We start from the raw sequence: 72,089 nt of genomic DNA on the forward strand, positions 1-72,089 counted from the left end.
CGTGCTGCCACACCCAATCTGATTTTAAAAAGAGGGGACACCTTTTCATATTTTTTTATAGAAAGGTGTTCTACCTATCATAAGCCTTTATTTTTTAGGCAAATGGGATGCGTGACCCCTACGCGCCTCTGTCAAGTTGAGGCTGCAAAGCCATAAAATATGTGAAAACTAATTTAGAAGTGAATATTTCATCATGTATTGCAATTGTTTATGTCCAGTAATAAACCTCTTTAAGTAAACTTTAATTTAGAAGTCTATAATATAGTGTTTTTACTCTTTGAAAATACGTCGGAGTTGTGTACCCAGCGTAAATCCAGAACTACGTAGGGCACAGAGATGTGGCGAAGTCACAGCTGTGCAATTTCATACTTAATTAGTATACACCTCTGTTTAATTAAGCTTTGTTATGGATTAAGGAACTTAGAGAAGCTCTTGAGAAATAAAAGGTGTATAAACACTGTATACATATTTTTTAATGATACTGAAAGTACCGAGGAGTTATGTAGTGGTCGCAAATGTGCGCGATGGGTACGCAACTTCAAAACTTTTATTAAAAAAAAGATATACATAAACATATAAAAGAATTGTATATAGTCCATATGTTTTTATTATGATAAGTAACTACATATTTTCTTTTATTTTAAAAATAGATAATAGTTTTACTACCAAAGACATATGTACCAAATATTGAAAATATAGAACAAAATGTGAAAAACAATTGAATATCAATTGCAAAAAAAGAAATATTACAGTAATAATATATGTACATAACATATTTGTTAAAAAAAACAATAAAATGATTTAAAAAATAAAAGGATATAAGACCAGTATAATTTGTAAATGTAATGTAAAAAACCTTTTGACATTCACTAAACAACCAAAGGTTAAAAGGACGTTATAGTTAAGAAATGATATTAAAAAAACATAGAAGCTCACTTAAAAACCCAAAGATTAAAGGGATGTTATACTTAGGAAATACTGAAAAAAAATCATTTGAAATTAAAAAAAAAAAACCAAAAAAGTTAATGAGACGTTATAGATAGGAAATACAAAAAAACAGCCTTTGAAATTTACTGGAAAGTACCAAAGGTTACATAAATGTTATAGTTAGGTTTTCTTCTCAATCGTATCAAACCAAAACAATTCAACTGTTATAGGTACCTCAGATAACTATAACTTGTGCCCCCAATTGCACTGCTTATTACCTTACATATGACACCACTCATGACATAGTCAGTGATATTATTGATAACAACACTGGTAGCCTCTCTAATGACATCAATGATGACATCACGGATGACATCTCAAATGACATCACTGATAACATCATGCTATAAATTTGTTTTTTTTCATAGAAGTTAGTGAGTGTTAAAAATGTTTGATAAAGCAAGAGAGTTTCATACTGTCAGATTGTCTCACTGAATTCTTTAGTAATTGTTGTATACAAAACTGAGTTGGTAATGCACAGGCAGTGAAGATGATGAAACGGTTGTATTGCTTTAAGTATCATTAGGAAAGTTGCCCCTCTCCTTTTTATTGGACCTGGCTCCGGGGGATGCGCTCCCCAGGGCCAATAAAATGTCAGGGAGAGGTCTGAACAAAACTTCACTTTAATATACAAAGGGGTGGGGTCACATGGGCACAAAGGCTCCTCTCCCGAAGGTCAACCCCATGCTGTGTCAAAGGCAGTGCAAGGTTGGGGTTGGCAGCCTGCTGGGGGTTTTCCACAGGGCTTCTTGTAAGGCCAGGGAATGTGGCTGACCCCACACTGTGCACACCCAAAGGATGCGCCTAACATGGGGTTGGCTGTCTGCAGGGAGTTGGAAGATGGGCCTGGATGTACAACAGGCCCTGTGGCTAACCCTATGCCAAGAACAAGAACAACTAAATGCTATCTGCAGTGGGGGATTGGCAGCCTCCGGGTGACAGCCTGTGGGGAGTTGGATGCAAGCCAGGCCCTGAGGCCAACCCCATGGTGTAGGTGAGGAAAAGCTGTGCGCAGAATGGGGTTGACTGCCAACTGGGTGGTATGCTGCTTCCAGGCCCTGATGCCAACTCCTGCTGTGCATGGCTAAAATTTGAGCACAGTATTGGATAGGCTTTACACAGGGTATTAAAATATCACTTTGGTTTAAAAAACAATAGAAATTCACTGAAAAATGGAAAGGGTTAAGTAATGTTGTAACTAGGTGTGATAAAAAGATCTGTTTTTGCATAAAAAAGAACTTAGAAATTCACTCCAAAAATCAAAGGTGAAAGTAACATTATATTAAGATCAAAATGTCAGTGGCAATCTCAATGTTTAGAATAAAAAAAAACCACTGAAATTCCCCAGTTAGGGTTAGCAGAGCTAAGTACAACTTGCACCCCGCCATGCATACTTATGACTTCAAAGATTAGATCATTCTTGACACTGTATGACATTATTGATAGCATAATTGATGACATCGCAAATGATAACAATTAAAAACTAATTATTAATAATTTCAAATTTTTTAAAACTTAATAAAATTCTCACCGCCCTACCCCGACAAATCCAGCAACCCACTACTAATGTATAACTTAGAAAAAGAGTAATAAACTATCTACATGATTAACAATAATTGATGTAATGATCAATCAAGTATTAATTAGCAAAATACTTTTTATATTGTTACTAATTATAACATGGGGGGTTATTACAACTTTGGAGGAGGTGTTAATCCGTCCCAAAAGTGACGGTAAAGTGACGGATATACCACCAGCCATATTACGAGTTCCATAGGATATAATGGACTTGTAATACGGCTGGTGGTATATCCGTCACTTTACCGTCACTTTTGGGACGGATTAACACCTCCTCTAAAGTTGTAATAACCCCCTTAGTGTCCCACCCTATACCACTACAAGCTCAAGAGCCCAAAACTAAAATACATCTTGCTATACATGATAATAAAACTAAGTAAAATATAGCACAAAAAAGTGCATGATTACTAAGCAGCCGAAAAATAATTAAGAATGAAAAAAATGAAAACTAAATGTGACATTTTTATAATTCAAATAACTTCCTTCCCAGTTTCCCAATAAACCCAACAACCTGTTACAATACTAAAAATCACCAATAACATTAAAGTAAAAAAACACTTACAATTGCTAACTACATATTTAAAAACTAATAACAATTATATCAACAGTATTAACAACTAAAATTTATATAATAAGTAAAACTCATTAAAATAATTAGAAAACAATATTATTTACAACAATACTACTGAAAACAATATTAAAAACAGTAATATTCTTAAAAACGATGTTACTTACCAAAAAAATCAGTATTCTTCATTACTATATTGTATCATGACATATTTGTATCACAGTATTTTTCTGACATTTTTAAGTTCTGATACTTGGAACTTCATATTTTGCTTGAATCTGTTAAGAACTCTGACTACCTGGGGATTAATTTTCACAGCAAAGTGACATCGTAAGATCACTCTGAAAAAGCACCCAACACTTTGCAGTGCTTATCAAATGCCATCTTGCAGAGTAACTGTCTGCCACACATTAAGGCCCTCATTATGAACATGGCGGTACAGACCGCCATATAATGTTCGGGGCAAAGTGACCTCGCAAGATCATGTTTAAAAAGCAGCCAACACTTTGCAGTGCCTTTCAAATGCCATCTTGCAGGGTAACTGTCTGCCACACATTAAGGCCCTCATTATGAACATGGTGGTACAGACCACCATATAATGTTCGTGGCTGAATCGCCACTTTGGAAACGCCGCCACTGCCAGGCTTCCCCAACCAGGCAGCCTGGCGGTGGCGGTGTTTCAGATCCGACAGGGCAGCACTGCCCGTCAGATAATGAGTCAGGTTCCACCAACCTTTCCCTGGTGGTTTACCCCACCATGGAAAGGTTGGGGGAATGGGTGACTTGGGGCCCACCGTCGGGGCCCACCCTTGGGGCCCCTACACTGCCCATACACTGGGCATGGGCAGTGCAGGTGCCCCCATGCAGAGCCCCATTGCACATTTCACTGCCCGATTTACAGGCAGTGAAATGCGCGACGGGTGCTGCTGCACCCACCGCACTGCTACATTGCCACCGGCTCCATTTGAAGCCAACGTCAATGTTCAGGCCCTGCACCCAGCTGGGCCGGCGGACAGAAACACTGTTTCCGTCCGCTGGCCCAGCTGGATGCTGTTTATGTGGCCGGTGGAGGGGGTTCTGCGCAATGGTGGTCTTCTGTTGACCGGTAGCGCCGAACACAGTGGATTTTCCCGCCAAGTTCGTAATGACCCCCTATGTGTTGTCTTGGAAGTATACTGGAAAAAAAGTAGTGGCTACAGCAGTACTTGCTGCAAAGCTATGGTGAACCACAACTGTAAGTCACTCCAAGGAATAGAAAATACCCATCTTAAGGTCCCTTTTGGATTTGGACCCGGTACGCTGCTTCTTCCTCTGTTCCGGATTTAGGACTGGTGCCCATTTCTGACACTCTCACCTGGCCCTGGTGCTTTATTATGTGCTTAAATTGAAACTTGAACTGACATCTCCAGCCAAATTCCAGCATAAGACTTGGTCAATCCATGTAAAACAAATGCTTGAATGAACCTTGCCTTTATCAGCTCTGATCCGATCCAGGCCATTTTGTTTGTGCCACAGCTGGTATGGCCAAAGACACCTTCCCAAGCTTACTTCTTGAGGACTCCCATCGAACTTACAATATCCTCAAAATCAATGGATAACTATTTGCTAGTAAAACAATCACGGGGCATGGAAATATATCCCAGTGAAACAGCTCCTGTTACACATTGCACACTATACTTACAATACCCCTTAAGCACTTCACCTACCCGATTTTACCTGGCCGAATTTGATGCTAATCAACCAAGTCTGACCCTTCTGAAGTTATTGGTCGGGAGACATTAAAACACGTCTTGCTGTTTTGCACAAAAAGCAAACACGTACTGCTTTAAACGGTTCCTACCACAGTTCAAGCAGGGTTCGATTACAATGTGTCCTAAAGCACTGCCCTTTGTCTTTGAACGGACAATTCAGTGATATACATACCTGTGACAAGCTATATTTGGACTGACTGGATTGCAACGAGAAGGCAACCGAAAACCGTACCACAGCGCTCTAATGATGACAGTATGTTCTCTTTTCATATATGTTTATCAGCGTTTTTAACCTGAAATCTGGCATGATGAACTATCACTAATATAATACAATTTTTAGACTTTCTCTGTTCAGCGAGTAGAACAGGCGGTGGTTTAGGAAATATGTTAGGGTAAGCATGGAGTTCAAACTGGATTGTATCTTTCCATCCGGTAACGAATTAGGGCCTGATGTGCAAACTGTTTTGCATGGCGCAAACTGCGATTTTTGCAGTTTGCGCCATGCAAAACAGGCATCCCGATGCACATTCCCATTTTGCGAGTCAGTACCGACTCGCAAAATGGGAATGCGACTCGCAAATAGAAAGGGGTGTTCCCTTCCTATTTGCGACTCGCACTGCGATGCAGAAGTTCTTTGTGACCGCGAAAGCGGTCGCAAAGCAATTCGCAGTTAGCACCCACATGAAGTGGATGCTAACTCCTTTTCAAAAGGGGAGGGGTCCCCATGGGACCCCTTCCCCTTTGTGAATGTCGCACAAAATGTTTTTTCAGAGCAGGCAGTGGTCCATTAATTTTAATGAGGTGGGTCTTTGCGACCCCCTTGCGATTCGCAGAAGGTGTCTGAGACACCATTCTGCATACGATTTTAAGAATGGGAATTTCCGATTCGCAAAATCGTATCTTGCTACATCTGGCCCTTAATTCCCTTGTTCATATAGATCATGGAAGTCGCCTATTGACTTGTTTAGATGATACGAGCTCTGTATTTATTCATTTCTTTTTTCCATGTGTACGCGTATGAAATTGATGTTTATTGTATTTATTGGCCTCAGTAGATTGTATTCTGATTAACCGATACAAAAATCAAAGGAAACACAACATAAAAAAATATAGGAAGTCAAGAAACAGTTGTCTCAAAAAGTCACAGGAATCTCTTTCCAGCGGTGATGGAGTTATTCTTAAAATTGAATTAGCAATGTAGAAAGGAGGGCTACCTCGCAAAATTATCCTCAGCAGAAAGCTGCTGACTACTTGCTCTGCAAATTCTTTTGTGAAAAGTGCAGTGTCAATAGTGACAGTAAAATCTTTTTGAAATTAGCTACTTCATTTTATCTAGTTGCAAACTTAGCAAAAAAATTGAAACTATGTAAAAATTGCTAACTTTTTATTTTAAAATCCCTGGTCCAGTGAAATGATTTGCACTCTGCTGTGACAAGCCTTCCCCTCTGCCATGTGAGTGCTTCTCAGTTCCTAACAGTGCAAAGGAACTTTCAGAAATATGCATAATCTGTGCTCCATATTAATATTAGTGAAGCAGAATTTGGGTAGAATTTTTTTGCAAAATGTAGTGAATGCTACGGCAAAGGCCCGAAAAGATGAGATGTACATTAAACAAATCTAAAGCAGAAACCTGCTATCAGGAAGTGTATCTCCTTAACACATCCCCATTCAGTCCCTCATGTTCCTTTCTAACCAAGGAGGACCAACGTGCTACCAATGCAGTACAGAAGAAAAACATACAATCAATCGTAAGCTTCAGCCCTGAGCATTGGAAGGGAAGTGGGTGAAGACAATTCAAAGCTCCTGAATTCTGAAAAAAAGAAAATCATTTTTTGTGCCAGAAATCTGCCTGAAGCTGTTGCGTTCAGAAAAATAGCAACTTTTTGATGCCAACAATTCCTAGCCATCAGCATTCTCCAGGCGTTGTCGGAATTAAGTCCAGAACGGAGCTGGCATGAGTGATCTCTTTTTGTGAGGACCCGCAGCTGTCAGATATAAGATTGTGTCCCAAATATGTCTGTGTATTACACTATCGCCAGCCAGTGGCTATATTATCATTCTGCTCCACACTGTGACTTAGGCCTCCGCCACATGAGCATTCCGTGAGGGCTCAGAAGTTGGACACTTCTTCATAGTGTCTTCCTGCAGCTTTCTGTCCAGCATGTTTTTACACGGAGTAAATAGAGCATTTATGGCTTTTGTCTCTTCTAATGAAAACACATATTTAATTATAATCTGCCTTTTCATTTTAAAGTATTTACTTTCAAAGCTAGGATGTTTTCAGTTTTTCACTGACTGACAAGCTGTGTCCTTTAACCAACCTCGCTAGATAATGGGAAGTATGAACAGGTGTATATAAAATACATGTTTGTCAGTGCCATGACAGGACAGAGACATTCTCTCAGCTTTAGTAACACAGCCAACAGCCATTGTCCCAGAATAGCTTCAATGGGCACAGGTGTACATCCCACATAGGTAAACATTACATTGATGAAGTAACAATCATAAACAATGCTCATAGCAGTATGAAAGTCACATGTCAAACACTACTCTTGACTTATTGGGAAAGTATACATAGCTGTTGAACAGTATTTGAAGACAAAGGATCTTTACAGTAAAAAGCTTTCTCCACATGCTAATGCTATGAAGGATCAATTTAAAAATGAAGCAAAATGTAATTGGGAAATCATCATAATAGCAATATTTAGCGAATTGCAGAAAAGCAATTCCTTATTACTGCATAGGATTTTGGGTGAATCACTACTGTTCAACATAGGTTTATATGCACAGGTTGCAGAGCTGGCTAGTTTACGATTCGCTACATAATGTCCACTTAACCACTTCCCAAATAATTCCATTCGGCTGTAGGTGCACATGATCAGAGGAAAACCAACAGAAGTAGAGCCAAGGCTGTCGGGGTTCATAGATGTTTCCCAAAAAGTTGATAATGAGGTACTAGGATCATTAACGCTGGCTCAACGTGTGAAAGGTGACATCCAAAACAAAATGGGTTATCTCTGAGGGTAGAAGCTGCCCCAATATTTTTGAAAAAATAGGGGAAGGATGAAGCTTGGTTAGAAACTAAAAAAGTGGATGTAAACATGGGATGAAAACAAAAGTATTGGCTATGGTAAGGGAGTTATGGGCTGATAAAGACAAACAACGATCAGGAAGATACCTGTCAGACTCGCGTAACGATGTGAAGACCATTCTGTATTGGTCGAACCTCTGTCCATCATATAACTAAACGGTTGTGTGTGTGTAGGGGGCTATTTCAAGGACTCATCAACTAAAAATCAACATAATCTTAAAGAAAAAAACAAATTCTGATGGACCATCATTAGGAAGCTAATAGGGATCCATGAAAATGAAAGTCTTCATTGAACAGTGAATTAAAAAGACGCTAAGAAAAATGCACTAGTGAAACACTTGGCTGTAAAACAAACCCACAAAAAATCTGGCGTGGCAGACCTTTTAACACGATTTTCCTTTAAATGTGTGGGAGCCATGTTTTATAGCAACAAATTGCCTTAAAAGTGGACATCTTTAAATGTGATCACCACACAATAAACAATGCCAATTTTGTTATAAATATGTACATTCCTGTTATGCTAAGAATGAACAAAATCTGGTAAAGTGCATGTACTTGGGAGAGAGCTGGTTCTGCATACGAAGACTGGGCATTATTTAAAAAGTCCTGATCACCTATTGTGCCATTCTATATGAATCCTACTTCATAATATTTATCAATTAAAGACCAATTTCCTATATGTGTTATATTATTTTGAATGGATATATATACCAGCACTTTCAGGACCCAGTTTCTTTGAAGTAATTCATGGACCTCAATAATATAATGCATTTGTATAACCTGTTACTTGCATGGTCATAGGTATCAAAAGAATATTAATTTGAGTTGTCTACATGATGTGGTAGATAGGTGGAAATTAAAATTGTGTTGCTCCCCATACAGATACTGCAGCTTCTGGTGTTATTTACTTAATACACTCTTTTTTATTTGTATCATACAAAGCATCCACAAACAAATTAGGAAAAAAGTGCTAACATTTTCAGGCTATTGCTATAGTTATTTTGCCAATTTGACAGTTAAGATCGCTGAAGCTATGAATGGTGACTACTTATAAATAGCTACTAAACAAAGATGCTTTCTTTAGATAATGATATAACTGAGAGAACTAGTATATCAGCAATGTTCCAGATATTTCAGAGGTGAGATGAGAATGAATTCTCAGAGAATGCAAAGGTTTTGTAGATAATCCCAAGTGACATGATAATCTAATTCAATATTAGTTCATGATGGTATGAGATGTGACCATCTTTTAGAATTCTAAAAATAACATTAATTAATTGCCTGTTTAAATTGTCTATCTGAACTGAAATAAATAAACATACAACAAGATCTATTGAGACTGGTCATGTCAAGTCCTGGGCACCATTTAGAACCAAAGTGGGTTCTGCAAGACATGGTTCCGGCAAACATGAGCAGCAAAACGCATGACCATATTATTCACTAAATATAGTAATCTGAAGACAGTAGTTAAAGCTGCCAGAGGAAAACAGCTGTTTATGAGACCAGAACATACAATCATGTTTTTGTCTCTAAAAATGTTTTAGGAAGCCTTCTCCTTTCACAGATTGGGTACTTAGTGGTTATTTCTGTTAAGAAGAAATACCTTTATAATACTTTCACATCTTTCACATCCCTCCAATCCTAGAAAAAGCAGATGTCTTGCAAGCATTTCATATAGAGGATGGAGTTTCTGAAGTGGGGGACGGACTTAGTGAAACGCAATGTCATACTCATTCAGGACAGATGCACCTCATAGGAATTACAGCATCAGGAGTGAGAGGAGCTACATTTGGACGACTGACAGTACACCCTCCTTAGCACACTCAATGTGAAAAATACTGTAGCTGAAGGAAAGGGAACACAAACAGTGTTCTAGCCCATTATGTTGTGGGGGTGATTCTGAAAAGAGAAAGTTTTATTTTCTTTAAAAAAAATTGGTGGGCCCTCTGTCACATTATTGGCATGCTTCGCCACTGGTGGCTCCTTCTTGCTGCTACAGAGAAATTTATTATCAACATGGTTCCTGTGTTGTCCATTTTTCAAGGAAATTGCATGGTGATGAACAGAATTATATCAGAAGTAGAAATTTGTATCTGTTCACACTCCAGAAAATGTATGATCTGGCATACAACTATTTCTGGGTGTCTAATATGGAAGTCGCTACATTCACCTATGTCCTTGATACATGTGAAAAATAAAAGGTGCTCAAAACCCACCCGTTGTGTGTCTGTTCAATGCTGGGATTACATTTTTATGAATTTCATCACAAATCACATGATTGATCAATGTAAATACAGCAACTTTTTGCTGATTGACAGCTTAACAAAATTAGTTCCTTTCATTGCATGTTAAGGATTGTCTTCTGGCGTGAGGGATCAAGAATTATTACAAGGGTGTAAGGAAATGCCTCTTTTTGCACATTACCCCAGTTTTTGGACCTTTGCTGCTGGAGTTTGTACTCTAACAGTGCACAGAGGCCACATAACTAGACCTTAGCGCTAGTGTTCTAAGCCCTTACAATATATATATAGATTGGCTATACCCAATTGGGAAGTGCTGACTTACTAGTGTATGATACCCAGGGTACCCATTGCATGTAAGACAGGAAGCCTGATTTAAAGATTGGCAGATGGGTTACTTCATCACAAATGTGACAGATATCCCATCTGCCATATTATGATCTCCATAGGCCATGATGAGGTCATAATACAGTGGATGGGATACCCTTCACATTTGTGTTGGAGTAAGGCCCTCTGCCAAATTTTAAATCAGGCCCAGAGTGCCTACCCAGGGCTGTAGTACGGTTTGTGCCTCCCTGAGTGTGACAAAGGATAAAATGGCTCTCAGCCTGCTACTGCAGACTGTAAGAGCAGTGTTTACACTGCTTTTTCAACTTTGCCAATTAATCCAATGGCAGGGCCACTGCTTCTGTTAACCTTATTTGTAAGTGTCCTCTAGGGAAGGACTATGGAGCCCTATGGCTGGGAGCTATACATTGTTAAGTAAGACATGTAGTTTTCATATGTCTTAACAGCAACTCTTCTAAATTGTAATTTTGCTGGGGAAACGTTAGTAGCCGCATTGGTTGACACTGGGTTACCGCCTGGCATCCCAGCCTGGCTAGCTCTAGAATGGGAATACCTAGCTGGGTACTATAAGGTGTCAAATTAATTGTGGATTTAAACATGATATGATGCCCAGGTCAAATTTTACGTCACAAATTGAGATAACACTCCAGGGCAGGCTACCTTTTGGTCATGTAGACGAGTGGACGATAGAGACAGAGAGCGAACCCCGATGCCCAAACCAGTTTTGCCATAGGTGTGTAGCCCTCAGGAAGAAACACCTCTATGGTGGGCTACCGAGCTCCTGATGACCAAAGAGGGGTTCTGATATCTTGAGAGTGGCTTGAATTGTGCACTCTGGGATAGCCAACTGCCACACATTGCAGGAAACACATCACCAGAAAGGAAGGGACCTAGTAACCCATTGGCTAGTGCATGACCCCTTCAAGGCACTTATCTGGGTTAAATATGGTACCCTGGCAACCTTGCCCTCAGGTCACATTGGATGTGGTGAAAGGATTAAAGAAGGACTGCCAAGCTGCCCTTGAACCTGTGCGAAGAGAGGCTGCACTGTCAGAATGACTGCACCTGCTGCACTTTGGGCTAGTCAAGTTTGGACTGTGTCTGTGACTCTTGGTTCAAAGAAACGTTTATTCTCATCCTCAGATCAAAGCAGTGACTCAAAGGATCAGTTGGCTGATCCCCTAGAACCACCCCAAGTGGCAAAATAGCTGAAGAAGCCTAAACTGACAAGTTGGAAGCCACTGCTGAAGTTCTGCTGCTACCAGTCATCGACCACAGCAAGCGATCAAAGCCTTGATTTGACATCCAAAAGGGACACTATCCTTCACTTAAGTATTTCTCCCTAACTGCACGGCATGGAGAAAAGTAGCTCAACATTGGCTACCCAGCTACTGCAATGTAGAGGACTTCGAGGGGCCCTGACTTCTGCTGCTAAAGTCACTCCCCATAACTTATGGACTTAGAAACAACCACAAAGGCCCCCTCTGTCAACAACACCTCAACCAGAGCATCCTTGAGCATCCTTTTGCCTGTATCCTCAGCATCATTTCCTTTATGTCCCTGTAGATCTCCATCCTGTCATATTTCGAAACCCAAACCAGGCAGGAGTATCCAAACTAACTCTTTCAAACTCTTCAAAAATTAACACACATTTTGTTCACCACTGGTTGTTTGCCATTGCATTTAAAAATGATATTCATTTCTCATATCTGTATCTCTGGAACCCTCCCGTGGATTTTGCTCATAAAGGTTTCTTAACATTCATTAAAATGTACTCTATTTTTATAAAATGGTGTCCTGGTTCTTTTGTGTTGTGTGCCTTTCATATTTCTTTGTTTGGTACTGTTAAATGCTTTACATTAAGTTCCTTTGTAAAGCCTTGCAGCTTGAAGCCACAGCTACCCAGGGTTGAGCTAAAGGTGATACAAATGAACCTGATGGGATCCAAGACAGTTTTTGCAAGTGTATTTCATGATAAGGCCCCACAGCTATATCATATGATACACCCAAATCCTCACAAAGGCTTTATGCACTATTCATAATTCTTGATCCCTCTGGGTGGGAGGGATCTAGAATTACACAAATGTTTTATGCACCATTCATAGGGTATGCTTTGGCAAAGGATATGTCATTTCCCAAAAAATCACCCTCGCCATTACATTTCAGCTAGAGACCCTCAGATAGCCACTACCTTCCACATTCAACAAAATGGTTTTAAACTGATAAAAAATGGTTGAAGATCCCTAAGTGTTCTAGGTTTCAAACCTTTGAATAATATGACTCATCTTCTCACATCTGAATGTACACACTGACATTTTAGAAAACTCCTATAATTATGCAGAATATTGATGCACCAGCACCCAACTAAACGTAACCTCTACTTACATCAGTTCCTACCTGCTTCAGTTTATCTCACAAATTGTTTAGTGCTCTAAAGTGAGCATAGAGTGACACAGCCAAATTACATTGTAAATGAATCAGTAAAAAACAACCCATGAAGAACTCTGCTTTTGTGCCACTTTTATGCAGATTTGCAGAACTGTTTGCGGAGTGTATCTTAGAAAAGGTTTGTATGAGCGCCTCACTGGTGTCTCCCACAGGTAGCCGAAACATCAACATAAAGCGTCAATAAATGGATTTTGAAGTTTGAAAAAGGGCCAGTCCCTGGTACCACCACGATCAGTAAGTCTGTGAGGGTCATTCAAGGTGAAAAACAATACGGATATTGTTGAGCCTATACTCCTAGGTAAAGCTACACATGCATATTTATTACTAGTTAACATATTCTTACATTTTTTAGTAACTTTCATGCTTTGGGTTATTCAAAAACTCTGAATGTCAAGGTCCTCAAAAGTGTATACACAGATGTCTCCACTATGGAGCCACATTTAGGAATGCAAATCTAATAATGAAAAAGGTTATAAAAATATGCTAAAAAAAAATGGCTTTTTTTTTGGTAATTTTTGTCACATTAAAATAATTTTTTTGTATTTTTCATATTTTATTTAAATTTATTCTAATTTAACTTTATTTCCTATGGGGGTTTATTTTAAGTTCCTACCTCCATCTTTAAGAGACTTTGACTGTTGCCAGGATAGACTGTTGCAGTACCTGTGAGTGGCCAAGCGTGGTTCTGGGCCAACTTCAGCTCTGAGTTGCAGTACATTTACTGCTGGTTTTTGTCATCTTTTGTGATAGTAACAATAGAAGTGCAGTTTGTAATAGGAATAGGCTTACTTTTTTGTTGGTGGGTGCATGTCTCTCCCTATACTCCTCCCTGTCTTCCCTTAAATCCACGCTATTACTCCCTAATCCCTTCTTTTTTTGTCATCGATGTTCCCTTCTTGTGGATTTTTACCACATATTTACAAAGATGTGACTCAAACAGATGGACTCACCAAATAACACAGAGATATTTCTACTACAACATTTTGGTTTCCACCTTCCTTGGGTAGTAGAAGATTGCTTGCTCATTGGCTGCACAGGTGAGTGTCACTGCTGGATATTCAAAAAGCATCATAAGAGATTATTCCATTTGGAATGTAGAATCAATGTAGTCCTGAGACCTCTTGAAATATGCAGTAATCAGGTGTTATTATCAGTAAAGTTCAGTCCATCTGGATACAATAATTTTAAACAGTACACCCAGACGTTTTCTCTAGAGTCCAGTAGTTCTTCCTTTAAGACATGTTCTACAGGAAAAATCATCAAACATGAAAACACATGGTCCACAAGATTGAAATGATGCCTACAGGCTGGACAACTTTCTTATTAATTATTGCTGACTTGTGATTTTTTAATTCTCTACACCGGACATTCAATGTGTGGCCTACATATTATTTTTACTGCTTTAACATTGGCACTGAATCACACAAAAAAACAATGAATGTTGAGCGACATGTAAGATTCTGTCTTATGGCATTGGTTCTTCTTGTAGCAGTTTGTAAAAGGTATTTACTTGTGGTGCATCTTTATAGAATAACAAAATGAACCCCTGTTTAGCTCTCACAACAAGAGATTGTATATATGAGATGTCCACATAAGCAACGATTGGCATGAAAATAAAGAAAATGTCTTTTGTATTATGTTTTTTGTTAGGAGCTGATGAATGATTGTCAACCACACATGTAGGTCTGTCACCTTTGTTTCTGGTGTTGCTATTCCAAATAAGTGCTTCTCTGGTCTAGGTAACTGCAAACGTTTGTCCATTTCTTGCTGTGTGATATATAGATTATATCCTCACATGCGAAGTAATCCATCAAGCTTCTATAGATGTTGTTTACAAGTGTCCTCTTTGCAGCAGATGTATCTTATTCTAAGTGTTCAGATTTAGAAGATGTTGCGTTTAGTATGATTTGTAAATGTAAAATGTAAATTAGCACTTGTATAGCACACTACTCACCCGTTAGGGTCTCAAGGCGCTGTACTCATACCACTATGGAACCACTCCTGAGCACCCCCAGGGTGAAGCCAGGCATCCAAGCGCTGTTGGGGCCGTTGTGGAGATTAAGGAAGCTATTGCCCAGAGTTGCAGAGTGGGAACCATGAATTAGATTAGGCACTGAGGCGAGAATTATCTGGTCAAGGGGAATTGAGCCCAAGACCTGCCAAAGCGGAACTTGAACCCTGGTCTTGAGCCAGATCTCTGCTTCAGGGTCTGCCGCTCTAACCATTGAGCCACACTTCTCCACTTTGGGTGACATGAAGTCTAATTTAGATGAATGTAGCATCTGTAGGATTGTGGTACAGATCAGTTAAAATTTTCTGATCATAGACAATGATTAATACATCCAGAAAAGGGATATGATACTTCTGTTTAATATTGCTGCTAGTGAAGTTGACATAACCAGTAAATTGATCCAATTGTCTACTTCCTGTATTCCATACTATAAATACAACATCAATGTATCTTAGCCATACCAGTGGTTTGATGCTAGAAGTAGCAAGTATATGGTTCTCTAGTTTGCCTTTGAAGATCTTCGCATATGATGGAGCCATCTGAGTGCCCATGGAAGTCTCTTGTAACTGCAGATACTTTGAAGGTAACATGTTTGGATTTATGGATAACTCTTACAAAGTTGGTAAGCATTTCATTTTTTTAACCAATTTTTATAAGGTGTTTAAAGCATGAAAATGGTTAGCATTGCATTTGAATCTGTGAGCAACATAGTCCATGTAATTAAAACATTCAAACTGTATGCATGCATACATAATACAAAATGCAAGACCCCTCAGTTTATTTAAGGCTTTAAACAGCAGAGGAACTCAGAAGTCAATAAAGGAGGCGCACATTATATTATTACCATTAATATAACATACAGCATTTTCTTTACGTTTCCCTACACCATAGCCACCCCTTTTCCCATAGTTCATATCAGGTGGGGACCATGGGTACTGGCTATGAAGTGGCTCAAGTCAATGGTCCATCCCCCTTAGGAATTAGTGCGCACTGATGGGTCCAAGGGGATATCAACTGAAGAGAGTATACTAGTGGGGAGGGCTAAGGGGGAGTGGGGTGTCAGCCAGGAGCTCCTCCTTGTATAGCTAGAGGTCTTACATAAAGATCTCCCAGTCTGCTGCAATGGGTATGCTGCACAGTCTCTATTCCTCCTCCTGTTTAAGTGCTACAGGTTTGGCCATACCCCATTTCAATAGTGCTGCACAACAGTAGTGCAGCCCTAGACCTTCTCCTATAGGTCATGTCAGATGGGGACCATGGGCACTGGCTATGAAGCAGCCCAAGTCAATGGTCCATCCCTAAGAGGAATTAGTTCGCACTGGGGGGCCCAAGGGGATACCAGCCAAAGAGAGCATACCAGTGGGGAGGACCGGGTGGAGTGGGGCCTAAGCCAGGAGCTCCTCTTGTACACATAGAGGACTAGCATAAACATTTCCTAGTCAGCTGCCATCCTGCACAGACCCTATGCCTCCTCCTGTTTAATGTCTACAGCTTCTACAAAATGACTGGTCATCTTTGCCCTATTTGGGTGCTTAAAGAGGCCGAGCAGGTCACCCTCAATGATGTAGATGTTGGTCTTATCTGTTAGTTCTGTGATGGCACCAGCAATGCCAGTCCGGCAGCAGGACCTCTGTATCTGGGACATTCCGGAGAGGAACCAAACATTTTTTGAAGGGACGCTGGTGTAAGATTTTCCCTATGCAGTATGTTTTGCTGTGTGTATTGAAATTTCACATTACATGCCAATTTCCTGGGTGATATTAGTACTCTTTACCATTCCTAATTTATGAGTTCTCTACCAATGCCATGCTCCCAGCTCCTGCAAGATGATAACAATAGTGGGTGCCAATGCCCAGGTAAACCAGGTGATCAGGCAATGTCCACGGCCTATAATGTGAAGAGTGTGTTTCAAAGGATGACCTTCAGGTTCTGTGTCTGTGATGTGCTACAGTTCAGCTAGGGCTGCTTGTAGCCTGCCATGTGCTAGGAAGTGCCCAGCTGGTATGCCCGAGTCTGTTCTCAGTTAATCAGAGCGTTCAAGCTCTCCATTGTGATACAGGGCTCCCAGAGTACTTATTCCCAATGCTTCCCAGTGTTGGAGGCCTGCCTCTCCTAGCATAATGCAAAATGGGTTGGTGACGGACAGTCTAATTTCAGGAGAACACTGTGGGTTGAGGGGCATTAGTCTTAGTGTTCATTTATAACTATTGTGTGTGACCTTTACTAAAGTGCTTGAAGGAAAAATGTACCACTTGTTGCGCATGGTTAAGGGGGTGGTTTCCAGTTCTTCCAGTAAGTGTCCCTCCAACCATCGGGCAGTTCAGAGAAGCTGGGCGGCCAAATAATAGTGTTTGTAATTAGGGGCCCCTAGGGCCCCAGTTTCAACTAGCAGTATGAGCTTATGTAGTTCCATGCAGTGCCTGCCATTATTCCAAATAAAGCTTCCCAGTGCTGCAAGTAGCTTATGGAAGACAGATATAGTGGTGTGTACAGGAAGATAATGGAAATTGTATAATAAGGGAGGAAGCATACCTATTTTAGATAAGGAAATTCTACCCTGTACCATGAGCAGGAACGTGTTCCAGAAGGCCTTCTGGGGTGGAGGGAAACAATTGCTCCAGTAACTTTACCCTCTATAAGATCCTGGGTTGCATGGTAGATATGTATTCCTAAGTATTAGAAGGTATGAAGTTCCCATCGCAACACATGAGTATCTATTAGAAAGTGGTGCGGTGGACAGTTCGGATGTAAGGGGAAACAGGCAAGATTTAGTTCAATTGACTCCCAGACCTAAAGCTGCTTGGAAATCCAAAAGGACAGATGTTATATTGTCTATGCCTTGCCTAATGTCACATATATAGATTAGAACATCGTCGGCATACAGAGAGGCCATGTGCATTACCCCTTCTAGTGGTATCTCCCACTGAGCTTGTTGGTGAAGTCTCTGCGCTAGATGCTCCATAGCCAGGGCAAATAGGAGGGGGGACAGGGGACAACCCTGCATGTCCCTCTTCTCACTGAAAATGGGGGAGAAATGTATTGCCCAATCTTTACCCGGGCAGTGGTGTCTACATGTAAGAGGTGTATAAGGCTTTGTAGGCAGCCTTTGATTCCCAGGGCAGTGAGGGTAGAAAATGTGTATTCCCAGTCTAGCATGTCAAATACTTTTACTAAATCTAACACCATGCAGGCAGCATATGGACACTGTGCAAGGGAGCGTTCCATGATCTTGTGTAATATTCGGATGTTGAGCGTGGCAGATCTGCCAAGACTCAAGCAATGCGAGGCTGAGTGGGCCTGTATGGGCCTATGCTCTAGAAGTCAAGAAGCTATAATTTTGCTCATTATTTTGTAATCAGACCAGAACATAGAACTTGGCAATATGAGGTTAGATCCAGTGGTCCTTTTGCAGGTTTAGGAAGTGAGATCTGCAGAGACTCCCGAAGTAAAAGCGGGCACCCTTCCTCTAGGGCAACTTGGAAGAGTTCAAGAAGCTTTGGGGGCCAGAGAGAATGTAAAAGCCTTATACAATTCTTTAGGGAACCCATCAAGCCCTGGGGTTTTACAAGTGGCTGCATCTTTGATTGCACCATGTATTTCTTATATCATGACAGACACATTACGTCCCCCCTGACCAGGGGCCCCTGAACAGGCAATGTGGCCTCTTAAAGGAAATTGCATATACTCTGTGTTCTATTTACAGGGGGAGAGTTGTATACGATAGTATAAAGCACAGTGAATGCATTGTGTATGCCCTTTTAATTTGTGAGTATCCATATGGGGGTAGGCCTGATTGCTGTGATGGGGAAGTGGGTATTGCGCTGTGCAGGAGCCACGCTAGCAGTCAACCTGATTGTTTCCCCTCTGAATGCATTCTGGCCTGGTATACTCTGAAATCTAGGCACTATAGTTGTCCACTAAGTGGATGTGTGTCTCAGTGGCTCTGGTTAGCTGCTGGAACCTCTCGGAGGTCAGAATGTAAATCAACTTCCAATTGTATGAGCTTATTTTCAGTTTGTGGAAGATCCATGTGTAGTTCTGCTCTAATCCTTACCATCATTCAGATATAGTGACCCCACAACACCATCTTTAGTGCCTCCCTTTCCACAGTGTGGGATCTTGCAGTACCCCAATTTTCAGTTAGAAAATGTGGTAAAGTGTCTTGCATGGACTCCCTGAACACCTGGTCTTCCAACATTACAGGTTGCAGTCACCAAGTGGGGATGAACTACTCCCTCAGTCGAAGGTTGTAAAGAGTGGGTAATAATCAGAGATTTTTTTTTCTAAATACTCAGCTGAGGTTACCTGTAGTTGGAGGGAAGCATGACAATGCATATGGTCTAACCTAACATGCAAGTCATGCAGGAGTGAGTAGTGGGAATATTCCCTAACCTCTAGGTAAAGTGTGCTCCAGCTGTCCAGTAGTGACCAGTGCATCAGCCATTGAGCAAACTGAGCAGCTGTCGTCATGATGGGAGAGGTCAGTAGGAGGGGGTTTGGTGATCAAATTACAAGTCGAGCACACAGTTTAAGTCCTCTTTCATGATCCATGGAATGTGTGCCCATTTGGTCAGGACTGTCGATAGGTGTGTAAAGAAGAATAGTTTTGCTACACTGGGAACATAAAAACTGGCTAGGAGAATGGGTCTGCCATTGAGAGACCCTTCCACCAAAACACAGCGTCCCTCTTCGTCAGTTTCTGCAGCAGTGTGGCAGAATGGAACTCCGGGTCAGATCCAAATGAGGGTTCCACTCACAAAGCCAGAGTATAAGGTACACTAACATTGACCCCGCCAGCACTGCTGCAATTTAATGTCTTCCTCTCTAACTATATGAGTTTCCCGTTGAAATGCGACTTCTGTGCTTCTACACCTAATGTATTGCTACACTGCTTGTCTCTTTCAGGTGGGTCCCAGGCCTCGAACATTCAAGGTCCAATTAATTCAAAAGGACATACACAACGCATTCTAATCCCCATCATGTGTTTATAAAGCAGCAGATGGTAGAGAGCCGGGTATTCAAGGGCAAGATGGGAATTTTAGAAGGGGAATGCAAAGTACACTGAAAGGCTTCCATAAATTTACAAAAGACAAAAACAACGACTCCCAATCTAGGGCGATCCCAAAGCTCAAAGTTGCAGAAACAATGAACAAACAATTCCAAGTGCAGAGTACTCCTATTTTCTCTGCAGTACAAACTGTGGTCACCCATGAGTAGGGCAGGGTGTGGCCACCATTGTGGGTTCAAACAAATGCATTTCCCATGTTATTCCGGTGGCTTGAATAGTGTGTGCTACTAAACCTGTGATGTCATTATCGCTGGTGAGTTCAAGTCAACCCAGGCCCATGGACAGTGAAGTTCAGCGGGCAATTAAGGATGCGGCTGGAAGAAATACATGAAAAAAAATTATAATTTACCAGCCAGGCAGATTATTATATTATCAAGTCAGCAGTTTGTGGGGTTTCATCTGGTAAGATCTCCAAAGGGGCCACACTAGCAGATGTGTGTGATTCAGGATCTGAGGGCTGATCATCTGTGGTCAGGATGGGTGGAGATCATCTGTCTATCCATAATGTGGATTCAGCTGACAGAGCCTGCAACTGATCCTTTCTTGCTCGCACTGGGGTGGGAGCTCCCAGTAGCTTGGCAGCTTTTTGCATTCTAATTAGTGCTTTTCCACCCTTGTTTCTTCTTGTCTCGGTGGGGCGGGGAGGAAGTAGATATCAGGTTTGAGGCTTTAGGTTGATACATTTCACCACATTTTTGTTGTTGCATATATGCGCAGGCACTCCTAATATGTGTTGTAGAGAGTCAGTGCCCATTCCGTGGTCTTCACCAGTAGTGACGGTGGCATTACCTAAAACTGTGCTACAACGGGGCAGGTCCACACCGTATGGACACTGTGGGCATTTGGGGAAGACCATAAGGAACATACATTGTATTTGCACAGGTGTGAAATTTGTCTGGTGTAGGTTGTTGAACTGAGTGCATTTTAGACAGGGCTTCCTAGAGATCCCATGGACATAGCCGAAAGCTATGGTCCATTGTTTGTCTGTGATGTCTTGATCCACTATACCAGCCCATTTCTCGTTCAGGGTGAAAAATATTGCAGTGCTGGACTCTAAGAGGGTGTTACAAAGAACTGTGATTGTTTTTCTGTCATTCCCACACATTAATAATGTATTCAAGGGAAGGTGAGCCTCTGGCTTCGCTTTGGTCCAGTCCCCATAATGGGCCCAGTGTGTTAACAAGTGCATTGTAAGTCAGAAATTACCTCATCTATGGTGTGTTTTTCTATAAGTTTCTGGAACATCAGTAGAGTCTTATGTGTGAACAGATACCCAGACGTGTCCAGACCAGCTTTGGCCCACAACCGACGTTATGATGTCCTGTTAAAGTGTGAAGATTGGTGAATGCCCACAGAAGGAGAGCAGATGGGTTTAGTGCTTGACCGCACTAAGTTGGATGTATTTCTGCCAGCAACACTTGGTTGACTTAGCCTTGCAACAGATGCGGGGGGTCTTGGCTGGGGTCTAGGGCCAATCTACTATTTGGTAGCTCCTTAAATTCCAGAGAACAATTGACCACTCAGGGTTGGAGGTCCAGCTCGCCGCCATGTTGGCTACTGCAATTGGCAGGAGGCATAATAGAATTGAAAGTTAGGTTCTCCCAGTCCTCCTGTACAAGCAGACCATACCGTTTTTTTAGCTCTACTCTCCTTCCGACTGATCCCCATATCAGGTCAGTGAGGGTAGTAGTCAGGTCTCAAAAGAAATATTTTGGCAACTGGGCAGGAAATGGAGAAAAATGGCTAAAGAGTCTGGGCAATGCTAGGATTTTGGCTATTTCCACTCTGCCCATGAGAGAGAAGGTGCAATGATCACCAGAATGTCAAGGGGTTTTGTGTGTTGGTCAGTACCTTCCCCAGGTTCCCCTCCATTAAATTTCTTTCAGAGTGACATATATTTATCCCCAAATTTCTGAGTGTCTCACACTTTCATTCCAGATCGAGAAGAGGCCAAGGCCCTTATTATGACATTGGCCATAAATTCCGCTTACCACCACGGTGATAGCCGCCAACATACTGCCGCGGTGGCGAATATCTGTTTGCCATATTATGACACACACACACACTAATCCGACAGAATACCGCCACATACACTAATCCGCCAGCCCAAAGGTCAGTGTTAAACTGGTGGTACCAACACCCATATCGTTACACCAACAAAACAATGTTCACTACACCATGACTCACGAATCACCATGGCGGACATTCAATGGCAGTAAACCATTGGCGCTAAACACCGGTGCGCTCAGAATGGACACCCAAATACTAAACTGTACAACATTGGCCAATACCAAAAACACACACCTGACACTCCTACACACACCACACGCACCCACCCACAGCACTATAAAACACACACTCACATCACACACAACCCTTCACAAATACAAATTATTGCCACCAGGCTGACATCAAGACCACTGCGACAACTAGACACACACATCACATACATCCGTACATCCCTCACGCATCCCAATTTTGCAAACCTAATCACAGTGTCCAACATCCACACACTTACACACACCACACAACACCCATGTCCCTAAAAAGGCACCCCTGTTTCACAGATGAGAACTTAAGGGTCACGGTGGAGGAAATAATCAGGGTAGAGCCACAGCTGTTTGGAGCACAGGTACAGAAAATATCCATTGCCAGGAAGATGGAGCTATGGTGGAAAATTGTGTACAGAGTGAACACCGGGGGACAGCATCAGGAAGAATTGGAATTATCTATGGGGGAAGGTACATTCCATAGCAGCAAGGCACCAACTCACCATACAGAGGACTGGTGGTGGACCCCCACCTCCTCTGCCACAGCTCACATCATGGGAGGAGCAAGCCTTGGCAATACTGCATCCTGAGGGACTCACAGGAATAGCCGGAATACTGGACACTGGTGAGTCAACATTTACTACTTATCAACCCCCATACCTGCACGCCATCTCACTCACTCACCCTCACTCCCATCACTCCACCCCACACACTGCACCTACACATATGACAAACCCCAATGCCCAGCCCTGCATGCTACACCAATGCATGGACAGCCCTCCCAGCCCTGCATGGACACCCGTCACTAAAGCATGCACAGCATAGGGGAACTAACAATCCCACAAAACATCAACATACACAAACCAAAGTGGCAGGGCAACAGAGGGGAAGCTAGGGATGTACAATATGTTAATATGTACAATAGGCATGAAGCATAATACATCACTTACATCCCACAGGTGCCCCAGCCAATGTAAGCGGAAACAGGAGGTGCCACGACAAACCAGTCCACCAACAGAAGAGGCACCCAGTGATGACAGTAACTCTGGACTTCAGGATCTGGATCAACAACCTGGCCCATCATGGGCCACTAGACAGTCAGTCATCCCCGCCCAATTACAGTACACCACAGAGCCTCCCCCATCAGTATCCAACACCACAGCACCCCCAGCGTCCCCACAACTCTGTCCCCAGGACACATCATTCAACAGTGTGCCCACCTGTACAGGGACCCAAGTCCAAACCTCACACTCAAGACAATCAGGGAACTGGGGTCAGTGGTTGTGGGCACACCGTTCAGGGGACAGAGGCACAGGGAAACAGGGACACTGGGAGGACCGCTGTGTGCCACGGAACTGACTCTCCAGGAGGCACTCACCAAGATCCTGGGGGCCTACCAACAATCCCAGGACACAATGGGCCAGATCGTTGACAACATGCAGGAGAACAAACGGCTGCAGGAGGAACACCATCAAAAGATCAGGGAGGACTTGCAGGCTCTCAACACCACCATGATCTCCATAGCAGGGGTGCTGGCAGACATGGCCAACATCATGAAGGAATCGGCAGCACAACAGCAGGCCCCTACCAATAACCAGACTATTGACCAGCCCACCACTTCCACTGCAGCTAGGACCCACAGGCCATCAGCACCCCCCCTGCAGAAGGTGAACCACTCCGTAAATGTTCCCTTTGAACAAGACAAATGCCAGGGACACTTACCAAGACCAAGACCACTGCCAGGAAATGAGACTCTCCTGATTGACCCCCTTGTGTCCCACCCTGTCAACTTGTCCACTTTTAACTGCCTTTGCTCCCCTTCCTATGGCTCCTTGGACACTGCACCTGTGCTACAAATGGACTAGAACAATACCTTGGACTTTCCTCTACCATCACCCCATTCCATTGTACTTTACGCTCAGTGTTACAGCACTACAATAAACACCCTTGAACACAACTTGACTGATAGTACTTTATGTGTTGAGAATGTGCATTCAGGGGAACAGTCACATCTGGTGCAAATGATATGAACACTGTGATAGCATACAATTAATGAGCTGTAACTGTCTGTAGTGATCACATCAGGACACTGTTGTCATATCACCACCATCTGTAAAATGACAACCCATGTGACAGTGGGTTGAGATGCAAAGGAAGCGAATGCCATCCTGCTACAGTCACACAGATGCAATCAGTAGTCAGAACAATGATCAGTTCCCCTGTCTCACCTGTGTCATTTGAAGTATTCACGTATAACTGATGTTCTGTTGTCCACATCCTCATCCTCCTCATCCTCACTGTCCACAGATTCCACTGCTGCCACAGGGGCATCTCCAGTCTCCTCCTCCTGCAGAAAAGGCACATGTCGTCTGAGCGCCAAGTTGTGCAACATGCATCATACCACTACTATCTGGCAGACCTTCCCAGTGAGTAGCACAGGGATCCACCTGTCAGATGGAGGCACCTGAACCTGTCCTTCAGGAGGCCGAAGGTTCTTTTGATTATTCTTCTGGTTCACCCATGTGCCTCATTATAATGGTTCTCAGACCCTGTCCTGACCTTCCTCACAGGGTCAGGAGCCATGAAAGGTTTGGATAGCCAGAGTCACCTGCAAGTATTGAGGGACAAACATTAGCCTAACACAATGCTATGGGGATAACACCTGAAGGCATACACTGACATACAGTGGGTGGGGACTCTGGCTCACCTATTAGCCACACCCTGTGCCTCTGTAGTTGGGCCATCACATTTGGGATGCTGCTATTCTTCAGGACAATGGCGTTGTGCACCAACCCAGGATACTTGGCAGTGACATGGGAGATGTACTGATCTGCCAGGCACACCATTTGCACATTCAGTGAGTGGAAACTCTTCTGATTCCTGAACACCTGTTCATTCTGGCGGGGGGACAAACACAATATGTGTACAGTCCATGGCCCCAATAATATTGGGGATATGCCCCATTGCGTAGAATCATGCCTTCACAGTGGCCAAATCTTCCACCTGGGGGAAAACAATGTAGCTGCACATGTGTTTCACCAGGGCAGACAAAACCCTTGCCAGCACAATTGAGAACATTGGCTGTGACATTCCTGCTGCCAGGCCCACTGTCACTTGGAAAGAACCAGTTGCCAGGAAATGGAGCACTGATAGCACTTGCACTAGAGGGGGGATCCCAGTGGGATGACGGATGGCTGATATCAGGTCAGGCTCCAATTGGGCACACAGCTCTGTGATTGTGGTCCTGACCAATCTATAGGTGAGTATTATGTACCTGTCCTCCGGTGTAGCTAAGTCCATAAGGGTTCTGTACACTGGGTTTGTCTCCTCCTCCTATTCTTCCGAAGCGGTGGGTATCTAAGGGACACAAGAGCGAGAAGGCTGTCACAATTTGATCAATGGAACCACAATCTCAGTGTACATACAGTATCAAAGTGATGGGACAGAGGGAATGGCAATGTATGTGGAATTTTAGGCAATGACGCAGTTATGGTTTATCTGATCATTGTCTACCACCTTGAAATGGCACCCACCTGTCCTGTGTCTTGGGACAGGTGGAAGTGAGGTAACTCAGCCGAAGTTGGGCGTCATGGCAGAAGGCGGTCTTGCACCACCGTGCAATTCCTCATTGGCTAATATGGGCTCTATCGAGTACAGTGGCCAATGGGGATCAGAGCCGGCGGTGACGGTGTACACTGCTGTGGACATGACCGACATTTTCTAACTAAATCCTCACATGTTTCCTAACTTTCTACAGGACAACACCTATACTGTATGTGCTACTGTAACCTGTGTCTGGAACTAACCATGGCCCGTGTGACCGGGGAAAGGGCCCCTGCCTTCACTTCGGAGAATTTGGAGCGACTGGTGGAAGGGGTCAAACCAGCAGAGGCTGGCAGGGTACCACCACCACCAGTGGTCACAGAGCCCTCACCTCCAGCTGAGAGGGTTCAGCCCTCACCTCCAGCACGGAACATGTAGGCCACCCTTCAGGGACTGCTGTACAAGGAGCCCCCTCCAGAACCAGTGGGCAAGTTCCCCACCTCAGATACTGTGACCTTGCACTCCCCAGTACTGGGAAATGGGCGTGGAGCCCCCTCCAGAACCAGTGGACAAGTTCCCCACCTCAGAAACTGTGACCTTGCACTCACCAGCAAAGAGAAATGGGCATGGAGCCCCCTCCAGAACCAGTGGGCAAGTTTCCAACTTCAGCTGATGTGCTCCCCATCCCCCTTCCCCCTGAGGTGCCTGTCCACTTCAGTGATGATGCCCCTACACAGTTCTGTGAGGATGTTGTCAGGAAACAAGTTGGGCCTTGGACTGTGCCCTGTGACCATGTGAGCCCTTAGTACTTTGGACTGGGCATTGGCCCTTTGTGGACAATTGTACACATCTTTTTGTTTCCAAATTGGTTTATGTGGTGGCTTTTGCCTTACAAATACATTTTCAGTACTTCTGTACTTTAGTCCTTCTATTGTTATGCCGTGTGTCACGTGCCATTGGTTTTCCTCTGCAGCTAGATGTGTGTATGGTGTGTGTGTGTCTGGTGTGTGTCGTGCGTGTGTGTGTCACTTTCCTTCTCCTCCCTCCCTCCCTTGTGTGCTAGGCGACTGTACACACTGTCGCCGGCGGCATTGGTGTTCCCGGTGGAACATGGCGTAGAAGAGCATCGGGAAGACTTGCGGTTCCGGTTCCATGGTGGCGTTGTTCTTCTCTGTGTCTCTGATGATGAGTCTTTGATCTTCTGTGCAGTGTCTCCGCCAGGCTTTTGATGGCCTTGGTCCCGCCCTGGAAATGTTGGCGGATTGCAGTGTCATGATATGGTGGGCAGTACCCTGTCTTCCGCCTGGCTGTTGATGGCTACCGCCGTGGTGTGTGGTGTTAATGCCCTGGCAGATGGTGTGGTGCACTGGCTGTCTATAGGAGTTCTCCCCGCCACGGTCTTAATTTGGCGGTAATTACCATCAGCCTGTTCGCTATATTTCTGCCACTTTATCACTCACCGTCAATGTCATAATGACAACCAATGTCTTATATTCTGGCTGTATTAGGCCACGTAAGGGAAACAAGCAAGATATGGTCCAGTTCAATCTTAAACTTGACACACTTCCAAAATCTTCAAGCATGTTGATCATATGAAGGCAGGTTATGTGGGGCTAATGGAGGTACATCAATGAATCATCTACATATAGCTAAATAGCCTTGAAGCTTGCATCATTTGGTATTCCCTATTGGGGTACCTGCAAGCACACCAAGTCCACAAGAGGTTCCATAGCTAGTCAAATATGATCAGTGATAATGAACATCCTTGTCTGGTACCTCTATGTATGTTAAATGTTGGAGAAATCTTGCCACCCATGCCGATTGGCCACCATAGTAGGCCTAACTAATGTAGTATCCCGGGGCCAAATACCATTTTCTGCAGCACTGCAGTCAGATAGTGCCACCCTAAGGTGTTAAAACCTGTATCTATATTAAGGGATAACTCATGGGAATATTTGGAAAAGATGTTGTATGTGCAAGAAAGTGTTCCTATTTGGTATGAAGCCATTTTGATTGGCATGCACCAACATCGGTGGCAGGGGTAGAATTCTTTAGCTATAACCTTGCATATTATGTTGCAATCTGTATTGAGGAGAGACAGCTGTCCGTAGGAATGCACCTCCAATGGGTTTCTGTCAGATCTGGCGAGGATGACGATCAATGCTTCGCATATAGTCCCTGGTAGAGTGCCCAGTTTCCTCACCTGGTTACATAATTGCAAGAGTTTCTGGGTAAATGTAGCTCCATGGGCGGAGAAGAACTCCACTGGGAGTCCGTCTAGGTCTTGTGTCTTATTGTGCACCATTTGACTGATTATGAGCCTAAGTTCCTTCTTCGCTAGGGATTCATCTAGTGTATAGTGCATTAGTGGGTCAAACCATGGCAGGGGGATACCATCTAGGTAATCTTGTAAGGAATATGCTGTCCTTGAATGCCGTCCCTTTGTATAATGCTCCCTAGTAATCCAAGACGGCCTTACTGATGTCAGCTTCTGCGTTCAACAGTACCCCTTTTGGAGACCTGATCGCAGTAACTTGTGATCTGGTGGATTTGAAGTGCAGCAACTATACCAGCACCCTCCCTGCTCTGCCTCCCTCCGTGTGTTGTTAAGTGATGTTCTCTGAATAGTCTAGGCTTCCTAATCTACTGATTGTCATCTAAGATGTGCAATATTAGTCATTTCCTGCAGTAGCCCCCATAGAAACCTCAGCTTCCTGAATGACATGTTCCAAGTTCAGAAACTGTGTGCCGAGCACTAACTAATGCCATATTTAATACAGAGACCATGCATGGCTGCTTTGAAAACGTTCTGCTCCACCCCTCTGTCTGTGGCAGCCCCATTGTTCTCTCTCAAGTAAATAGCTATATGTGAACCTATGGTTTTGTGGAAAATTGTGTCTTGTAGAGCCACTGTGTACAGCTTGCAGGTGGGCACCAGAATACAGGACCTGCCTTCACTTACTATCAATTTAAATAGATTGTGATCCAGCAGTGTACAACTACTCTATTCGGTGTTAGAGGAATTGCAATTGGTTGTATTAGAGACGTTTATCGCAACCATAGTGATTAGTGCTGTGTTTCAACCACTCTACAAGGGACTACCCATCCTAGCTGACACCAAGGCAGAGGAGGGGGTCCTACGATGTGCTTACTTGTTCCTTACTTCTAAGAACAAGGCAAGGAAAACTCACGGGTACTCAAGGACCAGGGGTCGAAGTATTTTATGAAAGGAACAACGGTCCCTCAAGGGAAACTAGGAGTCAGATTTCCCAAAGAAACCCAATGGAGTCTATGTTCAATTTACAAATGTAGAGGTAGATACATTTTTTTAAATTGTGGACAGTGTAGTGGGGAAGCAAAAACACAAAATAAATAACATACATCATATGGACAAAATTACTCAGGCATTACATATGTGACAAAAATTGTAGCTCAAAAGGTGCAGTCACAATATTTCAATATCCATGCTCGTATTACCTTTATAAAAATATACAAAGACTGAGTCAAGGTACTTCAATCAACAACATATCAATCCATTAGACCAATGCTGGGATCATCTTCAGGACAAAGAGTTCATGCCTGAGGTGAGTGGGTTATGGAATACATAACCTAATGCCTGCTAAGTTTAGAATATAAAAGGAAAAGAAAAAGTGGTAAAGGACAAAGAGGAGAAAAAGAAGGAGAGAAAGGGAGACTTGTAATAATAGCATACCGATATAAGTATATTAATCCTTAGGTGCACACCATGCCAACCAGTGTTGAGTGTATAGATCACACCATGGGGGAGCATTCACTGGGAAATAGTAAGTGGTAATGGAAAGCAAGCCCTGAGGATGAAAATCACGTGAACAAAGCTCACTGACCGGATTGGAAAAGCAGTGAACAATGTGAAGGATGCACCTAACAGACAGCAGTACGTCCTGTAATTGACTAACCTGTGACAATACATCATGCAATAAGGAACATACACAAATATACGGGCTCCTTAGAATTTCCAATAATCTAAAACGAGAAACAGGGCAAGTAGTGGTGCAATTGCTCAACAGTGCAAGGTGTCTAGCACCCGATATCACCTACCTGAGTCAATAAAACCAATATGTAGAGAAACTGACTTCACAGCGCTAACAAGTACACTAACTCCTCGTGGTGGGAGACCTGAATACAAGCAAAGAATATTGTATAAGCACAGGCCTTAATTGGCGTTAGTACATGCTGCATATAACCAACAGTGCAAAGAACCAGATCACTTATATAATGGCCTGGTGGTGTGCTGGCATATTCCTGCAAGCACAAGGTGGCACGGATAACTTAGCTCGGTGGGCAACAAGTGTGCCGTGCAGAAGTGAACCTGTAGATGAAGGGTTACATTGTCGTGTTCTTACATGCATGAGGTTGGAAGGATAGCCACACTTGAATATGCAACAAACGTGGCGTGCATTTAGGAGTCCGCTGACAACTGGGATGCATATGGACCCACATTGGAGGGCAACTAATATCCTGTGAATGAGTGCCGGTAAGGATGGATACCGCACGATCTAAGGGGGTGTGTGCATGCATTAGGGACCCCACGACAAATAATAACGGCCGGAGGAAGAGTAGCAGCCATTAGTAAGTGGAGAGAGAGTAAAGAAACATTGCAAGTAGGAAAAAACCATACCATAATCAATGCATCCTCTGGCGCATTTGGACCAACAATGAATGTGAATTTAATAAAATAAAGTATGAGGCATAAAAGTGAAGTGACTTGGAATAAACAACCTTCTACCACACAGTAACTAAAATTATTCAAAAAAATAATAAGTACAAGAATAAAATCGAATACATATTATATATATTTAACTACAATCTCTTATTTTGCAATAGTACTTAACAAATAGAGTGATACCACAAACAAATGAAAAGGAAGAGAGAGCACCAATCAGAAAAAAATTGAGAAATTGAAAAAATACGACAAAAGGGACCCACTGATCCAGTTTTTCAATAATCAACTTTATCCATAGTCATAATGTTACTTACAATTCCAAGAAATTGTCCCGGGGCACACAGGAAATCAAAGTAAAGATTAAAAAAAAAGATAAACAAGAAGTCCCAAGGAAAGTACTTGTCGAAAGCCAGAATTGCTACATTAAAGAAGTCCAGTCCTCCATTCTGTTCAAGCCAGTGTTAAGGCTATTAGGCCCCAATGTACTACACTTTTTAGCAGTCACAAAAATTGCCATTAGTGACTGCAAAATGGGTGGATACCATGTACCATCCCTATTTTGCGAGTTGGGACACAATTACCAACTAGCAAAATAGGGATTGTGACTCACAATTAAGAAGGGGAGTAACAAGGGTGTCCCTTCCTAATTGCGGGTCGCAGTGGACCCCTTCCCCTTTGTGAATGAAAGCAAAACTATTTTTTTTCAGAGCAGACAGTGGTCCCAAAATTGAAAGAAAACTTTTCATTTTCTTTTGGAAATGCATCCCATTTTCCCATATGGAAAACAGGCTGAATTGAAAAAAAACATGTTTATTGAAAAGCAGTCACAGACATGGGGGTCTGCTTTCCCCAGCAGACCATCAGCAGTGTGAGTGCTGGCAGTTCCCAAATGGGTTGCAAATTGCGAGCTACCTCATGAATAATGATGAGATAGGTCATTTGCAACCCCATTGGGAATTGCAGTGTGCTTAACACTGTTGTACCTTTTGTTTTGTGTCTCGCATTTTGCAATTTTCCAAATGGATCGCAAATTGCGAGTCACAAAACAAAAAGTCACACATCTGGCCCTAAGTGCATGTTATCCACTTCAGTTCCTCCTTATTCAGAAGGGCATTATTATTAGCCCCTTTAGGCGGGGGCTTGAAAACTATGTTAACTTACCAGCGAAGATCGTTTTCACTGTGCTTCTTCCCCATGAAGTGGTCAACCAGTGGTGCATTAGTCACTTTGCATCGTAGGCAACTTCTGTGCTGGCAAATTTGTATGCGTACCTTCTATGTTGTTTGACCAATGTAAATCATACTGCACAGAAAGGTAATGGCATATATAACATTCTCAGTATTACAATTTGAAAACTAATTTAACATGTTTTTGATATTGTTTAACACAAACACTTTGGTCTCAGAAGTGAACTGGCATACACTGCAGTTTCCACACCTTGAATGTCAAGCAATAGGGGGGAGTCCCCAGGGAGTTGTAAACGTTGGATTGGACCTGGTGATGGGTTTGTTTGCTTTTACCAGGTGATCTTTAATATTTGTGCCTCTGCAGAAGGCAAACAGAGGACGTTCAAGTTTCAGTTCACCCGCATTGAGGACTGGCCAGTGGTTACAAATACATTTCTTCAATTGATTAGAGAAAGGAGAAAAAGCTGTGACACATACCAAGTGCTCATTGATTTATTTATTCTTAGGAGTAAGCATTATTTTTCTGGTACAGTACCACGCCCAATTGATAGATTGTCTGACTAATCTGTGGAGATAGCCCACAGCATACAGTTTTTCAGCTAAAACATTAGCCTTCCTGACAAAATCTTATCTGAAGAAACAATTTCTCTTGAATCCAGAGGAATTGGGAATATGGGAGGGAGACTCTTAAGACACGAGGATGATTACTGTTATATGTGAGATGGGTGTTATGTGCAGTAGGTTTACGATACAGAAATGTGACAGGTTTGCCATCAAAGATTTTGGTTAATGAATCCAAGAAGGCAATCTCTGATCTACTTTGTGTAAGCGTGAACTTGAGACCCCTATTATTATTATTAAGCCACTGGCAAAATTCAGTGAGGGTCTCCTCAGGCCTATGCCAAATCATAAAGATGTCATCAATATACCTCTTTCAGATAGTAATATAACTGTGAAATGTGTTATGTTCTGAAAGAATGCTAATCACCTCTAAATTGTCCATTAAAAGTATATCAAAGTTAGGGGTGAAAAAAGCCCTCATCGAGGTCCCCTTGATCTGTTGATAGAATTGGCCATCAAACTGAAAGAAATTTAGAGAAAAGCATATTTGAAGAAGTTGAATAATAAAGGCCGTGGGGAGTGATTGAGGACAGGTCCTAGAGTCAAGAATACTTTCAATAACTCTAATCCCTTCCTCCTGCGGAATAATAGTATAAAGTGACTCTACGCCCAATATACAGAGAATACAGGTGAGGGTGTCAAAGAATAAGTGTTCTATCTGATCAATCATATCCATTGTGCCCCTTACATAGCAGCGTGTGTTAGGTACAAATTCCTTAATAAAGAGGTCTAGGTAGCTGCCGAGAGGCTCACAAATGGACCCACACCCTAAACAATGGGGCGTCCTGGTGGTACCTCAATGTTCTTATGACTTTTGGATAAGGTAGAGATGACAGGTGTTCTTGAAAATTTAGCATTAAGGTATAGGAACTCCTTCGTCATCAAAAACCCTTCTTGCAAACCCTTTTCAGTGAAATCCACAATCAATTTCTGAATCTCACTGGGCCAGATCCCAGTCGTAAGTAATGGTATGTGTTTGACAACTTGCTCAGAATTTTGGCTTTAGAAGGGTCAATATCCTGAATTACAATACTTCTGGTTTTGTAATCAATGAGTGGTTTTACTTCCGCCTCTCAAGTGCATGCTTCTCTCCCATTGGCAAATTATAAAGAATACATTTATTTTTTTGTTCCAAAATGGACAAGTCTTGGAGAATCAGTTTCTCAAAGGTATGTATTTCTGGTGGTAAGCAGCTGGCAGAAGGTGAAAAAGTAGAAGGGGGACGCAGACTCATTGTTAGATGTGCATGGTGTTCCGGGGTTTTCTGCAAAGAAGGCCTGGAGGCAAGTCTTCCTAACTTAATAATTCGGTATAGAGGTCAAGAAGACTGGTACGTGTAGTGGGGACAAAAGAAAGGCCCTTACTGAGTAATGAAACCTCATCAGAAGAATGAAAGTGTGCTGACAGATTAAATATGGGGATGGTCCATGAATCATTAATGATGGTGGAAATGCTGTCTGAGGATTTTATGGGGGTCATTCCGACCCCGACGGGCGGCAGAAGCCGCCCGCCGGGCGGAAACCGCCCAAACACCGCCCCGCGGTCAGATGACCGCGGGGGGCATTCCGATTTTCCCGCTGGGCCGGCGGGCGATCTGCAAAAGATCGCCCGCCGGCCTAGCGGGAAAGCCCCAGCAAAGATGAAGCCGGCTCCGAATGGAGCCGGCGGATTTGCTGAGGTGCGACGGGTGCAGTGGCACCCGTCGCGATTTTCAGTGTCTGCCAAGCAGACACTGAAAATCTTGCTGGGGCCCTGTTAGGGGGCCCGGCACTGCCCATGCCAGTGGCATGGGCAGTGCAGGGGCCCCCAGGGGCCCCACGACACCCGTTCCCATCAGCCTCACACCGCCAGGAACAGGCTGGCGGGAAGGGGGTCGGAATCCCCATCCGCCATGGAGGATTCGTTTGGCCAGGGGATAACCGGCGGGAAACCGCCGGTTTCCCTTTTCTGACCGCGGCTTTACCGCCGCGGTCAGAATTGGCCAGGAAGCACCGCCAGCCTGTTGGCGGTGCTTCCGTTGTTGTTGGCCCTGGCGGTCAATGACCGCCAGGGTCAGAATGACCCCCTATGTCTGTTACCACTGGGAATATTTCTGTTGCATTTCTCGTTCTGTCTGTTATTGCATGCTTCACATCGTTTATTACTTTTCTTACCCTGTCAGTGAGCCTGTGGTACATTCTATCCTTTGTTCAGGTGACGTCTAGCGATATTCACCCTCACAGCTTGCTTTCCATTACCACTGAGTATTACCCAGTGAATGCTCCCTGCATGGTGTGATCTACTCACTAGACACTGGTTGGCATGGTGTAGACTTATATCAGTTGGTTATTAATACAAGTATCCCTTTCTCTCCTTATTTTTCTCCTCTATGTCCTTTTCTGCTTTTTCTTTTATATTCTAACCTTAGCAAGCATTGTGTTATGTATTACGTAACCTCTTTACTTCAGGCATAGAATCTATGTCCTGATGATGATCCTAGCATTGGACTAATGGATCGAAACATCGTTGACTGGAGTAACTTGACTCGCTCGTTGTATATTTTTATTAGATTAATACGAGCATGGGTACTGAAATATTGTGATCACATCTTTTGAGTTGCAATTTTTTTCACATATGTAATGCCTGCGTAGTTTTATCCACATGATGTATGTTATTTATTTTGTGTTTTTGATTCCCCATTACACTGTCTAAAAGTTAAATAAATGTGTCTACTTTTACATTTGTAAAATGAACATAGACCTCTTTGGATTTCTATGGGATTTCTGACTCCGACAGTTTCACATGAGGGACCGTTGTTCCTTTCATAAATGACTGGTTCTTTGGCACTGTAAAAGCTCATCCCGTGTCCCACAGCATGGTACCCATATTTTCACCTCTATATAAAGGACTACCTGTCTCAGCTGACACCAAGGCGGAGGAGGAGCACTGCAATGTCCTTGACTGGTTCCTTGTCTCTATTAGAGAGCATCTTGTGTCCTGCAGCATGGGACATACACAAGTCACTCCTGGGTGAAGGCCAGGCCAAGAGTGGGTTGTGTAGCACCCATCAGGGACAGGAAGAGGCAGGGCAGGACCACACCTCTGCATTAAGGACTCAACAGGTTGGTAAGATCAATATTACTTTGTTGTTTTTTTAAAGAAATTTTGGGGCATTTATATACTCTGTTTGTGCAGCATTTGCATAATTTGTTTTATGCAAATGTGGCGCAAATTTAACTCCATATTTATATTTTTATGCTAGATTTGTCTAGCATTAAAATACTGGAGTTTGAACCATTTTTTGGATTCATGAACCTACCTTGCGTCAATGAAATGCAAGGTAGGCATTCCCATAAAAAAATTGTGTTATCCCTATAGAGCCATATTTATTCCCCTCTTGTAAAAATGATGCACGGTTGGGATGCGGCCCCAAATAATGGTGCCAACCTTGCTTAGCGCCATTATTTAACACCTGTGTCAGACTAGGCATTAGAGAACCTGTGGACCCATTTTCATGGGCAAACACCATGGAATGGGCCCATATGTGCCCACCCCAAGACCCAGGCACACCCCCATCCACACCAGAGGGACACCAGAGGATGGAGGACCCCATCCCAGGTAAGTAGGGTAAGTATAGGTAAGTATTTTTTTAAGTGCCGTTGGAGGCCCTAACAAGGGGCTCCCTGCATGGCAATGAATGCAATGGCCATGCCCAGGGGACACTGGTCCCTTGTGCTGGCCACTGGGGTGGTGGGCATGACTCCTGTCTTTTCTAAGACAGGAGTCATGTTTTAGGATGGTTGTGTGCCTGGAAATGATGCAAGGCTGGTTAGTGCCATTTTTTTTTTACGCTAACCAGCCTAACGTCATTTTTTGTCACACAACCTCCTAAACCCATACCGCCACCCCGACCAACTAGTGTCATTTTTGTTGACGCTAGACCAAGCTTAGCGCTGGCTTGCGCCATTCCATTAATAAGGTGCCCGGCTGGCGCTCAGGAATGGCGCAAGCCGGCGGTAAACTTTTTGGTGCAAAACTGGGTCAGTGCATTTTTGCACCAAAAAGTTTAAATACGCCCCTATCGCCACCTTGTGTCACATTAACGTCATTATAATTTACGCTAGTGTGGCCCAGCGAGGCCGAAATCCCTGAGCCATATTTACAGAGTAGTTCAATGGAAGCATTGCATGCACCATGGTGCGGCGTATTTTAAATACTGCGCACACATGGTGGCAGTAGGGGGGGCGCTAAGGGGTGTCGGGAAAGTGGCACTGCACTCGGTGCAGCACCACTTTCCATAAATCTGCCCCTTTGTTTTACTGGCTGCTCTTACAACATGGAGGAAAAGAGAATTATGTGACTTTACTGTTTCACCCCTGCCTGTTCAGAGAAATCATTTTTCACTCTGTCACTTTTTTTTGTTGGATAGCTGTCTGCTGCATAAGGTATGGGGTAGTGTAAAACAATGGCAGCTGCCTCAGAGAGCACAGGGGCCACCCTTGATGCAAATTGCGATACCAGCCCCATTCACACCTATGGGCCTGTAGGCCCATATTTGCTAATTGTTTGCATTTCCCAAATTGCGAATTCCTAACTGGAATTCGCAAATTTGGGAAATGCAAAACCCAGGGTGCTGGGGGCCTAAGGCCCCCTCTGCTGCACCCCAAGAATTTTTTTAAGGACATGTAAGGCGCACACGTGCCAAAGGGGCATGTGTGTGTTCCATGTCAATTTAAAAAATGCAGCACACACACAGAAGTGACAAATACTCATTAGGTGGCTATACCAAGATCTCACAGCTAGGGTACAGATGGTCCTTCAGGAGACTAATCGCCCCAAATGGGCTCTACGTGGAGAGTTAGTCAGGGGTGTATTTTGACACCCTTTCATTTCCTGCTTTACATAAACAGATTAACAACTGTCTGACCGAAAATGGGAAGGATGTCCCCTGTATGTAGGACAAGATCATCACCATTTTATTGTATGCAGGCGATGCAGTGCTAATTACGTGCACTGCAAATTGCCTTTGGACCCTTTTGGACATTTTTCAGCATATATGAATGACTTAGATCTCAAAGCAAAGTATGCAAACTCATACATTTCGACCTGTGGTCTCCCTAGTACAAAGTCCAAGCATTTTAATATAGGGGAGTGCATTTTAGCAAAGGTGAAAAGTTTTAACTATTTAGGGCTACTTTTCATTCAAACCCTTAGATGGTATCCAATTTTAAGATCCAGACTCCAGTCTCTGAGGCTATTTTTAGATATGCGAAAAACATGAACCAATTTCAGAGATGTTGAGTTTTTGCAGGAGTAAGTGCATATTGGTGGGAACATATAGGCCCTCATTATGGCCGCCCGCCAGCCAATGCCATACCCCCATCAGGCCGCCTTTGCGCCCTGAACCTCCCCAGCCCTCTTATGGCTTCCCCGCTGAGCCGGTGGGTGGAAACAGAATTTCCGCCTGGCGGCCCAGCGGGGTATAGGGTCTTAACATTGCATCTGGCTACTAATGGATCTGGCTGCATTCTGGCAGTGCAGCGGGTGCAGCAGCACCCGTTGCACTCTCCACTGCCTGTAATTCAGGCAGTGGAATGTGCAATGGGGCTGTGCATGGGGGGCCCTCCCCTGCCCAGCCTTTCCATGGTGGTGTTTACCGCCATGGACAGGGTGGCGGATGGGAACTCGTAATCAACCGCTAGGACTGCCAGACTGCAGGCTGGCGGCAGCCTGGCGGTGTCAGCGTTTGGACTCGTCATGATGTCGCGCCAGACTGCCACTTTGTTGGTGGTCCGACCGCGACCCTCACGGTCTAGTGACCACCAGGGTCATAATGACCCCCATAGTGTTGGTTTGTGGAGTTATAATGACAATTATATCCTTCGAAGAGCAGATAATTGCTTTACTCGCAGACTACTGTCAGAACCAGGAGGTACTGCTACGCTAATATGCCATGAGGAACTAGGGCTAACATTTCTGGAAGACCTGATTGGCCTGGTAATCGTGGGAGCGCTTGAGACCGGTTTAATCAGAACATGTATTACTGACTGCCTGTCGTTTGTTTGGTCAGATTGCATTTTGTGGATTTCATACGTAACAGATTACTTCCAAAAGGTAGGTTTAGCCGAGTAATGTGGAAATCCCAGTATCATTGGGCTAGAACATAAGCAAAGCTTTAAAGAACACTTTTTGGCATACTGCAGAGACATCCGCATAGAAGAGGCTCACACTAAGGAATCAGTTGCCAAATATGTGGCAGTTTCAACAACATGTGGCATTGAGCTGCACCTAAGATGGATCTGTAACCCCAATTATAGCCATTGGCGAACTCATTTTAGACTGAGTACAATGCACCATAAATTTGCTTTTCCCTTGTCAGAGCCATGGCACCAAGTTCTCCCTGCCTTGTGTGTGTGACAACACTGCTATGCAATGCACAAGTCACTTTACGCTATTTTGTACCCAGTACTTAGGACCAAGACGTTCATTCTTCGTTCCTGTCCTCTGCAATACAAATTTGAAGCATTACAATGTGGGGCTAATATTCTTGCAATCTTTAGGAACTCCTGAAATTTGTAATGCCATTTTAAATTTCATAAGATCAGCCTTTCTTATTAGGAAAAGATATGAATCTTAGCTATACACCTTATGCTATATTGGCTTGTATTATTATTGTTTTAGAGTAGATTTGCTTACTTTCCATTTGCAGAACCTTTGTACACTTTTTGTACAATTCATTTTATTGTTTACAATGGACAGATGGCTTTTTAATGTAGAAACTGTAATGTATTGCATAATGCGTGTTTTGCTTTTATGGCCCTAGCTGAACAAAGCTCTGTTTGACTGACTAATTGCCATTCCATCCAGTATCCCCTCCACCACCACATTTCGGCCCTCAGGGTCTATCACTACATGGACAATCACGAATATCGCTCATACAGCTACTTGCAAACACATTCCTCACCCAGACAGCCAGTAACACAACCACTCACTCAACCACACATATACTCACACACCCACTCACTTATTTATACAGATACTGACAAATGTACAGACTCACCTATACAAACACTGACACAAACGCACACTCATCCATACTACCACCGACACACTCACTAACTCACCCTCACAATCACTGCCATAGTCACTCACTCATTTAAACAGAGACTCACACAGCCCCTCATCCATCCACACATCTACTCACACTCCCTCTCACCCACCCATGCAAGCGCTCACAGACTCACTCATTCAGTATTACACCTACTCATACAGCAGCTCACTCACACATAGAGCTACTCACAAATCAATTTTTTCACTCATTCAGCAACATAGAAATGCATTCACTCATCAAAACAGATACTGTCACAGCCACTCACCCACCTGAACAGCCACTCACACAGCCACTCACACACAAATTCTGAAACTCATACATCCACTCAGATGACATACGTTAGCAATAGTACCACTGATCAATGGCACCTAAACAATAGTAATTTAAGTTATGCAGTAGCTTAGTATCTATCTTCAACTCTCATAATCATTTTTAAATGCTTATGCTCACTGGATGATGTATTCATTGATTTCATCAGTGATATAATTTGAGGTATCATCAGTGATGTTGCTGACCATGTCATAACTGATGTAATAAGTGAGGTCATAAGCAGTGCATTGAGTGGGCATAAGTTATAGTTAGGTAAGTTAACTATAACTGCTGAATTTCTATGGTTTGTACTTTTGAAATGTTTTAGCCTAACTATAACGTCCTTATAACCTTTGTTTTTTTCAGTGAATTTCTAAGGTTTTTTAATTATATTTCCTAACTATAATGTCCCGGTAACTGACTTTCTAGGATTTTTTAAACCCAGTGAAGGGGTTGACCACAGGGCCTGGCGTGCTGCCAGGCATTGTGGTCAACCCCCGGGTATGTTTTCGAAGTACACATTACGAGAGAAAAGCATGAAGTAGGCTCTAAAAAAAATAGTAAAAAAGCAAGTAGTAAGCAGTGAATGCAAGGCAAATGCATGGAGAATGGACTAGAAAATGAGGAGAAATCAAATGTAAAAGCAGTGAAAATGAAGGGTAAGGAAGGTGACAGAATCCAAAATATGGAACAAAAAGCAAGTAGGAAGTACTGAAATTAATGTAAAAATAATGGACACGTATGCAAAATGTTGGTGAAAAAGAAAAGTGAATGCAGTGACAAATAATGAAAAGCAAGTAGAAAGGAGACAAAAATACTGGTAAAAAACAATGAGTACAAAGATTCAATGTTAGCAGGTATATTATTGTGTTTTTAAAAATAAATTGGATTCGGGGATCCTGTGCAGTATTGAAATCATAGATGGGCCAAACTCTATGATTCCTTGTTGCAATCATGTGATCAGAAGGGATGTGCGGATCTGGAACTGCGGATTTGGTGATTTTTTTTTTTATTAATTTTATATACATCCAGTGCAATCATTTTATGTTTGAAGTTAGTGTAAACCTACAGAAGTGTGTATTCATATTTATATAAGTATATTTTTTAAAGCATCATTCTCGCAATTTATGTATTATGAGGGTCCACCGATTGGAGAATGGATCTGTGGATTTGCATGATGACACAGTGAAACCTGCTCATTTCATTGGTCACATAGGAACCACATCTATTTTTTTGTTGGACAGTGAGGAAGTAGCACTTAGTTACTGGTAGCTAGTGTTTTTGAACTTTTCTCCTGCTGTGAAATGCTGGATTTTCCAAATGGCTGCAGCACCACCATCTATGCAGCAAGAAGATCCTGTTGTTGTTGTAGAGGAGGAAGAACAGGATACATCAACTCCCAAAAAATAAAGTGACATATGGAAATTCTTCACCATTACTTCTGACAAAAAGAAGATGAGAGCCAGGATAGTCAAGTGCACCATCTGTGGGAAGGAACTGTCTCCCGGAACAAACAAAACAAATCTGAAGACTATACATGAAAAATCATATCAAAGAACGGTCCGCAAGAGAGAAACAAGTGTTCGCCCTTCCGTATCAGGAGCAAATGTTCCAGCACCTTCCACCTCAGCTACAGTAACAGTGTCAGTTGTGTGTCCTAATTTGGAGCACATGACTACCCACTGATTGTGGTGCCACATGCAAGTTGGCTTAAATACTATATCTGTGGCAGAATATTTAGATGCTGTGAACAATTATCCTTACTAACTGTTTTTTTACTTATAGCATCCAAATTTGTTGGCTCTAGTTTTCATTTAGGAAACATGCTGATTTTCATTCTTGTTGTTTTATAACCGTTGGGCACCTGTTTTTAGGTACATTAATTTAAAAAAAGGTTGATAGAAGATCAGTGTGACAATTTGAACAGGTATTGTTCTGTGATGCTTCTTTAAATAATTTGTCAAAATTTGTTTTACAGTCTTGTAGAGTTAAGTAGATAAATCTTTCTGAATTGATTCATGTATTTTGATGAGAAAGAAACATTTTCATACTCATACTGTCATGAGTAGCTTATTCCAAATAGGTCATCAGTAGGTACCAGCTTTCTTCCACTATACCAAGTATGACCATCAAGAATTCTTGTGCATCTTCTAGAGTGTTTTGTGTGAAGTGTACATATCCAGGGCACACATCTACAAGATCTTAGAGATTTTTGGATTGTTACAGCATATGCTAGAGACAGTGGGAACTGCTTCCTCTGAGCATACAAGTCTTTTACAAGCAAGAAATGTGCAACATACCTTGCTATTTTTTTTACACCTTCAAATTCATCATATTTGTTTGCTAGGTATTCAATCTCAATACTGTTGCGAAACAAAATGAAATTATTATTTTATCCTCACAACCATTAACTAATCCTCCCTCAATATTTAAATTACTTGGATATAACAGACTTTTAGAACAAATCCAATTTTGATTGTAGTTTTTCAGTTAATGGTACTGTCACCCCCTGGTGTTTCATTTGGTCAATTGCTGTCAGATCTAAAATTTCTTCTTTCTCCTGTTGTGGAAATTATTCAGTAAAACTGGAACATTGTTGAAGAGTAGACATTATGCACAGAATGGATTTCCCTTCTTTATTAAAGTTCAACCTTAGCTCTGCAACTAACTCCTTTGCAGGAGATAAGTTATTTATAAGTACAATTTCCAAGCAGTATTATCCCTCTTTTCTGTGAAATCCTATTGTAATATCCTTTACAACATTTATATATTCCTTATCAGAGGATTGGTCCATATTCCTCAGTAGTTCTTTGTATTGGACGTTTATCCATATGTTTCCATTTCCAATACTCCCAAAGAATGTTGTGCTTCTTCATGTTGAAGAGTCTTTAACACAGGCTATACTTTCACCAACGTAAATTGTAATAGGTCACTGAAAACAATTACATGCTTTACTCCAAACAGTACATTATACTCTTGCTTCAGTATCTGTTGCATTCTCAAGTGGACAAAGGCAAGCATTAAGTTTGACACCATGCGCCCTTCATTAATGATTAAACGTTTTAATTTCTTCAAAGCTCTGGAAACGTCATGACAAGCTTCAACTGACAACTTTTTGTACTCAAGTTTATCGTCATGTTCTCCAGGTAGCATAAGCAGTCTGTGCAAAGTAATTGTTTAATGTCGTGTGCAGCTAATCGAGTTGGTGCTGTTATTACACACAACAAAATTGAGTCTATAGTCCTCTGTAGGTAAGTAGTGAGAACTTAAAATAAAAATATTTTCTTATGGCCAGGTTGACCGCTGTTATATAATAGAATCAGCTTATATGTTGAACATTTACATTCATTCTTTTCATGGAGGGAGCCATGCTCTATTTTTTCTTTTACTTCCATATCTTCCATATATATATTTTTGTGCCAATCATTCAGTTGTGCAATAAACTGTTCCTAATCAATACTCTTCTCTTACTTATTGCATTGCAATCTCAACCTCATTCATGGCTCTGGCTGCTTCAATTTTCAATTATTGACTGTCCAAGAGGATCTTGACTTAAAGGTCTAGAACTTTGGCTCCTTTGTGAACTGTACTTTGGTATCTCAGTAGCAATTGCTTCCTCCTGTCCACTCTCATTGTTTAACATTTTTGTGTTGATGGGGAAGACTGAACACTCAATGTTGTCTTTACAGGGTAGAAAGAATCTTCATAGCAGTAATACTATCCGAGTAACTCCATTTCAGAATGCCAAGACTTGGAGAGTTGCTGAAGTGCTAAGTAGAAAAACTCTCTTTTCTCAGGAGTTTTGATAATTATATAGCAGACAGGATATCCATTGGGTTTGTGAAAGAGTATTTCACTCCTCCAAGTTCCCAATCAGGCCCTAAGTTTCTTACAGTTTATTAAACATCCTTTTTTGCATGTCAAACCAAGCAACCATCCCAGCCAAGTACAGCATATCTGCACTCATCTATTTTTTTGTGCCACCTTGTTCCTGACCTATAGTGTTGCAGAATATTGTAAAGGCACATGTTTTTGAGGTGTGGACTTCTTAGATAGTAAGTATCCAACATTTTGTTTTTACACTATCTGTACTCTCCGGATCAAACTCTGCTAGGCACTGAATTTCTAGGAAACACTTCAAGATTCTGTTACATGTGCTGGCAAGGCCTAGACTAACCCAAAAAATTCCCCTAGACTTTGGGTACAAACTAGCTGAGCTCAACCTATCTCAGCACTCATACAAACTTATCCTACTATGGGAAAGCATTTTCAAGCTGAAGCTGTTTCATCCATTGGTTACAGGCTTTTATGCAGAAATCTCCTCCCAAATATCCTTCATCTCTGTCTTCTCTGATTTTGTAAGGTACAAAGTGACATAGTGAGCAACAGCAATGGAGCTGTCTACAGCAAACTGTACATCTATATTTTCATTTCATAATTTCAGAATGACAGAATTCTAATCATTAATATACTTGAAGGGCTCTGCTTTTCTTAAATTATACATATGTTTTTGGAATTTGCATGTCAGTTCACGTCTGACTGCAGATAAAAAGCTGTTCACTCTTCCTTTAGAAATGATAGATCTTGAAAAAACACCTTGTATACAATGTTCCTTTACATCTGTATCTTAAACAGCAATATTTGCCACATCTATTTGTTTTAAACTGTAGAACTTGCTGTCTTAGGCCTATCTCATCATTGCCATTTAAGACGGTGTACGTAACATACTGTTCTATGAAAGATAGTACAGAGTCTTCACTGTCAGTTCCAAGTTTCAGTGCATCTTCTATCCATAACAGCACCTTTTGCCTGGTACTCCTTATGTCGAGAGAAATCTGTAACTTCAAAAAGAGGAGGATTTGGTTTATTACACATGAAACCCAGCATGACTTGAAACATGTGATTAAAATACCCACAAACAGTAGCAGGATCCAAAAAGCAAAGTTCTCCTGCTGTTTTCAAATTAATATCCTTAATATTAGAGGTTGCCTCTCTTATAAACTCAAGTAAATCAGCCCATGCATACTCTGTGCACCCAAGTGTCACAAACCATGTAGGTGCACCTACGTTTCGCAGCACACAATTAAGTTCTCCATGACGGCAATACCATTATTTGTTGGTGCAATGTTGACATGCCATCATATTAATTAAGTTGTATTCCAGGCCTTTGCCGTTACTTTGTACATTGTGAAGACATTTCCTTGCAGAGAGAATTTGCAGACTAATTCCTATCTTTGGAATGTGGCTTACAGCATAAGACAGTCCGGACAAGACACTCTCAAATAAAAGATTAAATATATAGGGAATATACTGGTGAAACCTAGGATCCTCTGACTATAGTCTTGTTGACAGGTACTGAGCTGCTGGTAGTTGTGCAGGTAGGTCATTGTGCCGGCCACCTACTCCGGTGGGAAACAGCTGTGGAAAACAGCAAGCCTCTAAACTTTTTTCCCACACACTCATTTGAGCTCCTTTAGCTTGTTTAATTTGGAACAGATTGATGGAATTGCCTATAGCTTCTTTGGAAGGAAGTGAATGGATACTGAAGAGCTCACATATTTTCTCTAATTTCTCTTTATCCACTTTTTCAATCTGTCTACTTGATTATGATGTTACATCATCAATACAACTTACATCTCCTATAGCATCAACATTTTTGTAAAAAACATTATTTTTTCCAGTATGATGTGGCTTTTTCCCCTTTACTGACATCCACTAGTCCTTGACAGATTTGTTTGACTTTTGGTGGGCACACCATTCACTAAAATGATGAGTAGTTCATCAATATATTTCTTCAGTCTCAAATCTTTTTTAAAATCTAAAGGTAAGTAGACAACTCTTCCTTTAAGTCCCTTCTCAATCTCTATCTCCCTGTATTCGGTTCCATTCAAACGATTGCTTGAAATGGATGTATAGTTTGTATGAGAATTGATTCATAAACTATTAATTGTTGAAGTTCTTCTGAGATAGATGCTAATTCCAAAATGTTACGAATTGCTCTAGCTGGTATTTTATAATCCTCTAGAGTATCATAATGATACTTATATATTGTTTCCTTTGTTGCAAAATCAAAGCCTTCTTCTTTAAATAAATATGTACCAAATTCTTGATACTTGCCTCTGTTTTCTTGCTCAGTTTTGGAAACTACTTTGTGAGTTTGGCTTTTGTAGTGAGTCTGGCAACAACAAATGAATAGACACTCTGGTTTCTCTGAAGATATTGTGTTAAACTTTGCTATCTCGTGTGCAAATGTTTCAATACTATTCTCGGTGCCCTGCTGCTCTATACTTCCAGTTACTACCTACTCATTTTCGCTACACTCCTCTTCAAGACCAAAGAAACAAAACTAAACATCTTTACAAACCTTCTTCAACTGTGCCACAGTAGCATCCAATGTAGCTCTATTCATCTCTCCTAACCATAAAGCTGGAGTTTTCATATGGTAAATTCGCCGAATTAAATGTTACATTTTTGAATGATGCACAGCTGGCATTGTAAAGTGATGAAAAGTGCTTTTGAACAGTTTTTCCGATAGAAGTGCCAATAAATATCCTTGTAAGTTGAGGTATTCCCTGACTTTGCATGGATCTAATTCTTCATTTATCAATTGATTCATGGCAAACTCTGCAAACACTGCTACCAATCTACTTGAATGCATGGGTCTGTCTACACCTTCTGTGTACCTCTTATGCTAGCACTTTTTCTACATTCCTAGGAACTATCGCTTCATTTTGTATGGGATCACTGTTTTTCACCTCACAGCAATAACCAGTTGTATCAATTGCATGCACTAATGTGTTCTCTTGTAAGTAGCGCTCTTCATTAAAATTGGCTCTCTACTAGATGTGTGCTTCAATTCACCTTTAAAATGTTTTCAAAAATTACTTTTGTTAATCCATGTTCTTTTCCTCATGCATAATACTGTTGTGTCTAGCGCTCTCATTCTGTTCAAAATTAAGATAAAATGTTTCATTTTCACAACAAATGCCTTTACAACTACAGTCTCAATATGTTGCTTTTGCTTAAGTTAAGCAATTCTCCTCTTATCCTTCTCCATCTTCTTTAGCAAATTTTGAATTTTTCTGGTTCAAAAAAACTTTTACTCTTAAATTAAACTTTTTCTGTTTCTGAATCAAAGTCTCTATTTTCTTATTAGTCTACCTGCTTTTAACACCATGCACTTCTTGTTGCTTGTCAGTACATTTCAAACTTCCTTTTTTAATTGACATCTTTCCCTCATTTTGCATTTTCCAGCTTATTTTTTTTTTAAATCCTTAGTACTCCTACTAGTGACTGTTTTTTCTCCTCATCTTTTCCACATTATCTTCTTTTTTACTGTCAGTTTTAACCAGGTAGTATTGTTGTTTCTGTTTCTTTCTTATTTGTGTTTTGTAAGGCATTGTAAGTCTTCTTTTTTAAATGGAAGTAGGCATCTGGAAAACAAAGAATACATTTGCATCTGCTGGACATAGTATAAAATTAAATACAGTAGGTAACTAAGGGCCAGATGTATCAAAGATCCGTTTTGCATTTCTCAATTAGCAAATTTTACGAAATCGCTTTTTAAGAAAATCAAAATGGGATGTATGAAATTTGCGATTCTGTAATAGCGATTTCTTAAAATTTGCAATTGCTATTAGCGAATTGCAATTAGAGAATGGGACTCCATTCATTCCTATGGGCCTGTTGGCCCATAGGTGCAATTGGTTTTGCATTTCCCAATTTGAAAATTCCAGTTAGGAATTCACAAATTAGGTAATGCAAACCGCAAGATGCCGGGGGCTTAAGCCCCCCTCTGATGCACCCCAAAAAAATATTTGCAGACATGTGAAGCACACACAGGCCCTAGGGGCATGAGGGCGGTACATGTCATTTTAAAAAATGCATTTATAATGCATTTTTAAAAATTGCACATGCTTACCACCAAATTGGATTTGGTGGTTATTGCATTTCCTAAATGTCCAATTCACATTTAGGAAATGCTTGATACATGTGCTTTGGAAATCGCAAATAGGAATTCTCTATTTGCAATTTCCTATTTAGAGAATCGCAATTTGCGATTCTCTAAATGGGGTCACAGTTTTAAGGAATCCCTATTTTAGTGATTCCTTAAAATTGCACAGTGAATGCCTTTCATACATCTTGAAATGCATTTTTGCATTCGCCAACAGCCAAATTTTGCGATTCGCACCGTTTGCAAATGCAAAATTGTTTGAAACATCTGGCCCTACGTAACTGCACAAGTGGTCATTTACATATCTAAATGGTGGTAAAAGTCTCTCAGTATACATCTATAAATGTGTGTACAAGTTACTGTATATATAGGACGGTCAGTAGAATGCTAGTTACTGTATACATAGGCTACATATTGGAGGGAGTGCATCAGTTCCTGACATTGATAAGTCACCATATGTTGGAATAACTATGACACTATATGACTGGCTATTTTTGTAACTTTACGGGTCTCTAAATGTGTATGTAAGTGGCTATATGAATAGCTTGAGAGTTGTGCTGGTGCGTACAGGGTTAGGTACAGTGTGTATAATTGGCTCTCATTGTGTAGTAAATGTAACTGTGCTTCAGTTTTTTTAGTGTATACACTACTGTGTCTTTACTTTTGTTAGTGTATGCATGAGTGTAAGCATGGGTGTTTCAGTGAATAGATCAGTTTCTTTGTATTTTGTACAATATGTGCATTCATCAGTGTGTGCCTTTAATTGCCTTGTTGGTGATCATTCTATTTCTCCTTATGTCCATCACATACCCTGCATTGATATTCCTTTTTACTTTTTATCAACATGATACTAACTTTAATTCACCTTATATACACTCATGCCTTTTCTAACACATTTTACATTACAGTACATTTTAATTCACATACCTGTTATGTGTGTTGATTGATGTGTATGTTTGTCTCTCAGTATCAGTTAGATTTTTTTATCACTGAAATTGCGCAAGAACAAAGCACCATATTGGTACACTAGTCTCATACAAGGCAACCATTACTGGCAACATTTTCAACTTTGCTTTCAAGGTCATTCAATCAGAAAACCAATGATGATCTACCTTTCATATTTAACTTAAACCTTAACCCTTTCTAACACTCCTCAAAAGATAGCCCAATTAAATGGGTGTTTTTGCTGGATCAGTGGATCCACTGTGATATTCAGCGACCCTGCCGTAACTTCACAGCAGATCCCCAGAACCACATGGAAGTACCAAATGTATTTCTACTATCAGTTCTCAAACACTGTCATTTATATTCCTGGTTGCACAAATGAATAATATACCCAATTAGACTTCATAATAAATTGCACTAGGACTGTGAATACAAATTTACAGTCCAGTCTTTTTAATTGCCTTCCCCTCATGCTCCGGTAGCTGGTAAGATATTTTGAAACATTCTCTGTTAGCAGTAGGTCACAGGTTTATAACAGTTTCTAAGAACAGCATGCTTACTTCCAAAACAAATATATCAGGTGTGGTTGAATGAAACATATCTAAAACACCAATACTTTTTCTGATTTCTCCAAAGCCAATCCAACACTTACTTTTCTCGCAATATCACTACCCACTTTTAAGCAACAAAATATTTACAACTAGTCAAATGTCTACTTTCAAATTGCATCTAGTAGCCTCCATGTCAACTGTATTTCGTTTCAAAAGGGCCTCATTCAGCTGCAGCCTTGTCCTGGCTGGTACTCCAGCTTATCTTAAAAATGCTTAGAGTGTGTATTGTGAGTCATAGCTTTGTGTTCTGGACCAGAGGGAGTGCTAGAAAGGGTAGCATTGACAGGGACCTGGGTTTGTCTAATCTGCATATTACTTGGGTTGGGCAGAGATGTTCAAAGTGGCATCCATTGCTGCCTTGGGTTGAAAGCATTAACAATCAGTAACATCCAAACCTCGTGATTGTGCATTGTTGATTGTTGTGGTAATGATCAGGGCACAGTGAATGGGGTAGGATTGAAAATTCTAATGAAAGATACCTTTGGAAAATTAATGGCACTTTTTCCACAAACCGCATTTGTTATTTCTAACATATGCTAAAGATAGAAATGGAAGTGGTCAAGTGAATTCTGTCCACAAATCGAAAAATCAAGGAAACTAGTTAATAAAACTCTTTCTGCATTTCTCAGAGACCATAACATGGGCTTTATCTCTCACAGCAATATACAGTTTGATATGGATGGTGAATGTAGAAAAGATGGAGTTCACCTCACAGACAAAGGCAACAGGGTGTTTCTCCTGAACTTGAAAGACTGCATCCTGTTTGATGTGCAGTTATTCACATACACATCATAAACACAAAGGCTCTCTTCAAAACCAATACTTTGACCATAAACATATATATATATTTTTTTATTTCTATTTTTTAAAACACATATGGATCTGAGGATCCACCCACAGATTTACACAGGGGGCTGTGCAAAGCCCCGAAGGTGGATCGGTGGATCTAGAAAGCCATCAAAATTATTTTTTGCGCATATTCTATCCACTACTTGCTATTTTACACATCTAAACCAACTCCATGGGATCAGGGTCCATCTACTCTAAACCCTTCATTGGCATTGCCGAAGGTGCCCCAAAGGCAAGCCCATCTGCACCCGTCCACGCACCATTCACCCACAGCATCAGTCATGCTGCTGGTCTTCCCAGAAAGCCTGCATGTCCCTCCAGCAATGGACTCAGTTATACCAGAGAGAAATTGCTACTACCCAGTAAGCTGATAAATTGTATCAATTTAATCCTAGTGGGCCCTAGTGAGGAATTCTCTTTCCTCTGCCCTGCTACATCTGCTAGGTATTTGAAGGACGGTCAGTAGAATGCTATCCTTCATACCAAATACTTACCGGAAACAAATCTTTTAATCAGCTCTCTGAAATACTGACTGATGAATGCCACATACTTAAATAAGCACTCAACTGAATTTAATGTACTGTTACAAAGTGGGACTTTCTGTTTATAACTGAAATATGGACCCCTCCTGGCTCTGTTATTGATCTTGGTTTACTCTGTTCCCCTTGATATATCATTCTCCATAAGCCTTGCACCTCTAAGAGATGTTGTGGCATAGGAACTATTATTAAAGATTGTTGGAATTTGGTATCTCTACTCACTGATGAACTCCCCAATCTAGATGAATTAGGTTTCTCCCGATAATCCAAAAAAGGTTTGTGTAAGGTTTCTCCCTGCAATTTAAAAAAGGTTGCCTAAAGACAGGAATTTTTGCTATTGTCCCAATGGTCTTTCTGCCTCTCATCTCCAACCCCTTATAGAGAGCTTCTCTGATATGGCATTAGTCCTCTCTAAATGTTCACCCTCATATAAAGAGAATACAATAGCTCATGTAATATTTAAAGGCTACACCAGTGGGTTTCTGGCCCCACGCATTCTAGTGGTCACGCAGTAGATCTTATCATGGACACAGAAGGCATGATTTCTGTCAAATACACTCACTCCCTCTGCTGGGCTGACCATGCCCTTATAACCTTCCATCTGCTGCTCAAAGAACTCAATTCTGCCAAAAAGACAGCAGTCACCATGCATATGGGTAGGCCACAATATAAACTCGAAGTGTCAGTTCACTCTGGGTTATCCAATATATCAAACTCCATTGACCCAGATAAATCAGTAGTAGAAAATGGAACTTAATGGAAGAAATCCTTGAAGTTTTTGACACTGAAATTCCTATGCGACACAAGAAAACATGATCATCCATCTGCCCCTGGTATAATTCTTTGTTAAAACGGCAGAGATTAGTCTATAGACAGTTTGAGGGAAGGTGCCACAAATACTGGAAAGATGGTGATAAAGTACGACTAACCACCTTTGTTTTATGATTACAAAAAGGAGGCTAATAAAGCAAAAGCTGATTATTATGCCACTGCCATTTTGAATGCACCTAACAATACAAAAGAAGTCATCTATATCATGTGGGAGGTATTAAATCCCAACTGTTTGAAATGAGACATTATGTCATTCCAAGAACTATGTAATAATCTTGCTTTATTTTTTAGCATAAGATTTTGAAAGACATAAGAGAGCCACCCAGCCCGATGACCCACCCTTGTAGCTACAGCACCAGCAGTACAAAGTTCTATATGGGAACCTCTGTCTCACACTGCACATATTCTACCTGACACAGGAAACACACAGAGGACATGTCAAGACCCAAGCTAGATTGTTTTGAAGCTATCCCTGGTGATAGCTTCCTCTCTTTAGCCAGCCCTATTTCTTCAGGTTCTCCTTTACATCCTTTGCCGCACATGATCTGGAAACAAATGGCGAAAGAGTCCCTTCCATTGATACAGCAGATCTATAATCAGTCACTGGACTCTGGTACAGTCCCTCAGTCCTGGAGAAAAAGCCATTGATTCCCCCCATTTTGCAAAAACCCTCCCTGAACTCGTCAGTCCTCAGCAGTTTTAGACTCATCTCTTTGTTGCTTTTTCCCATAAAACCTCTTGATTGCTATGTCAGCAAGAAACTCTCCTGCCATTTGAAACAACATAATTTATTAGAGAAAGAGCAGTTTGGGTAGACCAGGACATAAAACTTTGAGTGCCCTACTCACCGCTATGGACAAGCTCCGGATGCCTGTCGATTGGGGCCAATCAGTAATTCAATCAGTAATTCTGATCCTCCTCTATCCATCTGCCGAGTTCGACATGGTAATCCACAATGTCCTTTTAAAGAGGCTCAACAAAGCTGGATTGGGAAAGACAGCATTGAAATGGCTACTCTCTTATCCATCTGAGCACAGGTAGGCTATTGCTCTCCCAACTTTTAGAGCAGCTTTTAGGGAGGTGAAACATGTTGTGCCCCAGGACTCAACTCTCAGTCCAATTTTGTTTAAACTTTAAATGAGATCCCTCGTTACCCTCATTAAATCTCATAACTTTATGCTAGTTAATTACGCAGAAAAATACCCAGTTGATTCTGTCATTAGATAGCGACTACCAGACATTGGTCAATACCTTCCATAAATGTGTGAAGGGCATCGTCATCTGGTTGAACTCTAATTACCTTAAATTTAATGGGGATAAGACAGAATTCAGTGACAATAAGACAGAATTTCTGTGCTGCTCAGAAAACACAGTACCTCTCAGTCTTCCTACCAACTCCTGGCCATTACCAGTAAATGTTGAGCCTTCTCCATCCAACTCAGTTTACAATTTGTGAGTGATTGTGGCCAAAAAACTATCCCTCGGAGAATATACTACAAAAGTAGCTGGAACTTGTTTTTCTCTTCTTCAACATCTGCAAAAACATCTCCTCATGCTGCCATCTTACGCCAAAACACTGATTGTGCACAGCATGATTTTGAGCAAGCTTGACTACTACAATTCCCTCCTCGTGGGTGCCCTGGATTTCCTAATCAACAGATTGGATAGAGTAAGAGGAGTCGCTGTCAAATTGGTCTTAAACTGACCCAGACAATCGTCTGTTTCAGATGCTTTGAAGGAATTACACTGGCTACTAGTGAAACAGTGGATAACTTATAAATCTTTATGCATTTTCTTCAAAGTTCTTCAAGGCACTTGCCCTATTCCATTACAAAACCAGTTTCAAAAATATGCCCCTAGGAGATGTCAGAGATCCTCCTCACGCAAATGTCAGGAAACATATTTGCAGTAAGAGCAGCCCAACTCAGAAATCAACTTCCAGCTGCCCTTAGACTCTGAAACCTTGGCTCTTTCCTTAGTAACATTCTGGGCTCTTCCTGTTTTGCCAGTTGCAGCCAGACCCTCCCCTAGTATTTAGATTCTCAGTGCCATGATACCTTTGTGGTGATAGGTGAGTCTAACAAATATAATAATAATAATAATAATTTTCCCCCTTTCCCAAAACAACAAAATGGTGGCCACAACATTTCCTGCCATACTGTGGCTAGTCAAGACTGTGTGACTATGTGTTTGGGGGTGAGACTGGGTGAGCGTGTGTGTCTGGGTGTGAGAGTGAGAGTCTGTGTGGGTGTGAAGCCGGTGTGAGACTTGTGTGGGTATTAGAGTGGGTGTGAGAGTGTCTGTGTGGGTATGGGAGTGGGAGGGGGTGTGGGAGTGTCTGTATGGGTGTGTGACTGGGTGTCAGAGTCTCACGATGGGTGTTGCAATTGGTGTGAGAGTGTCAGGGAGGACCTGGCCTGGCAGTTCGGGCTGGACTGTTCCCATGAGGAACAGGGTCAAGACTGATTTGCATATGGCTGGGTCCGAACTGGGGTGGCATGGTGAGCAAAAGAACAATGGATTAAACCCAGATCTGTGACTGTGGGTGAGTGTTTGCATTGTCAGCACTCCGTCCATCATCCTTTTGTATTAAAAGGAGGCACACCACTGCTTTCAATGGGCCCCTATGTGCTGTTCAGGGTTAGCACCAAAATGTTGGTGCTAACCGTGAACAGTACATAAATATCATCAAATATTTTGATGCTTTTGCCCCTTACCCAACACCATGTTGCGTCGTATTTTAAATACAGTGCACACATGGTGGAGGTAGGGTGGCGTTAAGGGGTGCAACAAAGTGGTGCTGCACTGGGAGAGTGTCTGTGTGGGTGTGAGAGTGACTGTTTGGGTGTGACAGTGGGTGTGAGAGTGTCGTCTGAGTATGAGAGTGTATGTGAGACTGTGTGGGAATGAGCGTGGGTGTGAGAGTGTCTGTATAGGTGTGTGACTGGGCATAGGAGTCTCACTCTGGGAGTCACAGAGGGTATGAGAGTGTCTGGGTGTGAGAGTGGATGTGAGAGTGGGAGTGAGAGTGTCTGTGTGTGAAAGTGGGTGCAAGATTGTCTTCTGCATGTGAGAGAGAGGGGGAAAGTGTATCTATAGGTGTGAGAGTGGATGTGACAATGTCTGTCAAGGTGTGAGTGTGTGTTAGTGTCTGTGTGGGAGTGAGAGTGTCTGTATGGCTGTGCGACTGGGTGTCAGAGTCTCACCCAGGGTGTTGCAGTGGGTGTGAGAGTTTCTGGATGTGAGGGTTAGTGTGAGACGGTCTGTCTAGGTTAAAGAGTGGGTGTGAGAGCCCCACCCTGGGTGTGAGAGTGGATGTGCCAGTGTCTGTCTGGGTGTGAGAATGTCTGTCTGCGTATGAGACTGGGTGTGAGAGTGTCTGGCTGCAACCTCACAGGGAAGTTGCAGCTGCCATTTTGTTTTATTGGGAAACGGTCCCTGGAGCTGAAATTAGGGGTGCAATGGATATTATGGGGTCAGGGTAAAGGTTAAAAAGTTTATCCACATTTTTAACCAATTACTTTTTGTTTATATACATGTCCATAAATCATTTGGGGTCAGCGAACCTCTACACTGATCCCATCATTTCCATTGCCCCACACATTTCAACTATAGGGACCACTGTGTCCACCATTTTATTTGATTAGAGAAAGGTCCCCATGGCTAAAATGTGGGGTGCAATGGAGATGATGGGGTCAAAAAGCATTTTTTAATTTTTTTGCCAAAAATCACTGCAGATCTGCAAATTCAGTTAAAATAAAAGAAAATACATGCGGCTCCAGTGCTTGTTTTGAATAGATCCCCTGGGTGCGCCAGGTCCTGGGACATTTTATGAAAAAAGGAGGAAGGCGCACAGGCTCCCTCTCCTAAGGCCCATTGAACCCCGGTGACCACCACTTTCTAACGATGATTATGTAAAAAAAAGTTGGTAGGCTAGGTGGCCCCATGCTCTCGGGGGGCCACCACCTCCCTGGGGCAAAACAATAATTATAATGAGGGAAGCCCATAAGGTCTTCTACCACAGACCCAGGGATCACCAACTCCTCAGGGCTAAAAGTGAAATCCATGTAGGAGGTCCACACAGCTCCTCCACAGCGCCATGGACCTCCAACACCCCAAGGTGAACTTGTAATTTGAACTGGGGGAGGCCCGTAAGGCATATAAATGTAAATGTTTTAATATACATTGCTTCTTCTACCAAAACGTAAAATCATTCTTACCTTCCACCATCTCTAGTCACCCCTGAAAACTAAAATTCAGCCTTACATCCCTTTACTTCTACCAACCCCTAAATCTTACAATCACTCATTCCCCCTTTAACTCTCCCCAAATCATAACATCAGCCTTACCTCACTTCACCTCTACCCAGCCTTAACCCTAAAATAACCTTTATCATCCTTTACCTCTACCAACCCTGTAACACTAAAATCATGGTTACCTCATGGTTACCTCCAATAACTCTACCCACACCTAAAACACTTTTATCTTATTTAAAAACAAATATTACCTGTATGGTAAAGTACTGCAAGGTAGAGCTACAAACACCTACTTGGTAGGTTCTTACTTATGTTTTAAAGATTAAATGGTAAAGGGCCTGTATGGAAAGGCTGCTTGGTAACTGCTGTTTATCATTTTGAGTCTCTTACCCCTGTTTCACCCACATTTACTACTAAAAAATATTCCACTGTGTGAGGGAGTTTTTCGCACAGAAATAGAAAGGACATATGAAGATGTAGACGTCTGCATGTACTATGTGAATAGCATTTTGAATAAGTTTGTAGTACTATTGTAGTATTAGCAGCAGCAGAAGCAGTGTAGGGAAACTAGGCTGATTTCAGAAGCCCCCTCACTTTTTGCCCCCATTTTTCACTCATTCTGGTGTTTCCCTGCCTCTGATGGTGCCCTGAGCACTGCTAAACAGTCCCAAAGCCTATGATCTGATTAAAATGGTATATGCAAATTGGCTAATTATAATTGGCTATCCCAACCTACTTATAAATCCCTAGAATATGGTAGGGCATGTAGGTTTAGGGGCCCCAGCATAGGTAGTACACCCAAATGTGCACTGCTGCGGTGCCCAGTGTCATTTTAAAGACATGCCTGCCTTGCTGGCTGCTTTTAAGTTAAAGTTAACTCCAAATTCGACTTTGGAACTAAAAGTACTTTCAATGTCCTAAGTCACCTTATTATTATTACATATAAGTCACTCCTAAGGTATGCCCTAAATGCCCTCAGGGTTGGGTGTAGTATAACTATAAATATGGACTTTATAATAGATGTCTTATAAGCCCTGGTGAAGGAAAAATAGACAAATTCATTTTCCCAAATGTAGTGGAAGGGTGCCATAGGCTAACAATGAGAGTCTTTATTTTAAAATAATACTGTTTTATTTTCCATGGGAAGGAGATAAATCTGGCAAGTTTGGTATCAAATTAAAAGTTATAATAACTCCAACAACTTATGACTGTTGTATTTAATCTAACTTGGAAGGGGAAAGAGTTTTAGAACTCTTGCTAAAAGTTATTAGCTTCAGCACTGCAGTGTCCCTCTCTGATTGGTCAGCCTCTTGGGCCAGGCTGCCTTGATGAGGTGTGAAGTGGTCTAGGCTGAAACAAAGGAAGCATCTGGTGAGAGAAGATTTGCCTCAGCAGATGGCAGAAAAGGATGGGTGAGAGCAGCTAAACTGGACTTCAAAGGAGGGAAGAACATTTGGGACAGCAACTGGACCTCCCCGATTTCCTGCAGCCCCAGACAGCCAGGTGCCCCTTGATTAGATTAAGAGAGGGCTGGAAAGGGGTGTGTTAAAGGAAACTTAGCCACACCAGTGGGTGGACTCAGACAGATCTAAACTCTAAGATTTAGTTTCTGCCATCTTGGATTTTTGAGGAATGTTGCTCCCTGTGAAGGTCAACCTTTAACCAAGGCCTCCTGCTAAGTGTAACCGAGCTGGTCTCAATTGCAGTCTGCCGCAAATTTTGACTTTGCCCCGGTTGCATGCGACCAGATGTCCCAAGTGGTGCTTTTGCTTTCTAGGTGCTGGAAAACATTTAGGCCCTCATTTCAACCCTGGCAGATGGTGTTAAGTTGGCGGCAGCACTGCCAACAGGCTGGTGGTCATTACCGCCAAATTATGACATTGGCAGTTTGGCACATGCCAAACCACCAATGCACCACACCATCTGCCACGGCGGTAATGACCGCCAGGCTGGAGACAACGGTCTCCAGCCCGGCGTCCGTCACAAGTCCGCCTGCAGTATAATGACCGTGCATACTGCGCATACCGCCCCCCTCCCCAGAGTTCTCTCCCAACAGCCACGACCCCCCTGCCACCCTCAAAGGTAATAGGGCCCCTTCCCCTCCCCCACCCCCGAACTCCATGGGCCCCCCAGACATACCCCCACTCACGCACGCACATACCGCTCACACACATATACGCACACACACATGCACACACACATACACAATACATCCCCCAACACACATCACACCCCCTCATAAATACATGCACTCACACACTCCCTCTAAACACTCACAGTCACACCCCCATTTACGCACACACCACACAAAAACCCCCCACCCCCCTCTCCTGTCAAACGATCACCTTACCTGCCTCGGTGGTCGTCCGGGAGGGAACGGGTTCCATGGGGCCTGCTCTGCCGCCAGCACCCCGTCACCAGAACACCACCATGTCGAATACTGAAATGTAATTCGGTGGGCGGGGTTCTGATGACGTGGCGGTGACGGAGGAGCAACCTCCACTGCACCGCCGACCACCAGTATGGCTGCTGGCGGTTCTCCACCCAAAATATGGCGGAGGGTCACCAGCAGTCATAATATGGTTGGCAGAAGACTGCCAACACTGGCGGTCTTCGGTCTGGCGGGATCTTGGCGGTCTTCTCTAAAGACTGCCGAGGTCATAATGAGGGCCTTAATCTTTAAAATCTCCTAAATTAAGCCTAACTGTTTGTGGCAAGCTACCAAATGTTGAAATTTATTGAGACTGTTAACACTGATTTTATTAATGTAATTATTAATCAATATTCATGTATTTTGAGTGTGGAATTTGCGTAGAACATGTAATAACGTAGGGACAAATAATGCACGCATTTGAAGGTGGGCCAACGTGAGTGGCTGCCAATGTTCACGAAGTGTACTTATCAATGGCTTATTAATATGAAATGCTGAGCTTATGTTTGATTAATGTAGTAATATGTCATATTAAGGGTTATGCAATATATATTATGTTATTAATCGTAGGCCTTAACTTAGCGTAGGTCTTGGTCTAGTTGCATGGCCTCATGTCAAGCTGCATTTCTTAGGCATTTAATAAAATGTCTGCTTAGAGAATTAAATTATGATTTTCCATTGTACTGTCCATGTGCTTGTAGCTGAAAGTCTTTCTCATGAGAACTGCTTGTTAGGAGATGATGTACTAGCTTTTGCAACATTGTTAATGTAATGTGTGTGAGACTGACTTTCTCAGGAGAATACAATGGAGACTTTGCCTGGAGTATCAGCTGCAACAATATTGATATTTGACAAGCCGAATGACGGGAACGGGACAAGAGGAGCCCATCATCGACATGTGAACCATGTACTAGTAGAAATGTAGATTTGAATTTTAAGTTTTATTGGACAAAGTGTGAATATGCGACTTGTGAACTAATTAGGATGTGGGAAGTAGTTTTAGAAAATCTTACCTAGCCAGACTGCACTGAGAAGAGGTCATCATTTTTGCCCATTTTCAATCTTGAGAAGAGACATGCTTAACTTTATTTCTTAAGAGACTTTGCCATTTCTGAACTCTGATGCTGAATCCTGATGCCTTGTTGACCAGACTGATGTCCTGTTGGCGAAGACTGTCACAGCTTGCTGTTCCAAACTGAGGATGGGTATTTTGTCTATGATATTGTTTGCTATTTCTATTTGCTTTTGTTCTAGATACCAACTGTGTGATCGAGCCATAGTTAGATGTTTTTCTAAATTTGTGTTGACTTAATTGTTTTGCATGAAGCCCAGCATGCTTATTCTAATCTAATGTTAGGTACATTAAATAACAGCTGATGTATTTTCTTTGCTGAATCGAAATATATGTAACATCATTTGGTCCTTTGTTGTTATTATTAGTTTGCACTGTAACCTTAGAATGTGTAGTAGCTCAAGCCTTGATTAGATTGTGTTTCTTTTGCCGCTTTGGACAGCCAGTGTTGTTTCTGTATGTTTATCAACTGATTTAGAGATTGTCCTACGTAACATTAGCTTTTTTAATATAGGGAAATAAATGTTCTAACTTTTACGTAAAGGTGTGGTTATTCATGACTGCAAGGTCATGGTGTGTGACAATTCCCGACTCTTATTGATTACTAATGTTACTGATTGTTATTGAATATTTATCTGTGCATGTATGGGATATATGGTGGGAAAACCTCGAAGCGAGTCAAAACGTTCATCTGCCTATTCACGTCTCCCTTGTAAGTTTACTTATGAAGGTCTGATGCGCTAACAAGACATTGACTGGACCTAGTGGGGCCTTGTAGCCTATTGCTAAAGGTAGGTACTTACCTGCCCTTGCCAATAATCCCCTTTCCAAACAAGCAGCAAAACCTTTATTTCAGCTGCAGAAGCAGCCATGAAGGTACAGCACAAAAAGATGACAAAAGTGTTCAAAACATTCCACTCTTCAGAGCGCACCATAAAACAAGAATTATTACAAACAACAGATGTATAAAATAACTTAAACACAATGAATAGTAAATTTGTACTGAATGTCATAAATCAGTGTGAGAAATGAATTCTTTTGGCCCTGATTACCCCCCATTTTTGAATGATAGATGGTGGTGACTGACTCTGACTGTACACTGGGCTCGGCTAACCAGGCCAGGGCCAGTACTCTTATTAAAAGGTATATGTTAATTAGGTGTAAGTATAATTGGCTCTGACAACCTACCTTTAAGTCCCTAGCATACAGTAGGGCATGGAGGTTTAGGACCCCAGTAGACCTAAGGCACGTTTGGGTGCACTTCTATTATGCCTGGTGTCATTTTAAAGGTAGCCCTGCCTTACTAGCTGCTTTTAAAATACAATTAAGCCCATATTTCATCTTTGGAATTAAAAGTACTTCCAAAGTCTTAAACAACCTTTTTGTTTACATATAAGTTAACCCTAAAGTCTACCTTGGTTGCCCCAAGGGTAGGATGCAGTGTAATTATATGCAGATACATTATAAAAGTTGTTTTATAAGTCATGGTCAGGGAACAAATATTTTTGTTTTACAGCCATTGTACTTCATTAGCTCCATAGGCTACACAGGGAGGTTTTATTTAAAATGAATAGTCTTACTTTAGATAGGAATGAGCTAAATAAATTAGTAAAAATCCAAAATCACAAATGTTAGATTTATTAGAACTATTACAGGGAAAGAGTTTTTAGAAATCTTTCCTAAAATTACCTGAAATCAGCCCTCTTTCAGCCTTCCTAATTGGTCACCCTTTGACAGACTGAGCCAACCTACCTTAATGAGGTGTGAAGTGGCCTAGGCTGAGACAAAGGAACCATCTGGTGGACGGAGAAATGTAGCAGCAGATGCCAGAGCAGAAAGGAGGCTTTGTGGCCAATCCGGTCTTAAAAAGGAGATAAAGACAGTTGGGACAGGAACCAGACCTCCCTCATTTCCAGCACATCCAGCCAGATGGGATCCCCTGTGATTTGATCAGGAGAGGGGCTGGAACGGGAGTGTAGGTGAAAGTTAGCCATATCTGTGAGTGGGCTTAGCCAGACCTGAACCTCCAGGATAAATTTTCTCCATCTTGAATTTCTTTTAGAAACAGTGCTTTCTGAGATTGAAGTGTGCTACACTTCATATAAAGTGATCATCAGAAGGTGACACCCTTGTCCTCATTGGTCAAGGGTGAGCCCCTGCTTGCAGCCCAGAAACCTGGATAAAAGTGGAAGAGCTTCACAGCAACTCAGACCCCTGCTGGAATTAATCAGAAGAAGGACTGCCCTGCTGAACCCCTGGTCTTCACTAAGAAGGACTGCACTCTGAAGGACTGCAACAGCTGCACCTGCACACTCTGGGCATCACCCATTCAGGAGTGGACTCCCTGTAAGAAACAGGTACAAATGGGCTACCAAGAGGAGTCTTCTGCATCAAGTCCTACAAGAAGAAGCCAGCTGACCAGCTTCCAGTGGACCTTCAAGGATTTGACCACGTGCATTGTGGGAATTGAAGTTCCCAACTCCAAGGAGCTTCTGGAATCTTGGATCAAGTTTGTAGACTCTTCAAGACCCCAAAAGGACCTTTTGGAAGAAGATCCAGAAGTTTCAAAAACTTTGGGGCATTTTTGGAAAAAAGTTCTGCAGTGTGACCGACCCCTCATCGGGAGCTAAGCTTGCAATTTCAAACCCCAAGCCGGCCTGAATTTTCAGTTTTGCCCCACTGAATCCCCCAATATTTTTGCCTTTGATGGGACTTCCAGGAGTTAACCGAGGCATCACACTGAGCCAAGCTGCCATTGTCAAATATCAAGCTGGCCTGACTAGGAGACACACTCGAGGTCGAGAGAAAAAACTCTGAAAAAAAAGACCAAGTCCGAATGTGAAATTTTTACCAAGGCCTACCGCTCACCATGTCCGACTTGGGCTTTACTGCAGTCAGCCTCTAAGATTGACTTTGTCTTTGTCAGGGACGACCAGGTAGCTGTGGTTGGCACTTTTTGCTTTGAAGCACACTTTTTGATTTAATGTGTAAAAAGTAATATCTCTAATCCACTACACTGGATTCCAAATATTACCTATTTTTATAAATAGGTATTGGATTTTTATTGTGAGTTGTGTCTTTCTTATTTACTGTTTTGTTTTTAGTAAGTGCTTTACACACCTGCCTCCTATGTTAAGCCTACCTGCTGGTGGGCCAAGCGATCAAGGGTTGAGCAGGGATTCATTTATTGAGACTTTGACTGAAACTTATTTGTGACTGAGGCCTTATTACTACGTGTAGATATCTATCTGCCCTTACTAATAAACCACGCTCTAACAAAAATTATGCAACTCTTATGAGATTGGGTGAAGGCAGTTCATCATACTCAGGCTCATCCCTTAGGAAAGAGGGATACAATTACAAAAGATCAATGGTTTTACATACATTACAAGGCAAACAGGGACTAAAATAATTAGAAACCTACAAATTCATCAAGCCCACCTACAAATTCTGACCTTGGTGAGAAAAAAACAAAATGACCCAGATGGCTAATGCTCCTAACTAAAATAACACAAATGTATTTTTGGCAGTAGCACATTTAAAAAAAACAAATACTGGAACAAGGAGAGGGGGAATTTAACTGTTGTAAGTAAACCGGTGTGCCACCACATCTTCTGATTCCACTCTTTCTTATTATAGAAGTTAAAAACCTTTTTTAAAGGCAACATAAAAATGGCAATGAAAATGAAATGGAACATGCTCTGGGAGAAAGACTCATCACATGGGCAGATTAAGACTTTAAATGAATCAAACTGGCAAAGGGGGAAACCCGAGACACCATCTCACAAAACCAAGACTAAATGTGGTTAGAAGCAGTCTGTCCCAGCTGCTATCAACCCATTTGAAATACAACTACAGAGCTAATGAGTTTTGGAGCTTTACATAGTACCTGACAGTGATTGTTGAAATTTTGGTTTCTTCCCTTTGTCGGTATCTCAGAGTTTTAAAAGTCTTCTTGACCCAGACTAGATCTGAATTAGACATAAGGGAAGGACTGGAAAAAAGGTCTGGACTCTCAAAGTTAGACAATTTTCTCTTCTTCTAATGGAACTGGTGGACCTTAAAACCTCTTTCACATTAAAAGAAGTTAAGGATGACCTCCCTATTAAAACCAGTGTGTAGATTTGCCTAAACAGCACACCACAGGGGGCTGTTTAATAGTATCCTCCATGTACACAGCCGCAAGCTCTTGTTGTACTAGAAAGGTTGAGCTAGTAAGGGGAACTCGCAACAAATGTCTCAGCACCTTATTCTGTTCACCATGGAGGGAGTTTTCAGAAGGCCCAAAGGCCAGCCCCAAACATAAGAATATAACAACACAAAAGGATGATGGACGGAGTGCTGAAACCTTTCAAACACTCACCCAAAGGCACAGGGCTTGGTTTAATCGATTTTTCTTTTGCTCACCCTGCCACCTCAGTTTAAACCCAGCCATATGCAAGTCAGTCTTGACCCTGTCCTCCATGGGAACAGTCCAGCCAGAACTGCCTGGTCACCAAGGGGAGTAAGACAGTTGAACAGCATATTAAAGTGATTGACACATAGCTCTGCCATAGGGGCTGTTAGGTCAGCCTCCCTCCGGGCTAAGCTGAAAGTTTAAAACTAAGGAATCCACATATACACATTCAGTGCCTCTATACCCCTTATTAATATTTAATCCAAGCCATAGGGGATAATGGTTACTTAATATACTTTCCTTCATTACACACTTAAAGACCCAGCACATCAAATCTCTATATTTAAAGATGTGGTCAATAATGGAGTACTAGGCCCACCCTTACAATTACAGACACATCTTGCTAGGAAAGGCTTCAAGCTCCTCTTCCCTCCTACAGGAGGATGAATCTTTAACAAGGAGCTAATTACAGAATTTCCAGTTATTTGAGAGTCAGAGTAGGGTATCACATTTAACAGGTTCTGGGACCTGTCTCAATTCCAGAGCAGATACTTTCTTTTCAACGGACTCTCATTATCCTAATTAGGCTGCTGGATTCGGGTGGCAGCATCACCTGAATTGTGGGGAACTGAGTCCAATGCTACACCATGTGACAACCTTTGGCCTAGTCTGCTTCTGGCCAACTAGCAGCGCTGCATCTCTGCCCAAGAGCAGGGATGATTTGTGGCAAACGGGCGCATGACATTATGACTTCTCAGGGAAATTGTGGTGGATCAGATCTCATTCTTTTCTCTCGGTTACATTAGTCTCACATATGCAAAGACAAACAGAGGCAGAAAATGGTTCAATGAGATTTATTGAATCAGCTGTGCCTTAGATAAAACGGCATAAAATGCAATAATTATAATGATGAAACGTACTAGAAGCAAAATGGTGACAAGGAAAGTGAAACACAGTAGAAGTCCCACCATACTGTCACTATGCCCTATATATGTGATTCATATTTAAGCTATTTTAGAGCACAGCAGGATAAGCTCTAATCCACCCCTGATGATTCCCCCCGGGAAGACATCCTCCCTCATACCTAAGTATAACAATAGCGAGGAAGGCTGTAGTCTACAGAGACACCATTCCAATGTAGGCCAGGGTACCGGTGGTCTCAGCAAGCAGCTGTAACAAAGTCAGAAAGCAGGTGGTCATGGTCATCTGGCTGAAACCTCCCTGTAACATGCATGGGACAGGGAAATGTTTTATAATAAAACAGCTGATGTTCTAAGAAATGTTGCTATGTAAGGATATGTGTGTGTCTGTGAACGTTAGAGACACAGGGGGTCATTATGACCCCGGCAGTAGGTGATAATGTGATGATAGTATTGCCAACAGGCTGGTGGTACACACCGCCACATTATGACATTGGTGGTTTGGCTGCAGCCAACCTGCCAGTTTACCATTCCTACCGCCAGATGAAAGCATATCTCTTCTGAACGGCGGGTGGGGGTGGGCAGAGAGGCATCAAAGGAAAGGAAAGGCTTTTCCTTTCTTTGGTTGTCTTTCTGAGCATTTCTGCAGCCCATTGTAAAGCGATTGGTTTGCAGAAATGTCCACTAGAGACCAGGGAGTTTTTTTTTAAATATAAACAATGAAGGAGAGGAACCTCTTGGGCAACGGTTGCTCCCCTGGGGGGCATTTTTTTTAAGGCCTTTTCTGCCCTCCCTGGGGCAGATCGGCCTATTTTAATTGGGCCGATTGGCCCCGGGGGGTTGGGGGCAGAAACCACTAGACGCCAGGGATTTATTTTTGCATGAATTTCACGCAAAGGGAGCGACCCCTTAGGCAAGGGTTGCTCCCCTGGGGGGCAAATTTATTTTAAGTCAGTCTGCCCCCAAGGGGGTCAGAAACCACTAGGCACCAGGGATTTTTATTTTTTTATTTTTTATAGATGGGGAGAGACCCCTTAGGCAAGGGTCGCTCCCCTTGGGGGCAAATTTATTTTAGGTAATTTCTGCACCATTTGGGGTAGGTCAGCCTATTTTTGTAGGGCCCAGCTTCCTCCAACAGAAGCAGAAAGCACACCAGACACCTGGGAAGAATTTCCTTTTAAAAAAGCGGGTGGGGGTACAGCCATACCTCCACCCTAAATAAATGGGACAAAGTTGTTCTGCCCATGGGTAGGCAGATGGGGCAATTACCCCCTATCCTCTCCCGGGGCGGGCAAAAGCTTACTAGTTGCCAGGGATTTTTAAAAAAAGTGGGATGGTGGCTGCCAAACAGTATGGGCATGGTTATGTCCCCACCCCAACTGAAGGGGGGAACAGTCTTTCAGCTCTCCCCCGGCACACTTAAAGATCTTAACCCAACGGCAAGCAAGAGGGCTTATTTTGGGTTTTGGTTTTACATTTGGCCCATGAGAGCTTGTCTAACTCTCAAAATTCCCCTTCTTGGAATAGTGAGGGCTGCACTTTTTGGACTTTGGAATGCTGCCATGTACAAAACATTTACAAGACCTAGACACATCTGAGAACTAAACATCTAGGTGAGTCCAGGGTGGTGTGCTTCACATGCACCCCTCACCCTTTTCTTACCCACAATGCCCTGCCAACCTCCAACTTTGCTTGAAATCACACATTTTTCCCACATTTTTGTGATGGAACCTTCCAGGATCTGCAGTAATCCACAAAATTCCTACCACCCAGCATTGTTGCATCTATACCGATAAATATTCTGCCCCACTTGTCAGCCTAAAAACGTTTTTCTTTCAAACTGCCCTATTGGACCCGCTTTGGTTCCCTTTCAATTTCAACATGTTTTGGCTCTTCACAGGCACTTGGCCCACCTACACCAATGAGGTATCATTTTTTTCGGGAGAATGAGGGGAGTGTTGGGTGGTAGAAAATTTGTGCTGGTGCGGTGATCCCACACAGAAGTCTGGGTAAAAATGAGATTGTTTAGCTAAATTTGAGGTTTGCTGAGGATTCTGGGTAAGAAAACACTGGGGGATCCACTCACGTTACACCTCCATGGACTTCCTCAGGTGTCTAGTTTTCAGAAATGTCTGGGATTGGTAAGTTTCCCTAGATGGCTGCTGAACCCAGGACCAAAACCGCAGGTGCCACCCCCACCCAAAAACAAGTAGTTTTGTATTTGATCATTTTTTATGTGTTCACATTGTTTTTTGGGGCATTCCCTGTTGCGGGCACTAGGCCTACCCACATAAGTGAGGTACCATTGCTATTGGGAGACCTGGAGAACGCTGGATAGAAGGAAGTTTGTGGCTCCTCTCAGATTCCAGAACTTTGTATCACTGAAATGTGAGGAAAAAGTGTTTTTTTTTTGCCAAACTTTGAGGTTTGCAAATAATTCTGGGGAACAGAACATGGTGAGAGCACCACAAGTCACGGCATCCTGGGTTCCCCTAGGTGTCCAGTTTTAAAAAATGCACAGGTTTGGCAGGTTTTCCCACGTGCCAACTGAGCTAGAGACCAAAATCCACAGTTAGGCACTTTCCAAAAAACACATCAGTTGTCAATGTAAAAATGTGATGTGTCCATGTTGCGTTTTGGGACGTTTCCTGTCGCAGGGTACTAGGCCTACCAACATAAGTGATGTACCATTTTTATCAGGAGACTTGGGGGAATGCTGGGTGGAAGGCAATGTGTGGCTCCTCACAGATTCCAGAACTTTTAATCACCGAAATGTGAGGAAAAAATATTTTTTGGTAAAATTGTGAGGTTTACAGAGGGTTCGGGGTAACAGAACCCGGGAGAGCCCCACATGTCACCCTATTCTAAATTCCCATAATTATCTAATTTTCAAAAATGTAGAGGTTTGCTAGGTTTCCCTAGGTGCTGGCCGAGCTAAAGGCCAAAATACACAGCTAGGCACTTTGCAAAAAACAGGTCAGTTTTTTTTGGGAAAATGTGATGTGTCCACCTTGGGCTTTGGGGCATTTCCTGTCGCGGGCACTAGGACTACCCTCACAAGTGAGGTGCCATTTTTATTGGGAGATTGGGGGAAATGCTGGGTGGAAGGACATTTTTTACTCCTCTCAGATTCCAGAACTTTCTTTGAACGAAATGTGAGGAAAAAGTGTTTTTTTGCCATATTTTGAGGTTTACAAAGGATTCTGGGTAACAGAACCTGATGAGAACCTCACAAGTCTCCCCATCCTGGTTTCCCCTAGGTGTCTAGTTTTAAAAAATGCACAGGTTTTGTAGGCTTACCGAGGTGCCAGCTGAGCAAGAGGCCAAAACCCACAGCTAGGCACTTTCCATTGAACACTTCAGATTTCAATGTAAAAATGTGATGTGTCCATGTTGCGTTTCCTGTTGCGGGCATTAGGTCTACGCACACAAGTGAGGTACCATTTTGATCGAGAGACTTGGAGGAACACAGAATAGAAGAACAAGTGTTATTTCCCCTTGTCTTTCTCTACATTTTTTTCCTTCCAAATGTAAGACAGTGTGTAAAAAATACATATATTTGAGAAATGCCCTGTAATTCACATGCTAGTACCGGGACCCCGAAATTCAGAGATGTGCAAATAACCACTGCTTTTCCACATCTGATCTTGTGCCAATTTTGGAAATACAAAGGTGTCCTTGATACCTATTTTTCACTCTTTATATTTCACCAAATGAATTGCTGTATACACGGTATACAATGACAACCCATTGCAAGGTGCAGCTCATTTATTGGCTCTGGGTACCTAGGGTTCTTGATGAACCTACAAGCCCTATATATCCCCACAACCAGAAGAGTGCAGCAGGCATAATAGTATATTGCTTTCAAAAATATGCCATAGCTGGAAAATGTTATAGAAGAAAATGTGGAGAGAAATGGCTCTATTTTTCACCTCAATTTCAATATTTTGTTTATTTTAGCTGTTACTTTCTGTAGGAAAGCCTTGAAGGTTTTACACAAATGACCCCTTGCTGAAATCCTAATTTTGCCTACTTTTCAGAAATGTTTAACTGTCTGGGATCCAACATTGGGTTCACAAACATTTCTGTCGCTAACTGGAAGGAGGCTGAAAGCACAAAAAAATAGTAAAAATGGGGTATGTCCCAGTAAAATGCCAAAACTGTGTTGAAAAATGTGGTTTTCTGATTTAAGTCTGCCTGTTCCTGAAACCTGGGAGGATGGTGATTTTAGCACCACAAACCATTTGTCGATGTCATGTTCAGGGAAAAAAACATAAGCTTTCTTCTGCAGCACTTTTTCCCATTTTTTAAAATGAATTTTAGCTGTATTTCGGCTAATTTCTTGGTCTCCTCCAGGGAAACCTACAAACTCTGGGTACCTCTAGAATCCCTAGGATGTTGGGAAAAAAGGATGCAAATTTGGTGTGGATAGCTTATGTGGACAGAAAGTTATGAGGGGCTAAGCGCAAACCACCCTAAATAGCCAAAAAAAGGCCTTGCACAGGATGGGGGAAAGGCCTGGCAGTGAAGGGGTTAAGAGAATCCCTCTATGGTAGAATCATGTTTGCACTTGACCATTCTGACTTTTGATAAAGAAACCAAGAAGGGTGACCCAGCCCAGCATTCCTCCGAGACTAACTGACGCAGCCTGTCCCACTCTTGGCCCAGTCTTCCCCTGGGCATGCGGCGGGTGCATCCCGCCTTATTGGAGAAATTTGGGGCTTTAAGCCACCTTCCGGGCGCAAGGCAAAACAGAAGCAGTGTCCCTGCCGCTTTGGAGCTGGAAAATGAAGGTCTAAGTCCCCGCTGGGCTAACGATGTGTCCCGCATTGCAGGAGACACGCAGGGATTTAAAGGGCCTTCCTGACACAAAGTGAAGCAGGACCTGCTACAAAGTGTACTTTGTCAATAGACCCCTCAACTGTTTCCAAATGATGCTTAAGGTGGATCATGAAGGCTTGGTGGAAGAGTTTTACTAGGGCAAGACGCTGTGACCACTGCAACGAATCAAAAAGTTTTGTTATTCATGGTAGTGCCTTAAGCTATTGACCTCCTTGGAAACAGCCTGAGAAACAGAAATAGATATGAGGAAGTAAATTAAGGGTACCCGATCCTTGTGATTAGATTAACCCACTTACTAAATGTCTGTTAATACTGCAAATAAAAAAACTACGCACAAATAAAATAGATTAAATGGTATATGTCAGACTGACAAATCGCATTACTCTATTGCACGCTTAGGGGAAAATTGTAAAGGAGTTAAGGCTTTGATATAAGTGCCAAAGCTTAGATTCTGTGGAACAATTAATATATGACTATGGAGGAAAAACTAACAATTGCTTAAAGCTTGCTCGCTGTTCATTTAACGACAGGATCCAAATGCCACATTATTTTCTAGTTAATCCCTCTAAAGCCCTTAATTAATTATGAAACACCTGTTGTTACAAGATGATTTTTACGAATGTAATTATTGACCTTGAACAAAAAATAGTTAAACTATTTAAGCAAAATAAACGGCATCAACGGTTCTTAATAATTTTCACTTGTTAAACCACTTTGCTTTACACATCTCTCTGCCTTTAACACCTCCGTGAACACTAACAATACACGCACTGGATGTTCCATTTATAATAGGACATGCGCACAAAGGTACTTAAAATAAAATCACAGCGTGATTGTCAACAGCGGTGTCATGTTCGTCATCAGAATAAATGCAAAGTAGGAAAATTGCAAGCATTTTTAACTTGTGGAGCGATTGATCATACTTACTCTGGTAATAGGTAATATTTTTGAAGAGGACAAAATACATTTTGTTAGTAGCCCGAACATAGAACCAGGTAGAGAAACCGATGTATTTTTTATTATATGAAATAACGCACACCTTAGTGTTCATTTGGATATATTTCAGGAAAAGTGGTTGGAGCCCAAGTCTGCCATGTGACAGGTGCCACACTTGCTTGAGGCATATGCCACAACTCTTGTGATATATGCCACAACATGTCATAGTTTTCTGACATGCTCTTTTGTGAATAATTGCAGATAGCGATAGTGTGTGTTTTCCAAAGGGATCCTTTTCTCTTGGGTAAACTAAATAAAGGGAAAAAAAAGGAAAAACAATACAAAAAAAGCATTATCCAAAGCAAATTTGAACCTTAGTCTATAAGGTATATTATTATAGATATCAACCACTATACCATCTGCCCTGTGGAGCTATTTAGCTACCTAAAGCAATTTTATCTGAGAGAAGGTGTAGAAGTCCTTCTTCTATTTCCATGGCAATTTTTATCTTACATGCCACAAATTCACAGTTGCTTTCCATACTTAATAAACAAATAACCCTTCATCTCCTTCACCCAGGCACTGCCCCATTCATTTATTTTTATTATACAAGCTTCTTCTATCTGTCGTTCAACAAATTAAGGGATTTCTTTCATTGCAAACCTTGCTCCCCCTTGAACATGCCACAGCATGTCATACATTTCAAGTATACACTGACAACACTAAATAGGCCACAAATTGTCCAGACAGTGCCAGGGGTGATTTAAAATGGGACCTCTTTTTATTTGGCTAACATTTTAAAAAAAATGAAAAACAACATTTTTTCTCCAGGTGAGATTTGAACCCTGGTCAAAAGCAACATTAACCCAAGCAGTTAACCACTGAACCAAACCCTGTTATAACAGTGAAAAATGGCAAAAGACCTTGTAATCATAGAAACAGTGATGAAGTCCTTCTGTTATTCCCATGGCGATTTTTAGGTGACATGCCACAAATCAAATGTACAGTTGCTTTTCACACTTAATAAACAAATAACCCTTACTCCCTTTCACCCAGGGACTGGCCCCATGCATTTAGTTTTAGTATACAAGCCTCTCTCTATCTCATTCCAAAAACTGAGGGATTTCTTTCATAGTAAACTAGCCCCCCTTCCACATGCCACAGCATGTCACCAATTTTTGACATGCACTGCCATGAGTAAATAGGCCACAAATCTCTCAGACAGTGCTATGGGTTGATTCACAATGGGACTTCTTATATTTGGGCAAAACATAGTAATTAAAAACAACATAAACATGAATTTCTCCAGGTGGGGTTTGAACCCTGGTCAAAAGGGACAGTACCCACATACTTAACCACTATACCAACAAAAGAACTGATTACATGTTGTGACAAAATGCCTTGCAATCATAGAAATGGTATGGAGGTCCCTTTTTTATGTACATTATGATTTTATGTTAGATGCCACAAATTAAGATTTTATGTCAAGAACGGAGGCTCATGTTGTGCTTTCTCTTTTCTTGTTTATTTAAATAGCAGCGCAGTCAAACTACAAATGCCAAAAGGCAAAAAAACAGTAGCCAATTGGAAAAGAAACATAGTTCTAAGTAGCCCACCAATCAGCAACCAATCCACCCTTCTAGTAGTTATCCTGTCCGCGAACAGCCCTCTTTTCTTCCTGCTTGTGGTCAAGAT

The sequence above is a fragment of the Pleurodeles waltl genome, chromosome 10 (genome assembly GCF_031143425.1).
Source record: "Pleurodeles waltl isolate 20211129_DDA chromosome 10, aPleWal1.hap1.20221129, whole genome shotgun sequence".
Classification (NCBI taxonomy): domain Eukaryota; kingdom Metazoa; phylum Chordata; class Amphibia; order Caudata; family Salamandridae; genus Pleurodeles; species Pleurodeles waltl.